At 46.0% G+C, this 72,089-nt stretch overlaps 1 long non-coding RNA gene across 1 annotated transcript; it reads left to right on the top strand.

Moving 5' to 3' along the window:
* The first annotated feature begins 47,976 nt into the window (after window positions 1-47,976).
* On the top strand, window positions 47,977-70,136 carry LOC138423555 (uncharacterized). Its single transcript, XR_011250311.1, has 3 exons — window positions 47,977-48,050; window positions 69,280-69,466; window positions 69,909-70,136. It is a non-coding gene; the product is annotated as an uncharacterized lncRNA (long non-coding RNA).
* The last annotated feature ends 1,953 nt before the right edge of the window (window positions 70,137-72,089 follow it).

Raw genomic sequence — 72,089 nt, 5'->3', positions numbered from 1 at the left:
TGGCAACCAGTAGAAAATTGAGTAATATCAAGTGCTGGTAAGTAAGATGATGAGGAAATGGGAACTCTGTTGCCCTGTTGGTGAAAGTGTAAGCTGATTACAGGCATTCAGGAAGCCTATCCAGCAGTACTTAGTGAAACCAAGGGAGTGTGCAGCTTGAAAGTCAGCAATCCAAATCCTGGACATGTAGGTCCCAGAATTTCTTGCAAAAGATTGATATGGGGACATATATGGCTTGGGCTTCCCAGGTGGTGCTAGTGGTAAAGAACCCACCTGCCAATACAGGAGACTTAAGAGACGTGGTTTTCGATCCCTGGGTTGTGAAGATCCCCTAGAGGAGTGCATGGCAACCCACTCCAGTATTCTTGCCTAGAGAATCCTGTGGACGGGGGAGGCTGGTGGGCTACAGTCCATAAGGTCGCAAAGAATTGGACATGACTGAATTGACCTAGCATGCACGCACACACATGGCTGTTCACCTTTATGGTATTTGTGGTGGCTAGGAACTGTAAACAACCTAGGTATCCATCAACAGGCAAATGGATCGGTGTGTGTGTGCTGGGCTTTAATGCGGTGGTCCTATATAGCAGGGCTAAATAGCAACCAGATACATCTTCCAAATATAGGACCATAATGAAAGAGTTAGAGTGAATTTCTAACAGTACCACTTACAGAAATTAAACTCACAATACTATCTTTTCGAAGGCACATACATGTGAAAAAAGTGCATTAAACAAATTTGAATGCAGTTGTCAATGGAAAAGGATTGGGAGTGAGGATGTGGGGCGAAGAGGAAGAAACGGAAGCTAGAGAAAGTGACTATGTATGGACAAGGCTGCCGTATGACCTTTTGGCTACCTGACACCCTGAAATAAAATAGTAAAATATGATATAAAATAAAATGATAAAAATTTCACCAAGGGGCAAACTGATTTGACTGAATCAGGAGAACAGTTCCTTGTCTTCTGGGGCAAAGCTCTCTGCCCCACATTCTCTCCTGAGAACCCACTTTTTTTTTCAAAGAGGCCTCTCCTGTGGCCTCACAATACAGCAGGTCTGTGTGAGGCTCCTGGAAACCTGTGTGGAGAGCGGAGAACAAACTGAAACCCACTCTTTCCCCTGAGTGGGGGGTGGACCGCTTCCCTGGTCAGGCCTGGGAGGCACCTTTGCCAGGCGGGCAGCTTTGCGAAACACAGCGGGGTCTCTGTGCAGGCCTGAGGTAACCCAACAGGAGCGAGACCGCTCCTCCTGGGCCGTAGAGAATGGGCTTCTCTGTGTGTGCTTGTTTGCTTTGGTTTCGAGCTAAAAAAAAAAAAAATGATTTCACACATAATTAGGGCTGTGGCAGCAAGATTGTGTTCGAGGTGCTTTTACTGGAAATATCAAGAGGAGGGACAAGGCAGGACTGTGTTCCTCTTCCAGCCGGGGCTAGGAGCGGGAGGAGGAGCCCCGGGCTGCGTGGATGGGACAACAGGCAGTGTTCAGGACAGACAAGCAGCTTTCACGGAGGCAGGCCCAGCTGCGAGGGGCTGAGGTTGACCGTGGAGGTGGCAGTGTGTGGGGTGTGTGGTGCGTGCCTGTGGTGTGTTGGGGTGGGGAGTGCACCACTCCCCACCCCTGCCTCTCTTTCCCTTTCCCCTTCCTCATCTCCCAGCTGCCTGTGGAGGAGACAGGCGCCCTCAGAGGAAGAGGTGGGGGGAGCTAGGGAGGAGGTGAGGAGGAGGCCAGGGTGAAAGGGGCCGGCCCAGGAGAGGCTGAAAGGGTGAGGAAACAGATGCCCCCGCACACTTCCACTCGGGTCTGTACAGCCCATGTGCCCAACATCGAGCTGGCCCAGTGGCAGCAGCCTGGCAGTGGGGAGCCAGCCCTAAGCCAGGCACTGGGTGACCTGGCTTGTGGTCCTGCCTCTGCCTAGGACTGGACAGATCTCTGGAGCCTTCTGGGCCTCTAATGGCTTCTCTATGCCATTAGGGCTGGACTGTCAGCCTTTTGTAGAATAACAGCTCATTAAAAAAATAAATAAATAAACCTTTTGGGGGCTGGTGGCTCATTGGGTAGGAGTCTGCCTACCGATGCAGGAGACATGGGTTAGATCCCCAGTCTGGGAAGATCCCACATGCTGCAGAGGAACTAAGCCCCTGCACCACAACTACTGAGCCTGTCCTCTGGAGCCTGGGAACTGCAACGGCTGAGCCCACACGTGCCGCAACTACTGAAGCCCCAGCACCCAGAGCCCATGCCTCACGACTAGAGAAGCCACCGAATGAGAAGCCGGTGCACTGCAGTGAAGAGTAGCCCCCACTCGCCGCAACTAGAGAAAAGCCTGCGCAGCAACAGAGACCCAGCGCAGCCAATAAAAAAAAAAAACCAAAAAACAAAAAACCTTTTGGGAGCACCAAATACCATATCTCCCTCTTAGAGACTCACAGTACATCTTATGAATTAAAAGCTGTGAGGGAGGAGGCCTGCAGAAAAATAAAAGCCTGTTTCACTTAGAATTTGTGTAACAGAGCACTTTCCAAAACATTTAATTATAAGGATCCCTCTTCCTATTTTGCATAATGTCTATTAACATCATGTGTATTCAGTTACTATTGATGTATAATAAACCATGTCAAAACTTAGTGGTCTAAAACAACCATTTTATTATGCTCCCAGATTCTGTGAGTCAGAAACTCGAATAGGACACAAGCAAGGATGGCATGTTTCTACATCATGCTGTTTGGGGCCTTGTCTGAAACGCCTTGATGACTGGGGGCGACTGTGGGTGGAGGCTGTCTTCACTTGTGCGCCTGGCAGTTGATGCTGGCTGTGGTTGGGACTTCAGCCAGGGCTGGGAGCTAGAACACCTCTGGTGTCTCGTCCATGTGCCTCGGGCTTAGCAGCCTCTGGGGAGTCAGACTTCTTACCTGGTGGCTCAGGGCTCCAAGGAGAGTGTTCCAAGGACCCAGGCAGCAGCTCTAGACCTTTTATGACTTAGCCTTGGATGTCAAGGTCACATTAGTGATAGTTTGGTTGGGAAGCTTTGGGAAGGGCAGGATTGACCAAGCCCTTCTGGTTTGGGGAGATCATTTCTCCATGACCAACTCATAGTCTTCGTCATGTTTCCCCCACTTCTAAATCCACATCCTTTATCACAAAATTCTTTTCCTGAACCAGTCAACCCAGACACAGGTATAATGACCAGCGTATTTTATGTCAGTTAATTAGTGCAGATAACACTGAGTACAAGAGGAGAAGGCGGCTTAGAGTTGAAGGATGAATGGATGTTAGCTTGATCGAGATGGGGACAGAGGGAGGGAGAAGGAGAACCTTCCAGAGGCAGGGAATGGCCCCTGGGAAGGTGGCCCCGGGGATGGGGGAGGCACTGGAGAGGGAAGGGACTTGATTTTCATTTTAAAAAGCCCCCTCTGGCTGGTGCTGGAGGAGGGATGTGAGGGCGAATGTGGATGGCTGGGGGTTATTGCCGTGCTGATGTGGAGACAGAGAGGAGTGGATGACTTGGGCAGATGTTTTGGAGGCAGGGCGTGGCTTTGGCACCTGGGTAGTGCTTTTTCTGTTGGAAGAAACCCTGGAGAAGGATGAATTTGGGATGACAAAATGAAGAGTTTGCATCTGGGAATGGTGACACTGGGCTACCTCTGAGACACCGTTGTTAAGGAAGGATAGTTGGATATGTGGGTCTGAAGTTCAGAGAAGAGGCTGGGGGCAGATACACAAACCTGGGAATCAGCTCCCTGTAAGTGGAGCTGTGGAGCAGATGACCTTGCCTGGGAAAGGGTATAGAATGAGGAGTCAGGGAGCCGGTGATGCAGAGGTGATGTGTAAGAATTCTAGTTTAAGAACCTTACCAAAATCCTGAGTATCTCCAGCTTATCAAAATCTGGATGGAGTCAGCTGAGCCTCAGTCTTTCTGCTGGTGCTTGAGATGGCCCACTCTCCCCAAGGGGTCTCTGCTCCTCCCTTTCTATGGAAACATAGGATGTGGCATATGGTGAGAGCTTCTTGGAATTAAAAGATTGAGAGGGATCTGGGGTCATTCTGTGTTTTTGGAGACTTCTGCTGTATTAAAAATAAATAAATTCCAGGTCTTCCCTGGTGGACAAGTAGTTAAGAATCTGCCTGTCCATGCAGGGGACAGGGGTTTGATCCCTGGTCTGGGAAGATTCTACATGCCATGGGGTAACTAGGCCTGTGTGCCACTACTACTGAGCTGTAGAGCCTGCACATCACATCTCCTGAAGCCCACGTGCCTAGAGCCCATGCTTGGCAACAGGAGAAGCCACCGCAATGAGGAGCCTGCGCACCATAGCTAGAGGGTAGCCCCCACTCGCCACAACCAGAGAAAGCCCATGCAGTAATGAAGACCCAGTGCAGCCAAAAAATAATGAATAAATAAATAAATTCCAAAATATAGAAACTGACAAATTTGAAAAGCTTTTTATTTGGAAATAATTCCAAACTTACAGATAGTACACAAAAATAAAACCTGTACAAATATACCTATAATCCTTTACCCAGATTCACCTCCTGTTACCATCTTACTCATTTGCTTCATCATTTGCTTCCCCTCCTTCTCTCTCATTATCATCTCTACCTGTCCACCCCCACAGCCATCCATCTATCTACCCACCTATCACCTTTCTATTTTCTTTTCTGAACCATTTGAGGGTAAGTTATATACATTATGACCCTTTACCCCTACATATTTCAGGGTTTACTTCCAAAGAATAGGGATATTCTTGTACATAACCATAGTACAGTTATAAATGTCATTAATTGAATATTGATGTGCTGAGCTTGTGTTTAGTAGCTCAGTCATGTCTGACTCTTTGCAACCCCATGGACTGTAGATCGCCAGGCTCCTCTGTCAAGGGGATTCTCCAGGCAAGGATACTGGAGTGGGTAGCCTGTTCCTTCTTCAGGGGAACTTCCTGATCCAGGAATCAAACTGGGATTTCCTGCACTGCAGGTGGATTCTTTACCAGGTGAGCTACCAGGGAAGCCCTTAATATTGACACAATACTTGAAATTGTGTATTTAAAATATTGACATAAATTGATGTTTTATAAAAACACAATATAGTAGGATTGTACTATTTGCAAGAGAATAATGGGATTTATAAAACCACATTTCACAGTGCTTGGTGGTTCTGTCTTGGGACCTTGAAGCCAAATGATGATCATTCTCTTGTGTCCATCCTGGCAGCTGATATGTGTGACTGTACCAAAAGCCTTATTGGGGAGAATTTTAAAATTCTGAATTTGAAGCACTTTGTGAAATTTGAAATTCAAGTCAATCAACCCTTCTCTGCCACACCCTGGGTCCCCTATGCCAAACACATCCTAGTTACAGCATTAGCATTTGAATAGTTTTGGTTACAGAAGTACTTCTTAAGCTGCAAATGCCTGGTATTGTTTACCTGAAGAACAAGCTCCTCTCTGTGACCTTACTGTCCTGGCCTAGGGCTGACCAGAGATGCTAACCTCCCTAATTTGGGCACCTTGGTCCATCTGGTCTCCCAACAGTAGGCCTTTCTTTGGTTCCTCAGAGCTTCCCTTTCCCCCCCCTATAAACAGTTGTAAAACATTCTGTCCCTCCTGAACTGAGCCCAATCAACACCAGAGAAAAGCTCAGATCGGCTCTGATGCCAAAGATGGGCAAAGTCTTGTGTTTTGAGAAAAAACATTCATGTTTAATCTTTTTATTATTATAGGGTATTCTGTGTTTAAAACTGTGGCCTCACCTTCTGACCCATAGTACCCTGGGTTTCTGGGCAGCTAATCTTCTGGAGGTTTCCCAAGGAGGCTGGGGCCACTGTACCCCAGATTTTACCCTACCAGGGAGCGGTTGGATATTGGCTCTTGAGGAATGGAGCCTTGGAGCTCAGGAAGAAGGTGTTTAATCAGCCTGTTACAAGTCAACCCAAGAAACCTTTATTGAATTAGAACTCCCTGCAGGGGCCTGTCTGATGCAAAGAGCTGACTCATTGGTAAAGATCCTGATGCTGGGAAAGACTGAAGGTAAAAGGAGAAGAGGGCAGCAGAGGATGAGATGGTTGGATAGCGTCACTGACTCAATGGACATGAGTTTGAGCAAACTCCTGGAGATAGTGACGGACAGGGAAGTCTGGTGGGCTGCAGTCCATGGGGTCGCAGACAGTCAGACATAACTTAGTGACTGAACAATAGCAACGCAAGGAGCCTGCCTTAAGGAGCCTCAAGGCCACTTCCTGCCTCAAGAAGTCTCAGTTTAGTGGGGAAACCGGCTCAACCAACAGGAGTATAGTAGGCTGTGGCTTCTGCTCAGGAGAGAGCACAATTACTGTGTGAGTCCAAGGAAGAGAGAAGTTCCTTCAGCCAGGAGGAGGCTTTCAGGAGGGGGGGTGGCGGGTAAGCCAGCAGGACACTGAAGGATGAAGAAGAGGATGAGGTGAGGGGAGGTGAGGTTGAAGGCAAGCCTGGGGACTCAAGATCCACCTCCATAGACCTGGCTCCTCCCCAGAATCCCCCTTGCTGTCTTCTGCTGAGCCTGCGAGGCCTGGTATTAAACAGAGAGCATGGGGGATAGAGTGGCTTTATGACTGTGGGAACTGAAATCCTCCTGCTGTGGGTACTTGCTGGCACCCAGGACAGGGCCTATGCTCTGGGAGTGTCCACTGCTCAAGGCAGTGACCTCAGGGTAAATTCAAAGTTGAGAGTCCCAGGAGAGCAGTTGCCACCACTCACATCTGTGAGCGCAGATAGTAGGAGAGGAGTCTGTACGCAGAGGGGATTGAGGTGGGAGCAGGCCAGACTCTTTGCTCCCTGGGATGTGTACCCAGCCAATTCAAGAATAATTGGTCTGTTCTCAGAGGAGAGTTAGCACGCACGCACGCATGTACAAAGGAGAGGTGCTTTAATTTAAAAGCAACTTCTCGGGCTTCCATCATGGTCCAGTGGTAAAGAATCCACCTGCCAATGCAGGCTACACAGGTTTGATCCCAGATCTGGGAAGACCCCACATACTGTGGGGGCAACTAATCCCATGCGCCACAACTACTCAGCCTGTGCTCTGAAACCTGGGAACCGCAACTACTGAAGAGTGCTCACCCTGCGGCCTGCACTCCACGACAAGAGAAGCTACCACAATGAGAAGCCTGCACTCCGCAGCTAGAGTAGCCCCCTAACTCACCATAAGTAGAGAAAAGCCCTCCAAGCAGCGAAGATGCAACACAGCCAAAAATGAATAAAAAAGCAAACAAAAAGCCCAACTTCTTGTCTTCAGTCTTGTTTAAGAGCAGGCCTGTCTGGGCCCAGGCTCTGAGAACATGAGTTTGTTTCTTTTCAGCCTTGCTTCCACCTCAGGGCTTTTGCACTTCCTGGTTCTTCATCTTGAATTACCCTTTCACCACATACACACAGCCTCCCTTCTTCGTCCTCTCGAGTCCTTGATTATCTGGTCCCTTTTCAGTAAGGTGTCCCTGACTTCCCTGAATAAAGATGCAGCACATTAACAGTGAAACATCAATAATTGCCAGCGGTCAGTGGTGAGAACCTAGACAGCATATTAAAAAGCAGAGACATTACTTTGCCAACAAAGGTCTGTCTAGTCAAGGCTATGGTTTTTCCAGTAGTCATGTATGAATGTGAGAGTTGGACTATAAAGAAAGCTGAGTGCTGAAGAATTGATGCTTTTGAACTGGGGTGTTGGAGAAGACTCTTGAAAGTCCCTTGAACTACAAAGAGATCCATCCAGTCCATCCTAAAGGAGATCGATCCTGAGTGTTCATTGGAAGGACTGATGTTGAAGGTGAAACTCCAATGCTTTGGCCACCTGATGTGAAGTTGACTCATTTAAAAAGACCCTGATGCTGGGGAGGATTGAAGGCAGGAGGAGAAGGGGACGACAGAGGATGAGATGGTTAGATGGCATGACCGACTCAATGGAAATGAGTTTGAGTAAACTCTGGGAGTTGGTGATGGACACAGGGAGGCCTGGTGTGCTGTGGTCCATGGGGTCTCGAAGAGTCGGACACGACTGAGAGACTGAACTAAACTGAGTGGTAAGGAAAGGAATGGGGAGCAGAGCACAGAGGGTTTTTTAGAATGGCAAAACTACATTGCAGGATACTCTAATGGTGGATATCTATCATCAGAATATTTTACATGGCGTGTACATCAAAGAGTGAGTGTGTTAGTCGCTCAGTTGTGTCTGACTCTTTGTGACCCCATGGACTGTAGCCCATCGGGCTCCTCTGTCCATGGAATTCTCCAGGCAAGAATACTGGAGTGGGTTGCCATTCCTCATCCAAGGGATCTTCCCAACCCAGGGATTGAACCCAGGTCTCCCGTACTGCAGGCAGATTCTTTACTGTCTGAGCCACCAATGTAGGTTCAGTTGCAACAAATGTACAACCTTACTGGGGAATGTTGATGTGGAAGAGACTATGCTTGTGTGGGGGTGGAAGGAGTATAGGGGAAATCTGGGTACCTTCTGCCCTATTTTGTTGTGACCTAAAATTGCTTTTTCTGGGCTCCAGAATCACTGCAGATGGTGATCGCAGCCATGAAATTGGAAGACTCTTATATGACCAACCTAGATAGCATATTGAAAACCAGAGACGTTACATTGCCTACAAAGGTCCATCTAGTCAAGGCTATGGTTTTTCCGGTGTTCATGTATGGAAATAAGAGCTGGACTGTGAAGAAAGCTGAGCACCGAAGAATTGATGCTTTTGAACTGTGGTGTTGGAGAAGACTCTTGAGAGTCCCTTGGACTGCAAGGAAATCCAACAAGTCCATTCTAAAGGAGATCAGCCCTGGGTGTTCTTTATTTTATTTTTTAATTTTTATTTTCACTTTATTTTGCTTTACAATACTGTATTGGTTTTGCCATATGTTGACATGAATCAGCCACAGGTGTATATGAGTTCCCAATCCTGAACCCCTCTCTCACCTGGGTGTTCTTTAGAAGGACTGATGCTGAAGCTGAAACTATAATACTTTGGCTACCTCATGCGAAGAGTTGACTCATTGGAAAAGACCCTGATGCTGGGAGGGATTGGGGGCAGGAGGAAGATGGGACGACAAAGGATGAGATGGCTGGATGGCATCACTGACTTGATGGACGTGAGTTTGGGTGAACTCCGGGAGATGGTGATGGACAGGGAGGCCTGGCATGCTGCAATTCATGGGGTCGCAAAGAGTTGGACATGACTGAGCAACTGAACTGAACTGAACTGACTGAAAATTGCTTGTTTTCTTCAGTGCATTTTGAAAAAAGGCATCCTTGGACTCCCTTTTCTCTGAAGTCTCTGTTCTTGGTTTCATGTGTGTCTTTTTAATTGTTCTTCATTGCACCTGCACCCCAGTAAACATTTGTATCCTCTCAAAAAGTGCAGCACATTTCCACACTGTATCTCCTCTTCCTTCTGCTGTTTTCTCCATTGCACTTATTGATACTCAATATGCCACATATTTCATTTACTTATTTTGTTAACTGTCTGTCTCTTCTTCTTTCCCTGCTGCACACAATAGAATGTAAGCTCCATGAGGGCAAGGATGCTTGTCTGTTTTGTCCATTGCTTCATGCTTTGTGCCTAGATCAATATTTGGCCCAAATACATCCCCAATAAATATTTGTTCATAGATAGAGAAACTTTCTGCGCAAAAAGGCCAGGCTGGCCTGTCTGAGTACTGCATTCAGCAGTAGCATCTGGGTGACAATGTGATTCTGGGAGTGTGGGTGGCCTCAGAAACCTTGGCAAAAGGCCTCAGGAGAAAACATAGTAGAAAGTCTTTTTCCCAGTGGTTGATGCTTAACACTCAGTAAATTTCCATCTTGGCCCCTTGTGAGAGCTGTTTGCAAATAAAGCTGTGTTGTGAGGCATCTCCCATCCTCTCTGGCTGATGCTGGGTGGTGGGGAGCTTTGGCTGGACTTGTGCTTCTTGTCAAAGCCCAACTCTCAGGGTGGGGGTTCTTTTTTTTTTTTTGCTAAGAGAGCTCTTTATTTATTTTCCCTTGAATTAAAAAAAAACAACCTTTTAATTCTGTATTGGAGTATAGCTGATTAACAATGTTGTAACAGTTTCAGGTGGACAGCGAAAGAACTCAGCCATACCTATACACGATCTATTCTCTCAGGGGTGGGGTGGGTTCTGTCTCCTACAGAATGGATGCTTTGCATCCTCAAATGTGGGCACAGATTTTATAGGCAAGCCACAGCTCTGCAATTGACTATTGTTCTAGATTGTTGAGTCCTTGTGTGAAATGTACATTTCCAAGTAGTGATTGATGAGGCTGGTAAGAAACTCACCTTCAAAAGTCCATCATCGTACCCTATATGCGAGACACTAAAAGAGACACAGATCTAAAGAACACACTTTTGGATTATGTGGGAGAAGGCGACGGTGGGAAGATTTAAGAGAATAGCATTGAAACATGTATATTACCATATGTGAAATAGATCACCAGTCCAAGTCTGATGCAAGAAACAGGGCACTCAAGGCTGGTGCACTGGGACAACCCAGAGAGATGAAATGGGGAGGGAGCTGGGAGGGGAGTTCAGGATGGGGGACACATGTGCACTCCTGGCTGATTCACGTCAATGTACAGCAAAAACCACTGTAATATCGTAATTAGCCTCCAATTTAAAAAAAGGCCATCACCTATACGGGTGGTCTTGGGTGAAGCAGGGCTTCCAGAGAAGCAAAGGCAGACTCTGCAGACCATTCTAGGCATCAGTTCAGCTCAGCGCAGTGCAGTGCAGTTCAGCTCAGTGCAGTTCAGCTCAGCGCAGTGCAGTGCAGTTCAGCTCAGTTCAGCTCAGTGCAGTGCAGTTCAGTTCAGTGCAGTGCAGTTCAGCTCAGTGCAGTTCAGCTCAGCGCAGCGCAGTGTAGTTCAGCTCAGTTCAGCTCAGTGCAGTGCAGTTCAGTTCAGTGCAGTGCAGTTCAGCTCAGTGCAGTTCAGCTCAGCGCAGCGCAGTGCAGTGCAGTGCAGTGCAGCTCAGTGCAGCTCAGCTCAGTTCAGCTCAGTGCAGTGCAGTGCAGTGCAGTGCAGTCTCTCAGTCGTGTCCGACTCTTTGCAACCCCATGAATCGCAGCACACCAGGCCTCCCTGTCCATCACCAGCTCCCGGAGTTCACCCAAACTCATGTGTATCGAGTCGGTGATGCCATCCAGCCATCTCAACCTCTGTCGTCCCCTTCTCCTCCTGCCCCAAATCCCTCCCAGCATCAGTGTCTTTTCCAATGAGTCAACTCTTCGCATGAGGTGGCCAAAGTACTGGAGTTTCAGCCTCAGCATCAGTCCTTCCAAGGAACACCCAGGACTGTTCTCCTCTAGGATGGACTGGTTGGATCTCCTTGCTGTCCAAGTGACTCTCAAGAGTCTTCTCCAACACCACAGTTCAAAAGCATCAATTCTTCGGCGCTCAGCCTTCTTCACAGTCCAACTCTCACATCCATACATGACCATTGGAAAAACCATAGCCTTGACTAGATGGACCTTTGTTGACCTCTGCTTTTTAATATGTTATCCAGGTTGGTCATAAGTTTCCTTCCAAGGAGCAAGTGTCTTTTAATTTCATGGCTGCAATCACCATCTGCAGTGATTTTGGAGCCCCCCAGAATAAAGTCTGACACTGTTTCCATTGTTTCCCCATCTATTTCCCATGAAGTGATGGGCCCAGATGCCATGATCTTGGTTTTCTGAATGTTGAGCTTTAAGCCAACTTTTTCAGTCTCCTCTTTCACTTTCATCAAGAGACTTTTTAGTTCTTCTTCATTTTCTGCCATAAGGGTGGTGTCATCTGCATATCTGAGGTTATTGATATTTCTCCCGGCAATCTTGATTCCAGCTTGTGCTTCTTCCAGTCCAGCGTTTCTCATGATGTACTCTGCATAGAAGTTAAATAAGCAGGGTGACAATATACAGCCTTGACGTACTCCTTTTCCTATTTGGAACCAGTCTGTTGTTCCATGTCCAGTTTTAACTGTTGCTTCCTGACCTGCATACAGATTTCTCAAGAGGCAGGTCAGGTGGTCTGGTATTCCCATCTCTTTCAGAATTTTCCACAGTTTATTGTGATCCACACAGTCAAAGGCTTTGGTATAGTCAATAAAGCAGAAATAGATGTTTTTCTGGAATTCTCTTGTTTTTCAATGATCTTTCAGATGTTGGCAATTTGATCTCTGGTTCCTCTGCCTTTTCTAAAACAGCATGCTTCATTTCTGTTCTGATATCACTATTTTCTTTCCTTGAAATAGAATAAAATATCTCAGAAGGGGGGCGTGAGAGACAGGAAATCTTTGATGTTGTCTTCAAAATGTATGCAGAATCCAACCACTTCTCACCACTTCCATTGTTATCACCATGGGCCACACCATCATCATCTCTCCTTTGAGTTGCCTCCTAACAGGTCCCTCTTCCTCTATTTTGTCCCCCTTTGGTCTTCATATGGAAGCCAGCATTAAAACCCACATCAGATCATAACACTTCTCTACTCAAAACCATTTATCATCTCCCCGCTTCATTGTTCTCTCCTTCTCTGTCCTCATCTCCATTACTCTCTTCCTCACTCCGTTCCTCCATGATGTTCCTGGGACATACTAGGCACACACTTGCCACAGGGCCTTTGCATATGTTGTTGCTCAGAGCTCTGTCTCCATTGCTCTCTCTCTCTCTCTTTTGAGATTTGCATTCACATACCACCTACTCAGGGTTTTCCCAGGTGGTCCAGTGGCCAAGACTCCACACTGTCAATGCAAGGGGCCTGAGTTTGATCCTTGGTCAGGGAACTAGATCCCACATGCCATAACTAAGAGTTCACATGTTTCAACAAAGATCAAAGGTCCCATGTGCTGCAACTAAGACCCAGTACAGCCAAATACTTAAATAAATGTTAAAAAAAAATACTGCCTACTCAGATCATGCTATCAAAAGTTCAGTTCTCTTCTAAACATCACACGCTCCCTTTGCTTCTTCATTTTCTCCTTTGTATTTATCACTAACATTCTAATTATTTTTTGCATTTTTCTCTTGCTTATTGTCTATCTCCATTACTAGGGTAAAAACTCTCTAGTGTCTTAGTCTGTTTGGGCTGCTATGACAAAATGCCATAGGTTAGATGCCTTAAACAACAGAGGTTTATTTCTCACAGTCCTGGAGGCTGCCAAGATTAAAGCATTGGAAGATTCTGTGTCTGGTGACAATCTGCTTCCTGGTTCATAGAGGACTCTCTTTTTGTAGTGTCTTCACATGACAGAAGGGGCAAGGAAACTCTCAGGAGTCCCATTATAAGGGCACTAAACCCATTCAGGAGGGTTCCACCCTTGTGACCTAAGTACCTCCCAAGGGCCCTGCCTCCTAAAACCATCCCCTTAGGGGTTATAATTTTAACATATAAGTCCTATATGTTGGGGAACAAAAACACTCAGTCTATAGCAGTGGTCCCTAACCTTTTTGGCATGAGGGCCCCATCTCATGGAATAATTTTCCATGGACGGGGACAGGATGGTTTGGGGATGATTCAAGTGCCTTACATTTATTTTGCACTTTATTCCTATTTTGTGGCACTCTCAGGATATTCTATCTTGATTTTAGGGTTAGGGTTCCTGCTTCCATGAGAATCTAATGCTGCTGCTGACCCGAAAGGAGGTGATGCTCAGGCAGTAATGAGAGTGATTGGGAGTGGCTGTAAATACAGATGAAGCTTCACTCAGTTGCCCACCGCTTACTTCCTACTACACAGACCAGTTTCTAACAGGCCAAGGACCAGTACTGGTCTGTGGTCCAAGGGTTGGGGACCTCTGGTTTATATCACTGAATATTTTAGTCTGGTTTCCCAGAAACAGACCCTGAGGTGAGGATTTGTGGGCAAGTGATTTATTAAGAAAATTCTCCTTGGAGAAACAAGTAGGGGAGAAAGGAGGGATGGAAGAAGAGGGAAGAAGTCAAACAAGGATGAGATTTGAAATGAGATTCCAATTTCAGTCTGATCCCCAGGGGAGCTCTAGAGTGTGCATCACATCTCAGAGTTTTCCTCCTACACACCAGATACCTCCAGGTAGCTGCTGGCTACCTGGGTGTTCATGTGAGTCTGTGTGTGTGTGTGGTGGTGTTAGGGGGGTGGACATTACTTCCTGGGCACTTTCTGTTTTGCATCAGTAACTGTTGGAGAGGAAATGCCTCCAATAGCCCAGAGCAGCCTTCTGAAGATCACAGATGCAAGCTTTCAAAAGCAAAGCACACAGAACCTGGAGAGAACTCACAGAACCAGTGAACAGGATCTGAGCTAAAGCATTTATAGCAGTAGTCCAGGTGGCACTAGTGGTAAGGAACCCATCTGCCCATGCAAGAAAGACAGGAGATGTGGGTTCAATCCCTGGGTCAAGAAGATCCCCTGGAGAAGGAAATGGCAACCCACTCCAGTATTCTTGCCTGGAGAATCCCATGGATGGAGGAGCCTGGTTGGCTATGATCCATATGGTTATAAAGAGTCGGACATGACTAAAGTGACTTAGGACACAGGAAGACCAACTTTTTTGGCATCAGGGACCAGTTTCATGGAAGACAGTTTTTCCATGGATGGCGTGGAGGGATGGGGATTGCTTTCTGGATGATTCAAGTGCATTATATTTATTGTGCACTTTATTTCTATTATTTTTACATCAGTGCCACCGCAGATCATCAGGCATAGATCACGAAGGCTGGGGGCCCCTGATTTATAGTGTCAGCTATAATAGGCAAAATTCCATTCAGATTCCTGGGCTGCACTCATCCTCCTCTTATGCTAAATTGTCTTCATTATCTGTCTTCATTCATTGGGTACCAGGGGCTTACACAAAAATACAAGATCATTTCTGGAAGGATACACAAGAAAATGACAACAGGGACCGCCTCTTAGTCCTGAGAGAGGAGAATCAGGGGAATTTTGCTTTCTGCCTCTATCTCCTTTGTCACTGTTGGAATATTTGCCATGAACACGCCCTTAATATATAGTTTAAAAAATACATGTATGAGGGGATCCAAAATACATGTATGAGGGGATCCAAAAATACATCCTGGGGATCCAGTGGGTAAGACTCCACGTTCCCAGTTCAGTGGGCCCTATTTCAGTTCCTGGTTGGAGAACTAAGATCCCACAAGCATGCTGCAACTCAGAACCAGTGCAGCCTAAATAAATAAATTAAATATTTTAAAAAGACATGTGTGTTTTATACTCATCCCTTCATTGTTTCTTGTTCTCAGTCACCTCTGAAATGGGAGGGTCTGTGCCATGCCATGTGAGGTCAGGGTGGGCACAAGGAGGCTGCCTGGTAAGGGAGGTGATAGAGGCTCTGGTGACAAGAGTTCAAATAAAGTCACAAATATGGCAACAAATCCCCCCAGTGGAAGGCAAATCAGAGAACTGGGAACCATCTCATGGAGGAAATGGAGCTGGAAGTGAGTCTTGAAATAAGAGCTCCACTTAGCTCAAGATAAGGGTGGACTTAAAAGAACAACAACATATATTTATTTTATTTATTTATTCACCCATTCATTTGACTGAGCCTGGTCCCAGTTGCGGCCTGTGGGATCCTTGATCTTCATTGCAGATTTTCACTGGGGCTTGTTGGATCTAGTTCCCTGACCAGAGATCAAAGCCAGGCTCCCTGCATTGGAAGCATGGAGTCTTAGCCACTGGACCACCAGGGAAATCTCAGTGTTGAGTATACGCCCTCTCCGTTTCTGGCACTGGGCTGGGCCTGGGGGCTGGGCACCTGGACCTAGGTGAACTTGGGAAATGTGTGGTTGCTGGGGGAGCTCAACCCAAGGTCAGGTCTACAGGTAGTAAGGAGGTGGTTTGTGAGGACAGGTGGGAACAAGGGTGCTGAGCAGGATAAATGATTGTGCTTTAAACAATGGGTGGTAACCTTTTCTACACAGCAAGACTACAGTGCAGTCACAATAATTTGGAAGGGGTGAAGAGGGCATTTTAAATTCTCACTTCATGCCTAATGACATATTCTAGTCCTCCTTGAACTCCTTGTACGCCCCCTGTGCACCTACTTGGACTCCTGCCTTTGCATTCCCTGTGTACTACGAAATGATAACCCAGCTTGAGTTCTCTAATCGTTTTATGTGTCTTTGTAATAATGGTAATTATAATGATCAGAATTCCTTCACATGCCTTTTATTAATATACCCAATACCTAGTGAGTTAGTGCCATGTGCCAAATTTATAGATGAAGGACCTGGAGCTTAGATTATTTTGGAAAGTGGGGGAACTAGTCTTGAAATCAGGCCTTATGTATGACCTTGCACACCCTACACCCTGGGTTCTGGCTGTTATAGCATAGTCATCTCCTTCTTGGGTTGGTAGTAACTTGGAAACAGGATCCATATTTTGTGATTTCAAAAAAATGTTATTTGGACTCCCCTGGTGGTCCAATGGCTAAGAATCAGCCTGCCAATGCAGGGGATATGAGGTTGAACCCTGGTCTGGGAAGATTCCACACACTGCGAGCAATTGAGCCTGTGCACCACAGCTACTGAGCTTGCCTCTAGAGCCCGGGAGCCGCAACTACTGAAGTCTGAGTGCCCAGGGCCCATGCTCCACAGCAAAAGAAGCCATCACAATGAGGCCTGCACATTGCCTCTAGAGAAAGCCTGTAGGGTGTAGCAACGAAGACCCAGCACAACTCAAAATAAATAAATTAAAAAAAAATCCTAGTGTACAAAATAAAGTGCAAATTTCAATCCACAAACTACAATGTGCAAAAAGAGTAACTTTATCTTTTTGAGACTGATCTCTGCTCTGAGTTCTGATTACCCTTCATGGTGGAGATACTCTCAGTTAACCTGTGGTTTCTGTTGCTTCCCCCTTGAGTTGTGGTGCCAGGGGGCTGGGCTTGGGGCAGTGAGCCACTCCTGTGTCATTCTTGTCTCTGTATGTGAGGTCCTTCAGGTTGAATAACTGTCCTGGTCCTTCAGGGCAAGCACAGAGATGCTTGCCTGCTCTGCTGGGCCATGGGAACTTGGTGATGTCACTGAGTCCTGCCTGCCTGCACAACCCACTCCGACATGTCTACTTTGGGTTGTTGACACCCCTCCGTTGCTCTCAGATTTTCTGAACTGGCTCTGTCATCCCCATATGGCTCTGTCATCCCTGTTTGACCAGGTTCTTGTTGTTGTTTGGTCGCTAAGTCATGTCCAACTCTTTGCAAACCCATGGGTGACAGCACACCAGGCTTCCCTGTCCTTCACTCTCTCCTGGAGTTTGCTCAGACTCAGGTCTGTTGAGTTGATGATGCCATCTAACCATCTCATTTTCTGTTGCCCTCTTCTCCTCCTGCCCTCAATCTTTCCCAGCATCAAGATCTTTTTCAATGTGCTGGCTCTTTGCATCAGGTGGCCAAAATATTGGAGCTTCAGCTTCATCATTAGTCCTCCCATGAATATTCAGGACTGATTTCCTTTAGGATTGACTCGTTTGATCTTCTTGCTGTCCAAGGGACTCACAGTCTTCTCCAACACTACAGTTCAAAAGCATCAGTTCTTCAGCTTTCAGCCTTCTTTATAGTCTAACTTTCACATCTGTACATGACTACTAGAAAAATTATAGTTTTCACCATACAGACCTTTGTCGGCAAAGCAACGTCTCTGCTTTTTAGTACTCTGTCTGGGTTTGTCACAGCTTTCCTTTCAAGGAGCAAGAGTCTTTTAATTTCCTGGCTGCAGATTTTTGAGCCCAAGAAAATAAAATCAGTCACTGCTTCTACTTTTTCTCCTCCTATTTGCTGGGTGAAGGAGATGGACAAAATAGGTTCCACCTCCCGTGGACACATCTGTGTTTCAATGCTTTTTGCTTCCCATCAGTCTCTTACGCTTCTCTTACATGGGCCTCATCTAGTCCTGGGCTCCAAGCCTTCCTCTGACATTGAACATTCTCCCAGACTGATGGTCTCTGCTAAAATCCTTCCCATTAGCTCTAGGGCCTCAACTCAGAAGCCAGGAAAAAAGATTCATTTTCTTATTTTCCTCTATCATTCTGCCTCATTATCCCTTCTCTGAGGGAAAAGATCCCACACGCTATGTCTGCTGAAACGGAGAAAGAGCCACAGTGTTCATAGCAATGTAAGAGTCAAAACAAAAAAAAACCCCACAGTTGAGATTTCAAAATATTATCTAAGTACAGTGGCAATATGCTCATCCCATAGTAAAATGTCCTAATTTTATGGATTATAAATTGTGCCAACGTGTGCTGTGATAAACCAGCCTGAAAACAGAGTGCTTGGGTTTGAATCTTAGCTTTACCACTTACTTGTTCTGTGACCTCGTACAAGTTACCCACCCTATCTGTGTCTCATTTTCTTCATATTTGAAATGGGAACAATAACTTTACAGAGTTGTTATGAGGATTAAATAGGCAAATGTATGGAAAGCACAGAGACTGGCACCTGCACATAATAAATGCTTAATTAGCATTATTATTATGGGGCGTTGAGTCCTTGGGTTCATGGAGCACCTTGGAAACCCACTTGGAAGATGATTCAAAACCTGGTTGAGGTTTGGGATGATGTCCTGATACAGTCTGGCTTAGTGCCTCTTCCACCCTCTGCATTTATCTCTACTAGCTGTCATCAGGAGAGTAAAGCTGCCACTTTTTTGGGTCATGGAATAGGCTCTGTGGTTTGGCATGGAAAATAAAATCCCCCTGGGGACATATAACTTCATATTCACCAGCATTTATATGGAGGAAGATCAAGTGTTTATAATAAGAAATCAGATTGATATGCTTTCCAAAAGCATAAACCATAAAGATCCAAATACAATGAAGATGAACAGAAAAATCTATATCCTGGCTCCAGCCTGGACCTTAGAAATTGTCCACTTGGTTTTCCAGGATTAAAGAATAGGAGGTCTTGGATGGGAGAAGGGGGAGGGATTTTCCCAGGATCATGTTGGCCAGTAACTGAGCTGGATCTAGAATCAGGTAGATGATCTGCTTTTCATTTACGGCACTGACTTTATCCAGTCACTGCAGCTATCCAGAATGCTCCAGCAAAGGTACACATCTTGGGCAGCCTTTTCCTCCATATCCCTTTGTGTGGATACCTTCTTCCTCTAAGAAACTGAATGTAAAGAAACTCAGATCCATTTACCTCCCAGCCTCAAGGTTTAGAGCCAATCTTAGCATAACTTCCAGACCTTGGGCCCTGGGGCAATTCATTTTTTTACTCTAAGTATTAAATTATTTTTCTTTTGAAAATGCATAATGCAGCTTTCCCTACTGACTTTGAAGTATCAGGGTGTGATAACGTAGGTTAAAGGGCTTAGCATTCAGTTCAGTTCAGTTCAGTCACTCAGTTGTGTCCGACTCTTTGCAACCCCATGAATTGCAGCACGCCAGGCCTCCCTGTCCATCACCAACTCCCGGAGTTCACTCAAACTCATGTCCATCGAGTCGGTAATGCCATCCAGCCATCTCATCCTCTGTTGTCCCCTTCTCTTCCTGCCCCCAATCCCTCCCAGCATCAGAGTCTTTTCCAATGAGTCAACTCTTCGCATGAGGTGGCCAAAGAATTGGAATTTCAGCTTTAGCATCATTCCTTCCAAAGTACACCCAGGACTGATCTCCTTAGGATGGACTGGTTGGATCTCCTTGCAGTTCAAGGGACTCTCAAGAGTCTTCTCCAACACTACAGTTCAAAAGCATCAAATCTTCGGTGCTCAGCTTTCTTCACAGTCCAACTCTCACATCCATACATGACCACTGGAAAAACCATAGCCTTGACTAGATGGACCTTTGTTGGCAAAGTAATATCTCTGCTTTTGAATATGCTATCTAGGTTGGTCATAACTTTCCTTCCAAGGAGTAAGCATCTTTTAATTTCATATCTGCAGTCACCATCTGCAGTGAGTTTGCAGCACCCCAAAATAAAGTCTGACACTGTTTCCACTGTTTCCCTATCTATTTCCCATGAAGTGATGGGACCAGATGCCATGATCTTAGTTTTCTGAATGTTGAGTTTTAAGCCAACTTTTCCACTCTCCTCTTTCACTTTCATCAAGAGGCTTTTTAGTTCCTCTTCACTTTCTGCCATAAGGGTGGTGTCATCTGCATATCTGAGGTTATTGATATTTCTCCCGGCAATCTTGATTCCAGCTTGTTCTTCTTCCAGCCCAGTGTTTCTCATGATGTACTCTACATAGAAGTAAAATAAGCAGGGTGACAATATACAGCCTTGATGTACTCCTTTTCCTATTTGAAACCAGTCTGTTGTTCCATGTCCAGTTCTAACTGTTGCTTCCTGACCTGCATACAGATTTCTCAAGAGGCAGGTCAGGTGGTCTGGTATTCCCATCTCTTTCAGAATTTTCCACAGTTTATTGTGATCCACACAGTCAAAGGCTTTGGCATAGTCAATAAAGCAGAAATAGCATTTAAATGGACGTATGTAAGGAGCAGGCATGGTTGACCTCATTTCAAGCTAGGATAACTTAAGAAACAAAATGTTGCATTATGTAGTGGACTCAGTCTTCCTTTTCCTATTTGTTCAAAGATGAAAAGAGAAAGGTTTGGATGCATTTTTCTACCTTACCTATTCCTAGGCAGTTTATCATTTTGGAATTGATTAAAGCAAAGAGAAAATACTATTAAAAAAATTTATACATGATGTTCCTACTCTAAAAAGACTTTGAAGACTGCTTGCTAATAGAATTCCATGAATGGAGGTTGGAGTCACATACTCAAATGTGCACAGAGACTGTGCAAGAAAACCATATAATCTTGATATTAAATAATCCCTGGAATTTAGTGTTAGAGCTTTAGTAGGGAGTGCTGGAGACTGTGGAAAACTGGAAAGGATCGTCTGTGTCTAAAAGGGAAGGCAGTTTCCAGCATCAGTATACCTTTTTTTTTTTTTTTTAATGAGTAGCCAGAAATCTGTATTTATGTTATGTTTCTCAAATCTTAAATGTTGATGTGTAATCCAGTAGTATGTAGGTCAAGCAAAACTGATTTGTGGGCAAGGTTTGGTTCTCAGGTTGACAACCTGAGACATCTTGTTAGACAGGAAAAACCGAAGTGGAGTGTTGGCAGAAGGGGCCGAGTGCACACTGTGTTCTGGAGGAAGATTGGTGGTGGACTGGGTGCAAGGAGAAGAACAGCTTGAAGACCTGGGAGAACTCAGGATTGTGAACTGAAGGAGAGCTTGCTTTGGTATAAGGAGAAAGAGAGAGAGAGAGAGAGAGAGAGAGAGAGTGTGTGTGGTGGGTTGGGGTAGGAAGATGAGTTCAGATGGGAAACCAGAGGAAAAATTAGTTCTGATTTAACAAGTTGCATTTGAATTCATGGCTGGGCATATCCAAGAGGCAAGGACAAGGAGGATGTAATTAACACTGAATTCAATACGCACTTACAGCAATAGGCAGCTGCAGTGTTATATGATCAGAGTTAGTGTCTGGCATCATCAAGGAGGCATTTATCTACAGTGTCTTGCTCTCTGAACTTATGAGAAGATTATACTGTGTTCCAAATACTATTTTAAAATATATTATTTTTCTCTTAAATTACAAAAGTAATATATTTCAAAACAGAAAAGTAGGAAAAATGTTGAAATTGAGAAAAGGAAAATTACCTGTAATCCTGCCATCTATAATAATTAATGGCTTCATAGATATCTTTCTTGTCTTTTATTTCTATATATATATCTTAACTAGTTTACAGAATTGGAGCTATATGGTAAATACTACATTGTACAGTAAGCGCCCGACATGCAAACCTTCAAGTTGTGAAATCTCAAAAGAGGTAAATATTTTTCTATCAGTGTCAGGCATGAGTGAAATTGCAGCTTGCCCTCCATCTCCTGTTGCTGGTGATCTTTCAGCTCTACCATCTCCCACCTCCAGCTTCTCCAGTCAGTAACTCTTCTACTCTTCTTGCCTGATCACTTGATTCCAGTTCCTGTATGCCAGCTGTTTGTACTGTGCTACTGTATTTTTCAAGGTACTGTACTGTAAAGATTAAAAATGTTTTCTTTTTTTGTGTTTGTTTTTTATGTATTATTTGTGTGAAAAGTAACATAAACCTATTACAATACTATATAGACAATTATGTTAGTTGGGTATCTAGGCTAACTTTGTTGGACTTAGGAACAAATTGGACTTAAGAGCATACTCTTGTAATGGAACTCTTTGGTATACAGGGGACTTACCATAATATGTTTTTTCACCATATCTTAAACATATCAATAAAATGTCAATACCATATCAATTAAATAATCTGCTACAATATGATTTTTAATGACTATTTAGTATTTATTTCATTTGATGAAGGAATCAAAATTTAGAGCTAAAAATGCTTTTGCACACATGCTGCTTCTTCAAATTAAACAATGTCGTCTTTAGTGCTGAATCTGCACACATTCCGGGCTATTTTCTTAGGATAAACTCCCAGAAAATGGAATTATTAGGTATGCCAAGTCACGAAAGCATTATTGAAAACTTTAAACAGATCTATTTTCTGTGAAGCAAAGGAAAACTGCCTTGAGTCGCTCTTCCTAAACAAAGTAAAAGAATTCAAGGATTAGCTGAAGTTTCAGAAGTGAGGATGTTGAGGATTGGTTGACCTTTAGCTGTGGAGGTGTGGTTTACTGAAGTGCAACTATTGCTGATTGGCTGACAGAATCACAGGGGTGTTTTTGATTGGCTGGCTGTCAGAAGCGTGGGTCATTCATTGATTGGCTGACTCTCAGAAGCTTGGATTCTGGTTTGAAGCCTGTGAATGGAACAGGTTTCAAAGTCTCATGGCACTTATTTCTTACTACGGTTGAGGAACAATCAGTCATGACCTACAAGAGAAGAGGAACTTTTTATTCTCAAGTCAAAAGGCCAAATTGCTGAATATATATGTACACACACACACATACCCGTATATCCATGAAATCAATCCTCTTCACAAAATTTCAAGTGTACAATGCAGTATTGTTAACTATAAGCATGGTATCGTTTAGTAAATTTCTAGGGCTTTAAAAAAAAAATCTTAGATGACTAAAACTTTATACCCATTGAAAGCAACTCCCCATTTCCCTCTCCCCTCAGACCCTGGCAGCAACCTTTTTACTTTGTGCTTCTATGAGTTTGATTACTTTAGATACCTCATATAAGTGGAGTCATGCAGTATCTGTCCTTCAGGGACTGACGTTTCAATTAACATAATGTCCACAAGCTTCACCCATGTTGTAGCATATGACAGAAGGTTTTTGTTTGTTTGTTTGTTTTTCATTTTACAGCTGAATAATATTCCATTGTATGTATATACCACATTGTCTTTATTCATTTCTTTATCCATTCATCCCTCAGTGGACGTTTAGGTTGCTTTAGTCTCTTGGATATTGTGATTAATCCTGCATTGGGCATGGGAATGAAAATATCTTTATGGAATCCTGATTTCAATTCTTTTTTATAAACATCTAGGAATGGGACGTCCTACGGTTTTCCATAGATGCTGCACCACTTTACAGTCCTAACAGCAGTGCACAAGGGTTCCAGTTTCTCTGTAACCTTACCAGCACGTGTTATTCTCTGTTTGTTTGTTTTTTTTTCAATAGTAGCCATCGTTACAGGTGTGAAGTGATATTTGATTTTCATTTCCCTGATGATTTGTGATGTTGAACATTTTTTCATATCATTGTTGGCCATTTGTATGTCTTTTTTGGAGACATATCTATTTAAGTCCTTTGCCCAATTTTTAATTGGGTTATTGTTTTTTGTTATTCAGTTTTGAGCTCTTTATATATTCTGGATGTTAATCCCTACAAGATATATGGTTTGAATAATTCATTTTGAGTTGATCTTTATTTCATGTAATAAAAATATTCAGTTTCATTATTTTACATGCAGATATTCATTTTTTGTAACACCATTTGTTGAAGAGATTATATTTTTCCCCATTGGACATTCTTGGCATCTTTGTTGAAAATCTGTTGACAGTATATGCATGGGTTTTTTCTGGACTCTCTGTTCTGCTCCATTGGTGTATATGTTTGTCTTTATGTCAGTATCATATTGTTTTATTACAGTAGCTTTGTAATATGTTTTGAAATCAGGATGTGTGACACCTTCAGCTTTTTTCTTCTTTTTCAAGATTGTTTTGGCTATTCAGGTTCCTTTGTGGTTCCATGTGAATTTTAGGATTGGTTTTTCTATTTTTGTAAAATATACCATTGGGATTTTGATAGGGGTTGCTTTGAATCTGTGGGCTGCTTTGGATAGTATGGACATGTTAACAATATTAAATCTTCCTAATCCATGATTAAGTTATGATCTATCATCTCTGATCACATTATGTCTTTCCATTTATTTGGGTCTTCTTTATTTCAGCGATGTTTTGTAGTTTTCAATCTACAAGTCTTTTGACTCTTCAGTTAAATTTTGATTAAATTTAACTAAAATTTAAATTTAGTTAAATTCCCAAGTATTTTATTTTTTTTGATGCTATTGTAAATGAGATTATTTTCTTATTATTTTGGATCGTTGTTTGTTTTTTGGCACTTATTTGAAGCCATATATGCACATACTAAAATATCAACTATGATATATCCTACTATTTCATACTATCCCTATGAAAAACACAGGGTTAACTAGCCTTGAATAGAGAAGACCAGGGTGGACATAACTAGTTTGATAGTCAAAGTCAGTGACTATCAAAATGCATGGTTCGCTTTACTCTAACAATGGAATCCCTTCAACTTTGTAAGAGAAGCATTATTAAAGTAAGAAGCTTCTATATTCGCTGGACACTCAACATACAAACTGATCAGGAGTTTGGGGTTGAGACACTTAAGACTTGTGAGTGAGTCCTGGCTGGGCCATTTGTTAGGACACTGTGTGACCTGGGGCAGGTTATTTATTTATTTATTTATTATTATTTTTTTTTTGGGCAGGTTATTTAAACTCTCTGAATCTGAGCTTTTTTCACTTATCAAGTGAGAAAAATAACAGTATCTTCCACATAATAATGCCATGTCATAATTCTTAAGACTTGGAGTGTTCCTTGGTGATTTTGGTGACTATTATTAAGAATTTTAATGAACATTATTAAAAGCACATGCTGTGTGCAGGTGCTGTGCCCTCAAAAGGATTCAGTTCAGTTCAGTTCAGTCACTGAGTCGTGTCCGACTCTTTGCGATCCCATGGACTGCAGCATGTCAGGCTTCCCTGTCTATCACCAGCTGCTGGAGCTTGCTCAAATCCATGTCCATTGAGTTGGTGATGCCATCCAACCATCTCATCCTTTGTCATCCCCTTCTCCTGCCTTCAATCTTTCCCAGCATCAGGGTCTTTTCAAATGAGTCAGCTCTTTGCATCAGGTGCCAAAGTATTGGAGCTTCAGCTTCAGCATCAGTCCTTACAATGAATATTTAGGAGTGATTTCCTTTAGGATTGACTAGTTGGATCTCCTTGCAGTCCAACAGACTCTCAAGAGTCTTCTCCAACAACACAGTTCAAAAGCATCTATTCTTCAGTGCTCAGCTTTCTTTATAGTCCAACTCTCACATCCACACATGACTACTGGAAAAACCATAGCTTTGCCTATATGGACCTTTGTTGGCAAAGTAATGTCTGCTTTTTAATATGCTGTCTAGGTTGGTCATAGCTTTTCTTCCAAGGAGCAAGTATCTTTTAATTGCATGGCTACAATCACCATGTGCAGTGATTTTGGAGCCCCCCAAAATAAAGTCTGTCACTGTTTCCGCATCTCTTTGCCATGAAGTGATGGGACCAGATGCCATGATTTTTGTTTTCTGAATGTTGAGTTTTAAGCCAACTTTTTCACTCTTCTCTTTCACTTTCATCAAGAGGCTTTTTAGTTCTTCATTTTCTGCCATAAGGGTGGTGTCATCTGTGTGTCTGAGGTTATTGATATTTATTGATATCAAAAGGATTATAGAGAGACAAAGATATGATCTCTATCTTTGAAGAGATTTCATAGAGACAAGATGGAAGGAAGCAGACTGGACACTATGAACTGGGGAAGGGACATTTTCCAGAAAATAAAGAATGAGGCAAAAAATGTATGTGACATGTATGTACAAACCATGTAACAAACATACAAAAATATATTTGCAAACTAACAACAGTAACCAAAAAAACAAAGAAAGAAAGTAAGAAAGAAAACCACAAAAATGCTTACATTTAAAATAATTTGTTTTATTTTCCAAATTCTGTGCAATATTAATGTAACCAAAGTAAGAAATTGTATTTACACTTACCAGTGAAGAGTTCATAGAAAAGAAGAGGAAAGAATGAGAGGGACTGGGGACCGTTGACATTTGGGTTACATTACATTTAAAAATAACTCTTATTTTTCAGTACTATAGAGAAACCCATATTTGGTGACGAGTAGATTTTAAGGATAAATTTAGCATGCTACCGTCTGCAAATAACTTTTAATCCGTTAGTTGCATCAGTATTTTTGTAGCCAATAAAGTCATGCTGATTTATGCCTGCTTTTAAAGAAGCCATTTAGAAAAATGTTGTTTCCACTCATTGAAACAACAAGCTTGAGAATTTTTAGATTCACAAAAAGCTATTTTTCTGTGGGTGGTTAGATTTCTAAATGTAACCCTTGTGTAAATATATAGAAATATCATTCCAAGTCACAAAATAAAGCTAATAGGTCAAAGACCACATTCAAATGAAGCTTTTAATAAATAGTTCAGTACATTAAAAAAAATCACATATTTGCTCAGCGGATATTGATTGAATCCAGCGGCTGACCATGTCTCCTGCTGTACGTTGCAGATACCAAGGCCTGGTGTTGTCAGACTTTACCTCTGTCTCCATGGACAGATTAAGCAGAGTTCACTGACCCCAGGTCAGGAGTTGTAGGGAGCATTACTGCCATGGGTGACAGCTTGAACTGGATAACTGCCAGGCTTCTGTGTTCCTGAAACATGGCAGCTGACTCTTGCCAGTTCCATGACATGGCTTCATTTACAGCCAGATAAGAAAGAAGCATGTATTTCTTGAATGATTTCATTCTCATTCCTGAATTTCTTAATAGAGGCATAATGCTGGAGTGGCAGGAATGCTCAGTTACATCCAGGATGCAATAAAGGTCTGTTGGCAGGAGGGCAGGCTTGAGATGTTATCAAAGCTTGGTTATTCCAAGGGTCTTTGCTTTTACATTCTACCTTGATAAAAAATTAGCATTTTTTAACCTAGAGCCTATTATACAGAGTGAAAAAACTCAGAAAGAGTAAAACAAATACCATATATTAACACATATGGAATCTAGAAAGATGGGTACTGATGAACCTATTTGCAGGGCAGGGATAGAGACATAGAGAACAGATTTATGGACTGTTCCCTCTCCTTATGGGGGAAGAAGAGGGTGGGGTGAATTGAGAAAATAGGATTGAAATATATATACCACCATGTGTAAAACAGACAGCTAATGGGAAGTTGCTGTATAACACAGGGAACACAGCTCAGAGCTCTGTGACAACCTAGAGGGGTGGGATGTGGTGAGAGGTGAGAGGAAGGTTCAAGAGGGAGGAAACATGTGTATATCTATGGCTGATTCATGTTGATGTATGGCAGAAACTAATACAACATTGTAAAGCAATTATCCTTCAAGTAAAAATAAATAAAAAAATTAAAAACTAGCAATTTTTACCTATCTCAGAAAAAATATTACTATGAAATATGTTTCACATTCATTGATATTGATGGGGACTCAGTAGACTTCTGGGAGTGATCCCAGATTGTGTCCACATGTGGGGGTTCAGACACACAGGAATGGAGTGTAGAAGCCAACAGACACTTAATTGCAAGGGGGATGAATATTTGAGGACCTGGAAGAGAAAGGAGGACACCACAGGGAAAGGAGGACAAGCCATGGTGAGGCTGACTCAGCAAAGGGGTTGAGGACTGAAGGGGACCAGCATTTCATTAGTCACAGTATTTCACTGTGTCTTGAACCTGCCCAAGCCCAGTCTCCCTGGAAATGTATATGTGGACTGAGGAAGAAGTGACTGTGTGTGTCTAAGCCCCTGGGGACCTGAGGACCTGTGTAGCTCTAAGAGAGTGGGGCACCGGGCAGGAGACAGGTGAGCTCTGACCCCTAGGAAGGCAATTGAGAGCATCAAGGTGTGCTGAGCACGGAAGGTGAGTGGTTATAGGAGCAGGATGGTGAGCATGGTGTTGATCCCCTTGGGGTGGGATCTGAGGTGTAAGGTTAGAATTTAAATTTGCATCCCCCCATCTCCAGAGCAATAGAGCATTTTACAAGTATGTTGGTCATTCATTCTACCTTCCTTTTCTTTAAATTGGATCTCCATATCCTTTGCTCATTTTTACTATTGAGCTTGACTTTTGGTGATATTTAAGAAGTCTTTTATAAATTGTGGGACCAATCCATGTCAATTAAATCTGCTAAAAAAGTTTTCTCCCAGCCTGACACTTGTCTCTCTCTTTTTTTTCTTCCCTTGTTATGCAGGAAGCTTTAATTTTAATATTATTATTTTTATCACATTATGGTTTTTTCATATCTTTTATGTCTTATTTGGGACATTCTACCCAGCCCCAAACATAGGATAAATATGTTAATCTACGTTTTCTTGAAATATTTTCAGAAATGTGAATTCTTCTGTTACTAGCAATTGTTGCCCAATGCTATGGTTTTGAAATTCATCTATGGTCGTGAGCGTAGCTGTGGTTCATGCATTTACTGATCCACAGTATTTCATTTTACTAATAGATTATGATTTGTTTATGCATTTTATCAAGGGCCATTTCATTCGTTTTCCTTCTTTTACTATCATAAACAGAACTGCAGTAGCATTCTTGTACTGGCTCTTGGGGCATATGGAAAAGTTTCTGAGAGTGGAATTGTTGGATCATAGGTTATGCCCATCTTTTCCCCCCACATCTTAAACTTTGCTAGATGAGGAAAATTATTTTCTAAATTGATTGTATCCAGTTACATTCTCTCCGTAGACATAGAAGCGTTGACATGACCTTATGATGTTGCCAGCACTTATCTTTATTATTTCCTTCCTTCTGCTTTCTTCAAGTTTACTCTGTTTTTTCTTTCTCAAATGTCGCGGGTACTTTGCTGATTAATTTTTAGTCTGCTTTTCTTATTTGAGCCTTTAAGTCTACAAAATCTCCTTGTATGGCTTTAGCTGCATCCTGTAAGGTTTTTAAAATGATTTTTTAAACACAATCAACTTATAGAAAAGTTTCAAGCACAGTATAAAAAAATCTGTCATGGGATGTCAGAGACCAGCCAGGGTAAGAAGGATGTCTGTCTGTTTAGCAGAGAGGCGGCAGCAGTAGTGGGGGGTTGGTTTCAAGGGGAATGGGTCAAAGGTGTCATTAAGGTATTAAGAATAACGGGAGCCAGGTTTCTTACTATTGGAGAAAGGAGTTACATTAATGGAGAAAGAGAGAACTAGAACGAACCCTTGATGTTGGATTGGAACTGGAGGCATAGTGTGAGGTCTGTGGGTACCCTTCCTCACCCAGCTTGGGCTCTGACACCTGGCACTAGTCTGCTGCTTTGTGTGGTTGCCCTCCTCACCCTACTGGGACTCCGGCACCTCCCATCAGGCACCCCCTAGCCTAGTGGATGCTGTGCTTACCGGCTTTGGGCTTCAACATCCCACACCAGGCTGCTTCCTTGCACAGACGCCCTCCTCTCCTGGCTCAGGCTCTCACTCCCCACGCCACTCGGCTCCCTCTGCATGGACGTGCTCCTCATTCTACTTGGGCTGCGACATGGGCTCCAGGTCACCCCTCTCAGTGGGCACCTATCTTGCTTTGTCCACCTAACAGCTTAAAACTGAATGGGTCAAGAAGGGAAGTGCAGGAGAAGAGCATCCCATATGTTTTGATACATAAGACTTTCAATGTCATTCAGTGTTAAATAATTTCTAATTTCCCATTTTAATTTTTCTGTAATCCATGTGTTGTTTAGAAGTTTATTTTGAATTTTACAAAAAACGTACAGTCATCTCTTTGATTCTTGATTTCTATCTTAATTGCATTGTGTTCAGGGCATATGGTTTATATGCAACTGATTCTGGTTTTTATTACGATTTGCCTCGTGCCTAGCAAATAATTAGTTTTTGCACATGGGGTATGTGTTCTTGAAGTATCTCTAGGTGTTGGATACATGGTTCTATACATGTTCATAGATTAAACTTAATTGTATTGTTTAAATTCATTATCTTTACTACGTTTTTGTCTGCTTGATCTATCAGTTACTGAAAGAAGTGTAATAAATCTGCCATTATTATTGAGGATTTATAAACTTCTCCTTGTAATTCTATCACATTGTTTTACAAATTTGGATCTTAAACTTATGTTATTACAGTTGTCATAGGTTCGGGGTGAATTGCACCTTTTACAATTATGTAGTTGCTGATATTCTTAAAAAAGCCTTTTCTCCTTAAAATTTAATATAGCCATAGAAGCTGGGCATTTTTTTTTTGCAGGGGGACTGGGATTAGCATTTTTTGGCATATCTTTTTCAGTCTTATTTTCAACCTTTCTGTTTCATATTTTGACTGTTTCTCTTATAAATCTTACACATATAGTTGTGAATTTATAAATTTCTATCACTTTTTGATTTGTGCGCATATTTTTAAAACAAAATTTGGCAAACTTTTAAGTGCTGATTTTAGACTTCTACCATTTGTTTTAATTCCTAATATAGTTATTATTTTCACCATCTTACTGTATGTTTTAGATTCATCTTGCCTTTCCGATGCTTCTTTTTAAACTCCCTTTTCTGCTTTTCTATCTTTTTCATCTTGTTTTTAAAAATTTCCCTCTGCATCATAAACATTTGGTGAATGCTGACTAGTGTGATTTGATTTGCTGGTCAAGAAAACCCTGTGCTTTATGTTATTTGGCATGGATGTATACTTGGAAATCATGGATTCGCTTTATCTTTTAGCTCTAAATATTCAGAACACTGGCTTCCTCTGAACCTATCAGAGCTCTTAAACTGAAAGCATCCAGTTTTGTATCTTACATTTTCTCCACTTAATGACATGGTGACAGGTTTTCTCCTGTCTATGCCATGTGACGTCTGTATAACTCTATTGTTGTCCGTGAGTTGGTTTCCGATTGCTTTGTTATAAGTAACTATGCACTGAACATCTTTGTGTCCACATCTAGCTCCTCCCTTAGGAAAAATTCCTTGAAATTGCTGATCAGAAGGAAAGAACCATTTTAAAGGCCTTGCCTCCTGAAATATCACACACTTTTGTGCGGACATTTTCCAGCAGAGTATAAGAATGCTCAGCGAACATTCAAACAACTGGGTTCCCAAGGTCACACTGACCCCTGGAAGGGGAGTAGGGACAGTCAGGCTTCAGACAGAGCCCCAGTCAGTTGCAAGACAGAGGCAGGGGTGTGGTAGGCTGCTGCCCTGGTCTGGGATCACTGGGTGGGTGTGGCTTGGGACTGGGATCTTGGGATGAGCCCCTTCTCCCTCCCACCTGTTGTCCGTGTTGTGGACTCTGCACTCAGACCCTGCAGCAGATCCAGGCAACGGATCAGAGAGGGCAAGACTCAGTGTCTGCGTTCTGCAGGCCACCCCTCCCCCCCGCCCCAGCTCCAGAGGGTCTTGGGGAAGCAGGCCCTGGGATAGGAGGGACGAGCCCTTGGACACCCCCCGCCCCGCAACCTCTGCCGCCCTGGATGCACTTTCCGCCCTTCCAGCGGGCAGAGCAGCCAAGTGAACCGGCGCTGTGTTAGCCCTAACGCCTGCTGGGTGAAAAGCCAGCTTGTGCTGCGATCACCGCCGTCGGTCGACTCCGTGGCGGATTTGGGTCCCCCGGAGGTCTAAGGGGAAGGTTCTCTCTGCTCTGGAGCTTTTCTCCCCGAGTGGGAGGAGAGGGCGAGGGGGCCGAGGCTGAAGTCTCCGCCGGCCCGCCCGCCGCCGCCGCCGCCACTGCGGAGCTGCCAAGACGCCGCGGCCGCAGGAATCCGCCGGGGAGCGGCGAGGAGACCTAGGCCGGGAGGGGCGCGGGGACTCGCCGTCCTGCCGCCGGCCCGCGGCACAAAGCCCGCCCTTGTTCGGCTGCCTCGGATGCGTGCCCTGGGCCCAGACCTCCCGGGGTCCCTCTCTGTCCGGACCACGCCGGGAAGGGGACGTGCCGCCTGCCGCAGACTCCTGCTGGGGATGGGGGCGGGGGAAAGGTGGAGCTTGGCGGGTGGGTGGACAGCTCTGCTCGGGATCCTGGGGCCCAGTCTCGGGCTCTGTTCTGCCACGGAAGGCCAGGCCCCGACCCTGGTTGCTTGGCCCCCAGTGGTGGGTTGCTCCCGCTGTGAGTCATGGACGTTCGCCACCTACCGAGGCAGTAAAGGTGCCCTTGTCACGGTCACCCTTGCAGTGGGCAGGATGGGGTGCTGAGTGGTAGTGGACTGAGGTGGACACAGGAGCCGGGCGCCTTCTCCTGTGCTGTTTTGACAGAGCATCACTCTGGGCAAGCCTTGGCCAGACTCATCCTCAGAGGGGGATCTGCCTCCCCTCCTGGCCCTCCTCCCCCCATACAGCCTTATCACCCACTGCCCACCATCCCCCAGAGGGAGTGGCCCGTTTTCCCACAACCTGGCAGATGGCAATGAGGTACTCTCCAGCTGGAGTCCCCTGACCCTGCCTGGCATTCCTTACACTTGCACCTCTCATGATGGGCAGCCATCCCTCCGTTCACTTCTCTACTTAGCATCCACTTATTGAGTGCCTGCTGTGTGCTAGGCACTATTCCAGTGATGCAGGAAATACATCAGAGAACAGGGCAGACCTAGTCTTAACCCACAGGGTGCTGTGGCCTGACTCCAAAACCTGTTCCTTCACAGCTATTACGTTGACTTTGGCAGATCACTCCCGCTGGCCTTAGCTTTCCCTAGCTACAGATTCAACATAACGGGTCCACAGGACAGACCCGCCAGTTCTGGGCAGCATTTTTGCTAAGGATTCTCTAATGGGTGACTAGCAAAGAGCACAGTGCAGAGTTAAGGGGGAAAAAAAGAGAAATTCCAGGGAAGTGAGAAGAAACGTGTGTGAAAAATAGATACCACACTAGATCAGCGTTCAATCAAACCAGGGCCTGCTGAGGAACAAGTGCAGACCTGCTATGTCTTGCTGAGTCCTGTTATTTTTACTCAGCAAATTCAAGCAAGATTTCATGGTCGTGTCCAGAAGGCTGGAAAGAAGAAAGCTATGATCCTCAATGGCAAAGCTGACCCCTTTGCTGTGGAGGCTGGGGGTGAGGCTGGGAGTTTGGGGGGAATGGGGTAGGCCTGATCTGAACACATGGGCACTGGTGACAGGCTGATTTTAAACTCTCCATCTCCATCTCCTTCAATGGCTCCCATGACCACTGACTTGAGTATAAAATTCCCAAAGGCCACAACTGTAATGTGAACTCCAGGGTTTTTTTTCAGTTCCATCTCATGTGATTTTTCTCACCTGTCCCCAGCTCTATCACATAGGACAACGCATTGCTGCCTGTGTGCCCTGCTGCCTTGGCACTTGATAACCATGGTAACAGACACTCGCTCAGAACTCACTACATGCTAGGTCCTGAGCTTCCCTTATCTCAATCCTACAAGGTAGGAAGTGTTATTACCTTAACAGATGAGAAAACCGACACCAGGAATAGTTCCTGACTCACCCAAGATCACCCAGTAAGTGGGAATTTGAACCCAGTTCCCAGAACCAGTAGTGGTAGAGAACCCGCCTGCTAATACCGGAGGTGTAAGATACTTGGATTTGATTCCTGGTTCGGGAAGATCCCTGGAGGAGGGCATGGCAACCCACTCCAGTATTCTTGCCTGGAGAATCCCATGGACAGAAGAGTCTGGTGGGCTACAGTCCATGGGGTTGCAAAGAGTTGAACATGACTGAAGCGATAGCATGCGTGCACGCACGCATGCCCCAGAACCTAAAAACTTGACAATTATCGAGATCTTCGGAATCACAATGCTATGTCCTGTGTGGTCTCTAGCAAATTAATGCTGTGAATATTCTGAAAGTTTGGGGTGAAGATACCAAAAGCAAGAGATGAGACCAACTGACCTGGATCTCTTGGGAGCCCCCAGATGGTCTCCTGTTTTAGATCGTTCTTTCTTTCTCCGACTCACGTTCATCTGGTACCGCGCCTTCTCCACTAGCTGCCCTCCACCCCGCCAGCTGACTTGATGAAGCACAGGTTCCTGGGCAATGACCAGCAGCATCTTCCCTTCCCTAGCATGCCAGTCTGCAGAGATGGAGCCATTGTTCTATTGTCCAGTCTCTTTGAAATCCTCACCCTGGCCAGTCAGGGCTTTTGTTACATGTAAGATAACTGATTGTCATGACTCCCTACCATGTAGGAGGGAGACAGTGAAAGGGAGAGGCTGGTGGGTCAGGTGAGGTACTGTGGCCATAGAAAGGAGCCTCCTAACTTCTGACAGAGTGTGTGTGTGCGCTCACTTGCTGAGTCGTGTCTGACTCTTCAAGACCCTATGGGCTGTAGCCCGTCAGTCTCCTCTATCCATGAGATTGTGTCGGTAAGAATACTTGAATGGGTTGCCATTTCTTCCTCCAGGGGATCTTCCCACCCAGAGATTGAACCTAAGTCTGTGTCTCCTGCATTGCAGGCAGATTCTTTTCCGTTGAGCCACCAGGAAGCCCAGCTTCTAATGGAGAGCAGCACCCAAACCAGAGGAAAGGATAGAAATGTTGCAGTCTTCTATGCTTGTCCAAGTTTCCAGGAAGTCCTCCAAAGTGCCAGATTGGGAGTTCGAGAGAGCAGATAGATTGTCGGCTGGTGGAAGGGAGGTCATTTGTTACAGGACTCCCTAGGCTTTGCCCACTGCCCATTAGGCTCAAAGGTCAAGTGAGGCAGTTGAGAAAAAAAAAAAAATTCCTCACTGTGAAGTGTCTGAGGCCCTTTTGAGATGAGAGAATGGCCCCCTTTCAGCAGTCCTGCTTGGAGCCAGGACAGTATTCCCAGAGGGAGCAGACTGCTGAATGATCATCTGTCTGCCCAGATGGACCAAGGCCTGACCTGCTGGGGAGGAGACTCTTGATTCTGGTTTCTGTTTTCAAATTCAGGGGCTCTGGAGTACTTCAATAAATAAACACCTATTTATTGAGCTCCTACTGTGTGCGCAGCTTGGTGAAGGACACAAAGAAGCACTGATTTGAAAAACCACAGATCAGAATTTATTCATGCAAATGAATTTGCTCCCTGGTACTCACATATCCAGGGAGGCCACCACTATTTGAGGAACTACTCCCAGCCCCTTCTCCCGGTGATCTTGAATTTTCTCAGGGAAGATGGTGGATGTTTTAAAATTAAAAATAGCGAATGGTCATTTGGCGTTCATTCACCTATTGCTTACTATGAGCCAGTCATTGTTCTTGTTGCTTGGGGATGAGAAGTTCCTGAAAGGGTTCATGGCTTGCTAGGGGCCATCAGCAGGTTGACCAGCCTGGTGACCAACTGGTCATCCTTCCAAGAGGCCCCTTGACCCACATGGTTTGGGAATGGTGCCAGCCCTCATGGAGCACAGCTCAGGCCTGGTGTATGATGGCAGGAAATGACAATGCCCAGGGGTTTAACACAATGACAGCAGCTTGGGGATGCTGAGGAAACAGAGAGGAGGGAGCCCTAACCACACACAGGAGGGATGGAGCATCAGCCAGGGCTTTCCTGGAAAGGACTGCAATCGCCAGTGCTTACTGAACACTGTTTATGTACTAGCCATGAGGGTAAGTACTTTACATGGATTAATTATCTTGCTTTATCATCATCGCCTTTCCATAGAGATACAATGGGACTTCCTGCGGAGGAACCCTTCCAATCTTGGAGGAGCATGGCTTTGGGAGGCAGACAGACTTGGGGTGCATCCCAGATCTCTCTCTTCTTGCTGAGGGAACAAGCTTTAGGCACTAACCTCTGGGCATTGGTTTCCTTATCTGTAAAATGGAGCCATTGAGACCAATTTGGCAGTGCTATTATGAATACTTGAAGAAGAATAATTTATGTAAAGCATTTAGCAGAGTAGCCACTCGATGAATATCAATCCCCCTTTCTCTTCTTAAAGAGATTATTCAGAAGGGCAACATTCACACTGATAGACTTGGGAGATTAAAGTTGTCATGATGCTAGCCATCATATGAGTGCTTAGTTGCTCATTTGTGTCCGACTCTTTGGGACCCCATGGACTGTAGCCCACCAGGCTTCTCCATCCATGGGATTTCCCAGGCAAGAATGTTGGAGTGGGTTGCCATTTGCTTCTCCAGGGGATCTTCCCAACCCAAGAATCATGGACTCTCCTGTGTCTTCTGCATTGCAGGCAGATTCTTAACCTGCTGAACCAATGGAGGTGGGCCTAAATTAAAACAAAACAAAACAAAACAAAAACTGGCTAGACCAGAAGTTGGCACAAGAACCCAAGGAACTGACTTTCAATCCTGAAGAAAGGACTGGAATGGAGGGGAAAATAGCCATTATTTTAATTTTTGCTGATGTACCTGAGTATGTTTATTCCCTGGCTCCCATAGAATCACTTTGCTGTCTCTCTGGCAATATTAATAGTGATACTACACATTAGTTGGGCTACCCAGGTGACACAGTGGTAGAAAATCTGTCTGCTGATGCAGGAGACATAAGAGATGTGAGTTTGATCCCTTGGTCAGGAAGATCCCCTGAAATAGGAAGTGGAAACCCACTCTGGTATTCTTGCTGGGAAATTCTATGGACAGAGAAGCCTGGGGGGCTATAGTCCATGAGGTGGCAAGAGAGTCAGACACAACTTAGCAACTAAAACAACACAATCAGTTATAGTATTAGTTTTCATATTTTGGGAACACAAAGGGAAGCAGCTGAGAATACTGAATTCCCCCAAGTCCTAGAAGTGGAATCTTGGGACTTTTTCTCTTCTTCCAGGTGCGGGAAGACCTCACAGCCTGGGTGAGTCAACAAGGGTAAGACTCAGAAGGACTGACTCAAGGTCCTGCCCCTCCCCTCTCATGACTGGCCTCCCTCATGCCTCATTCTGGGTGGGGTCTGGAATGCTCTGCTCACCCAGAGTCCAAATGCCACGTCCTGCCGAGCTCAGGAGGAATTTCACAGCCTCTGTACAAGCCCAGCCAGGCAGAACCTGACCCCTGGCCTCTCTCTTAGGCTGTTTAACCCTCGACTGATGGCTCCCCAAACTCTTGAGAGGTGGAGGGGTGGAGCCATCCCCACACTCATGCTGATCTCCATGGCTCCTGGGCATTTATACACCTCAGATTGTGTGTAGTTTGGGTTGTTTTTTGCCCTAGGAAGGGAGTTATTGTTGTGTAGTCGCTAAGTCATGTCTGACTCTTTCCAACTCCATGGACCGCAGCGTGCCAGGCTTTTCTGTCTATGGGATTCTCCAGGCAAGAATATTGGAGTGAGTTGCCATTTCCTTCTCCAGGGGATCTTCCTGATCCAGAGATTGAACCCATGTCTCCTGCATTGGCAGGTGGATTCTTCACCACTGAGCTGCCAGGGAAGCCCCTGGGAAAGGAGAGAAGTAGTCTAAAATCCTGAGGACAGTTGGGGAAGGACCGCTGGCTTTTTTCTCTTGCCCTCTTCCTTCTCCAAAGAGCAAACACCATCAGGACACAGCATAAAGTCAGATGACAAATGACACCCTAGGGGGCAATATTTACAGTCTCTATCACAAGTAAAGTGATGGCATATAAAGAGCTCTTTGAGAAGAAAAAGAGCAAAAACCCAACAGAAAAATAGGTAAATGACATGAGCAGATAGTTTTAGGATAAAGAAAGGCAAATGGCTCTTTAACACGTGAAACTGTGTTCAGTGTCATAAGCAATCAGAGAAATGCATATTAATACTTCACTGAACTATCGTTTCTCACTTGTGAAATTAACAGTTCAATCTGAGGCCGGGCTGGCTGGTGCGCTGTTGTGAGAGTGCAAAACAGAGGGGAAGTTGGCAGCCTAACCAAGTGGCATAGGTACCGGATTGGTCAAAAAGCTCATTTGAGTTTTTTGTACCATCTCATGGAAAAATCCGAGTGAACTTTTTGGCCAATCCAGTAGTTATCCTTTATCAATAGTTATCCAAAGACCCGACACTGTCATTCCAGGAATCTACCCTGCAGACAGAACTGAACAAATAAGTACATGGTTACTCACTGTGGCATTATTTGTCAAAGCGAAAAATAGGAAGAACCTGAACACCCATCAAAAGGGGGCTGGTTGACTAAACTCTGGTATGTGCAAGTAGTGAATACCAGGGAGGTCTAAAAAAGAACGAGGAAAAATCCCTATGAATACATGTATATTGATTTCTAGGGTATATTGTTAAGTGAAGAAAGCAGGAGGCTGAACAGAATATATATTACCTTCTGTGTAAGAAAGGGACTTCCCTGGTGGCTCAGACCGTAAAGCATCTGCCTACAATGCAGGAGACCTGGGTTCAATCTCTGGGTCGGGAAGACCTCTTGGAGAAGGAAATGGCAGCCCACTCCAGTACTCTTGCCTGGAAAATCTCATGGACGGAGGAACCTGGTAGGCTACAGTCCATGGCGTCACAAAGAGTCAGACATGACTTCACTTTCACTTCACTTTCTGTGCAAGAAAGAAATGAAAATAATAATTGGACATTGTTTGCAAAACAGAAGCTAGAGAAGATAATTACATATTCAGTGGGGATGGGCTGCTGATCAACAGGAAGATGCTAGCAAGCCTTTTTCTGAGTATGTCATCTCGTGTAGTTTTAACTTTAAATATATTTGGCTGCGCCAGGTCTTAGTTGTGGCACATGGGCCCTTCAGTCCTTGGTGTGGCATGCACGATCTATAGCTGTGGGGTGTGAACTATTAGTTGTGGCATCTAGTTCTCTGAGCAGGGATCGAATCTGCGCCCCCTGCATTGAGAGCAACTGAAAGTTAAAACATTCAGTTTTAACTTTTTGAATGTTTTATGTATGTGAAAGCAGAATTACTAGTAGATAAAAGGAAAAACTACCCTCTAAGGCTGAACAGAAACAGATAAACCTAACTCCATGCTAAGTTTATAATATTACTTCATGGAGAAAGTAATTATTTCAAACAACTTTTAAACATAATATTCTGACTAGAGTACGATATGTTTTAAGGAGTAAAACAACTGGAAAAAATTCAGAATTTCGCTTAGTAGGCTTATTGTTGGAAGTAATAATAGCACTGTAATTTTGAAACTTTCATTTTTATGAAATAAAGCAAAAAATAAAATATACTAATTTTATTAGGAACCAAGGTTTTTAACATAAGAGAAAAAAGATACAAATATATAACAAATAAAAGAAATTAGAAAAAACTTGCGCTACTAAATACGCATTAAAAATTATAATATAGATGCTTGTTCTTTAACATTTTATTTTCTATTTTGACACCCCAGTGGTGATGAGAATTGCTAGTGCCCAGATCTTGGTTCCTAAACATTATGGTGCCTTGGAGCTCACCTGAGGCTAGCTCTGGAGCAGGAAAAATATGAAATGAGTCTGGAATATCGTCTGTGTCATAAAGCAAGGTGTTACTCAAAGATGAATGGAAGTTATGCCAAAAGAACATAGAAGCCAACTGAAAGGCCTTCTTCTGAACAAATGTGGCCCAATTTGAGCCAAATCACAAAAATAATTATGGTCATTAATTGTGACACTAAGAATTAAAAAGAGTCCTGAGCTTCCCTGGTGGTCCAGTGGAAGTTCAGGGAATGTAGATCCCCATGCTGCATGGCCAAAAAAACAAAACACTTCCAATGTGATGCCACTGAACTCCAAGTTGAGAAGACCTTCTCATAAACGGGTCTCACAGACCCACGCGAGCCGGCTGCAGCACACTCCTGCCGTCCAGCCGGACAAAGGGCTGGAGCAGACAGGACACGTCCTGATTTCTCAGGAGGTAAGGCAGGGCTGGTGGTTGGAACATTTGTTTTTGTTGTTCAGTGGCTCAGTTACGTCCAACTCTTTGTGACCCCATGAACTGCAGCACAGCAGGCTTCCCTGTCCTTCACTCTCTCCCAGAGTTTGCTCAAAATCATGTGCATTGAGTCGATGATGCCATCCAACCATCTCGTCTTCTGTCTCCCCCTTCTCCTCCTGCTCTCAATCTTTCCCAGCATGATAGTAATTTCCAGTGAGTCGGCTCTTCGAGTTAGGTGGCCAAAGTGTTGGAGCTTCAGCTTCAACATCAGTCCTTCCAATAAGTATTCAGAGTTGGAATCTGGACCTCAGGAAAGAAGGCACGTATCAGCTAAGATGTAGGATAAATGAGCCTCCCAGCTGGAGTTAGGCCCCTCCTCTGCTGGAAACTAGTTCAGTCTTCACTGTGTTCCCCGTGGGTTCCACTGTCTCCAAGCTGGATGCCCCCACCTCCAGACGGCTGCTCACCATCCCCAGACTGTCCATAGCACACCATCTTTCCCAATAGTCCATCTTTGCTCAAGGCTCTTGGGCTCTCCGCTTTACCACCCAGAGTCTGAACTTGTCTGTCTAGGCGTTCTCTCCTTGCTCCACTTCATTTCTCACACCAGTCCAGTGTTCATCCTCCCCTCACTGCCACACAAATACAATCTATATATTCTACTCCTGCAAATCCTCACTAACATTTTCCTGGCTTGGAATGTCCTGCTCTTTCCTGTCTAAATTCTACAAGTCTGTAAATTCGGGTTCCAGACTCACACATTCCAGGAATCTCTCCCTGACTGCTCTAGCTCACAACTGACTTCCTTCTTTATTCTCACCTTCACTGCAATGATTGCTTCTGTTTATCATCCCCTCCACCACTACTTCCAGTGCCTTCATCACTTCCACCATCCTAGTTCCTTATATTTACTAGCACCACTATTCATCATGACCACCATCACCATCTCCTCCACCTTTATCTTCATCTCCTACATCACCTATACCATCACTGGTTCTCTATTTCCACACCGTTTTCATGCTTCCACCACCAATGCGTTATCACCTTCACTATCACTTCCTCCAGCACAATTATCATCACCCCCAATTTTACTTCCATGGAATCCACTTCCTTCATCACCTCCAGGCTGCTCCATGATCTTCGCTACCACTTCCACCGTCGCTGCCTTCATCATCGTCACTCCCATCTTCTCCATCGTCACTTCCGTGGCTTATTCTCACTCATCAACTCCGCCGTTATGACCCCTGCTGTTTATCTCTTTGACTTCTATCCTTAGCACCTCCTCCTCATTATTATCAGATTTTTCTTAATTGTCTCCATGTCCCTACCTTTGACACCGAACATAGAAATCTCCAATCTGGCCCTTGCCCATAAATGATATCTGTGTAAAAATAAGCCTCATTCTGTTGAGATTAAGGAGAACTGTATAAAGAAAGTCAAGTCAGATTTTGCTCAGTCCCATGGACAAGGACATTCCCAGCCCTTCTTGGGCACTAGAGCTTGGCACATATGTGAGTAGTGGGGGAAAAGAACATATGTTCAGTTCAGAGGGTGGCGCCACATGCTCAGTAGCTCCCGCTCTGAGTCCCGTGCCCTGTCATTATCAGAACCAGGGTTCCCTGGGCTTGAGGTCAGGGATGCAGGGAGCAGGAGCGGCGCCAAGCCTGCTGGGATGAGTGGTCAGTCCAGCCCAACCATCGGTCTGCCCTGTCTGCAGGCTTGCTGGGAAAGCATGCTGGTGCTCCAAGACTCCAACCTCAGGTGGTTAGGCATAAGTGCCAAACATCCCTAGCTTCCCTTAATAATCACTGTGACTCTCCCACCCCTGAAATTATCAAAACCCTCCTTGAACCAATTCTTGTTTGCCTCCCTGCCATCTCTAGGGTGGATTAATTCCAGATGTTTGCAGCTTCCTGGGCAAAGTACTGCTTCCTGTTTTTTTTTTTTCTTTCCCCCAAAGCATCCCTTCCCAAGCTTCTTGGGGATACGCACTGCTTCTACCATTTTGAAATGCTGAACCTTCTCCATATTTTTCACGACGTGAACACTTTCTCTCTTCTTCTCGATGCTCCTGAGAATGAACCAGACAAATAAGTAAATCTATTTGCAGTCTAGGTTCCTGGATGCTCTGATAGGCTTAATCAATCTTTCCCCTTGTGTAATCATGCCTTTATCACTGGGGAATGGGAGTGCGTCGACCCTGGCTCTGTATCACGAAACTCGTACTGTCAGGTACCCATCCAGTAGCCGTGTGTGTGCCTTCAGGGTAAATTCAGAAGAGGAGCAGGTTATAACATTCTCTTTCAGATTTGGCCTCTCTCACCATCCTGCTTCCCTCTCTTAGCCCCTGCCATCTGTTGAAAAATCACAGCTCTGTGCCTTTGCACTTGAAGCTTCTCCTCTTGGAAAGCCCTTCCTGCTCTTCCTCCTCTGTCTCAAGACCCAGCTCAGGCTCTGGGTCCCTAGAAGCCTTCCTTGATACTCTAGGGAGAGCCAGATGCCTTCCACTGGGCTCTCCAAGCCCCCTGCTCTCCCTCAATTAGAGCGTTCATCACACTCCACTGGAACTGTCAGGTTAGGTACCCCCATCAGGCTGCATTATCTTCCCCCTAAACTGAGATCTTCACAGGGGGCTGGGGCATGGCTCCATCTCTGACTTGAAATAGCTCAGACTGTTGGTTTGAGATCTCTCCTGTAAGAAGTTCCTTGAATTCTGTTTGTGACCTATGAACCTTATTAAGTCAGCTCATAAAAGAGGCTTGAGGATGAGAAAATTCATCCTTCTACAGAAGAGAGGCTACCGTTTAGAACAAACAGAGGAGGAATGCAGTTGGGGCTTGGATGGATCAGGACACAGTGCAGACATCGGGATACAGTGAGGTTCAGGACCGGCTGTCTCTCTCGGGTAGGGGGCTTCTGGGTTCCTGTGCTTCCTCAGACTCACTTCCTGTTTTTGAAAGCATGCTTTTTGCTCTGTGATGACCTAAGTTTCACTAGCCCAGTCAGCATGCATGTGTGCTAAGTTGCTCAGTCGCGTCCGACTCTCTGTGACCCTATGGACTATAGCCCTCCAGGCTCCTCTGTCCATGGGATTTTCCTGGCAAGAATCTTGGAGTGGGTTGCCATTTTCTCTTCCAGGGGATCTTCCCAACCCAGGGATCGAATCTGCGTCTCTTGCGTCTCCTGGATTGGCAGGCAGGTTCTTTACCATCAGCGCCACCTGGGAAGCCCCAACCCAGCCAGACAGGTTCATTATTTAACAGCTGTTTTGAAGCCCTAGCTCACATCTTTCCTGGACTTTCAATACGACATTTTAAATAGTCTGTGGCTTCCTGTGGCCTATTTACTTTTAAAGCAGAAAAATGTTCTATTTATTTCTATTTTTCCCTAACAATATTTTCCAATAGTTCCTCTTACTAAAAATGACAGATTTTTTTTTTTTTTTTGGTTCTTCCCCTATCACCAAGAGGTAGAGTTTAATCAAGTGTGTGTGTTGAGGTGAGAGGTTTACCCAAATATTTCCTGTGTAAGAGCCGGGTGACTTAGGACCAAGCTCCGTGTGTGTCCTTTTCCTGCGGTTCTAAAGCTATAGTGTCTACCCCAGGAAATGCTTGCAAACCTCCTTGTCAAACATCTCTTCCATTCTGTGTTTGGATGAGGTTATTTGTGCTTTCAGAAAAGATGTCAGGTTGGGTGTGCACCATCACTGTGGGTGGATGGGTGTCCCTCAGGGGTTTCCAGGGTTCCCACCCTGGCAGGGTGTGTGGGAGGAGAGGAGCTGACCAGTGTAGATGGGCTTTGAGGTGGCTGAAGGCCCAGCTCTTGAGAAGCAGAATCAGCTTCACCGTGGGCTTGGGACAAGTGAACTTTATCTCAGTGTTCAAGAGTCTCATTGGGTGGTGGGTGCCTACTCATGACACATAAAAGGGAGACATTTCCCCTTAAAAGATTTCACTCTCCCTGGTCTCTCTGGCAGAGCCTTTCCTATCCTTTCCCACAGGGTACTAAAATTCTGTCTAACAAGGGCCAAGGTCAGGGATTCCCTGGTGACTCAGTGATAAAGAATCCACCAATGCAAGAGACAAGGGTTCAATCTCTGGGTTGGGGAGATCCCCTGGAGAAGGAAATGGCAACCCACTCCAGTGTTCTTGCCTGGAGAATCCCATGGACAGAGGAGCCTGGCCGGCTACAGTCCTTGGGGTCTCAAAGAGTCGGACACAACTTAACAACTAAGCAACAATGTCAGGGCACAGGTTGAGAGACTGTTGCTCTCAAGCTCATATACAGCTTGACAGGGCTCCCTTAGCTAGCTCAGATCAGGCCCGCCCCCCACCCTGCTTCCAGGTTTATCATCTAAGCAGAGTTCTTTTGGTACCGCATGCTTTTATTCCCTTTTGTCATTGGTCTCTTCTCTGAACAAAGCAGTGCAGTGCAGTCTTCCACGTATTCCTTTCTGGTGCTCTGTGTCCTTTCAAACCTAAGGCTACGGACTTCCTCGCTGGTCCAGTGGTTAAAAATTGTCTCCCAATGCAGGAGACGTGGGTTCCATCCCTGATTGGGGAACTAAGATCCCACATGCAGCGGGGCAACTAGAAAGCCTTTGAGCTGCAACTACTGAGCCTGTGGGCTCTTGAGCCCATGTCTTGCAACTTGAGAAGCATGCATGCTTCAGTGAGAAGCCACAACAAAGACCCAGCACAACCAAAACAAAAAACAGAAATGCAAAACAAAACAAAAAACCCTAAGACTAAAGTCACTTAGAAGACATTTATATTTTATACTTTAAAGTATGCTGGGTATTGTGAATAAATCTGCTGTAGACATTTTTTTTTTTCATGTCTTTTTGGTGAACATTTGTACTGCTCTCTGTTGGTGGGATCACTGAGTCATAGAGTGCTATTCACCTTTAGTAGATTCTACCAAATGATTTTCGAAAGCAGCTGTACCGACTTACTCTCCCACTAGCACTGTCTGAGTGTTACACTTCTCCACGCGCTCCCCAACACTTGGAATTATCCATTTTTTAAATTTTAGTCTTCCTGGTGGGTATGTAGCAATGTCTCATTGGGTTATTGTTTACATTTCCCTGACAAGTAATGATGTTGGTTTGTTTCTTTCAAAGTAACCATTTTGGACATCTTTTTAAAAAGTTTCTGTTCAAATATTTTCCCTATTTTTTAACTGAGTTGTTTCTCTCCTTATCACTGACTTGTGGAGTTTCAAAAGTAGACATTCTAAATAAGACTACTTTGTCAGTATATGTATTGCAAATATCTATTTGCTTTCTTTTTTAAAAAGATTTTTTTTTTGATGTGGACCATTTTTTAATGTCTTTACTGCATTTGTTACAATACTGCTTCTGTTTTAGTTTTTTGGCCATGAGGCATGTGGGGTGATAGTTCCCGGACCAAGGATCAAACCCACACCCCCTGCACTGGAAGGTGAAGTCTTAACCACTGGGCCACCAGGGAAGTTCCCTCTATTTGCTTTCTTAATAGTGTCTTTTGATGAACAGGTTATTAATTTTAATGAGTCCCAGAATGTGGGAACTTCTAGAGACCTAAATCATGTAGCTCTAGCAACAATCTTAGGACTCATTTGGCTGAGCCATCTCGTTTTATAGAAGAACCAATTAGAGCTGACAAGAAAAAGGACTGTAAAAATGAAAACTTGGATTAAACTCTTTATTCCTAAAAGCTAAAGGAGTTCTGGGCTTCCCCGGTGGTGCAGTGGTAAAGCATCTGCCTGCCAGTGCAGGAGATGCTAGAGACGTAGGTTGGATCCTTGGGTTGGGACGATCCCCTCGAGTAGAAAGTGGCACCCGTCTCCAGTATTCTTGCCTGGAAAATTCCATGGGCAGAGGAGCCTGGCTGGCTACAGTCCATGAGGCTGCAAAGAGTTAGATATGACTAAGCATACACACACACACACATACATACACACAAAGGAGTTCTATGATCATCATTATTATCTTTGTCAACAAGGCCGCTAAGATTTCACAGACTTACTACATGGCAGGAACTATCTAATTAATCACCACGTAGGTGGTTAATTCATCCACCCAGCTGATCTTTCACCTGGTCTCTCTCATGCATATCATGCCTTCAGCAAGAAGCAAGCACATCCTGAAGTTGACGGTTGACAGAACATGCTCTCCTGCTCTAAGGCACAACCTCTGGGCTGGAGTAGAGAGAACTCTGGTGGGAAAGTTTTGCTGCTAATGAATGTATTTAATTCAAATCTGTATTCCTCTTTGTTGTTGTTTAGTTGCTAAGTTGTGTCCATCTCTTTGTGACCCCATGGACTGTAGGCCACTAGGCGCCTCTGTCCATGGGATTTCCCAGGCAAGAATACTGGAGTGGGTTACCATGTCCTTCTTCAGGGGATCTTGACTCAGGGATGGAACCCATGTCTCCTGTATTGGCAGCCAGATTCTTTACTGCTGAGCCACAAAGGAAGGCCTGTATTCCTCTAGGAAGGATGAAAATACAAACTCAAAAAAAAAAAAAAAAAAAAAGCTAAGCCTGACCTAATTAATCCTCCCAACAAGCCTATGAGGAGGTGGCTAGTGTTAGTGTGTGGGACAGATGAAGAGTGCAGAGCTGCAACGGGCCGAGGTCGCACAGCTGTATGTGCCTGACTCAGGGCTGCCCGAGGCTTCATAACCGGCCACTCTGTGCCCCTCCAGTGCTTCCATTTCTCAAACATGTGATTTCTGTAGGCTTCAGTGCTCACATGGTCTTTCAGTGGACCTGGCCCTCTGTTCCAGGAGGGCATGGGTCCACACAGCATCTTGAGGGTCCACCCCAGTCTGCTGTGGTCCAAAGGCTGTGACCATACAGGAGCTACCTCCAGATGTGCAGATGTGAAGGGTCATCCCCAGAGCCTGTTCCCTTGTGTTCTCTCCAACTTTCTTTATCTCTGTCTGGGTCTCTGTCCTCTGTGTGGTGTTGGGCCAGTCCCCTTATGGATCCCAGCCATGAAGGGTGATGTGAGGCTGTGTTTTGTATGGACCCATGGAAGTCTTATGAGCAAGTGTGAAAACTGACTCACCTTCACACCAACCCACAGTTCTCTGCAACCCAGGGCCCCAGGAATCATGCCCCAGATTTTCTCAATCTTTCCCTATGGAGTGGAAACTTTATAAGTAGAAGTGACATACTGAGAAGAAACCCTAAAATGACTCGAGATTCTTTTTCCGCCCTGCAGACCATGTGACCACATTTGTACGAGCGTATGAGCCCACACACATAAGTTGATGGGGCCAGAGCCATGGGGCTCCAGGATTGGGGCTGCCTTTGACCATAGAGGATGATCTGTGTGGTGGGATTTAATGGGGGAGGGGGGCTGGGAACTCACTTTCTTCTTGACTCCCTTGGCCCATCCCCTGGTGTCTCCTTCCCTGGTTGGGAGAGGTCATTGCTCTGTGTTGGGGACAGACATCTGTTGGGAGCCCTTCCTCCTGCCTGCAACTGGGCTGTGTCTCCAGGAGGTATAATCCCAGGGGGTCCCAAGCCAAGTGCAAGGGACTGTTATTCCCACAGAATGAGGAAGAGCTGGCAGGACAGCCCAGAAACAGGGACTTTGACCACCTTGCTCCCTGAAACCCTAGGCCAGAGGCAACCTTCAGCAGCCTCGTAACTACCTGGCTTTCCTAGGGGAGGGGAAGAGGAAAAAAAAAGGAGAGAAAAAAGAATGAAGAGGAAAAAGAGGAAAAAAATAAAGAGAAGGCTCCCTCTTTCTCTGTCTCAATGGTGTGCCCATGTTGTCTTCAGGGCCCTCCCTTGAGGAAAACGTAGGGCTGGAGACCAGCAGATACCTCATCCCTAAAGAAGCGCTTGTGATTTTTCAGGGGCTGCTTCCAGACAGGGCCCCAGAAGGGGTCTGTTTTTAAATATAATCGTGGAGCTGACTTGAAATATTTGTAAAGTGCATTGGTGTCAAGAGTTAGGTCCTGTGCAATCATAAATAAAGGACACTGATTTATGTACTTGTTTGTTTCTCCAGCAAAGAAATGTCCCCTGCTGTGCTGGTCCCTGACAGCAGGCAGCAGAGGAGTCATGAACCCTACTCTCAAGTCCAAGGCACTGGGGAGGATTTCCAGCAGAGGTAGGCAAAAATGGGTGACATTCAGGGAGTGGAAATTGATGAGCTGGAAGAGGGGGGAAGAGCCAGGAGACAGGTAAGGAGACAAGACTCTTGTAGACCCAGTGGAGGGACCCCTGTTTTGTGTAACAGTTCTTCATTTGCATATGGTCTGTGGCAGCAGTTAGATAGTTGGCTTGGCTTCCTAAGAGCAAGAATGCTGTGATGTGCCTTATGGAGAAAATACACATACTAGATAAGCTTAGTTCAGGCATGAGTCATGGTGCTGTTGACTGTGAATTCGACGCTGATGAACCAACTATATTATTAAATAAGATGCCCTTAAATAGAAACACACATAAAACAGAGCTATGAATTGATGGTTAATGAAAATGTGACCAGAGGCTGGCAGGAGCCTAACCCTATATTCCCCCAGAGGAGCAATGTTTCAGTGTTTGCTAATTCAGTGTTTGCAGTGACTTATAGAACATTACTGTGACTAAGGAGAATTTTCTGCAGATCAAATGGTAAGAAATAGACAATGTCTATTAGAATTGACCAAGAGAAGAGAGGGGAGCATGGGATGAAGCAAAGGCAGGACAGACAGCGGGAAGTGTCAAGGGGACGGGATTCTTGGGGCTGAACGAGGGGCCAGCAGCTGTGAGGCTGTGAGGAGGACAGCTGGGCCATCAGCATTTTCAGTCAGAGGTCAGGTCAAGGAGGAGGGACCCACGTAGAGAAATGCCTGAGCCCTGCAGGGATGTAGTGGGAGATGGGTCTTAGCTGGGATGGGGGTGGGGCAGGGTGCAGGTACACCTGGAAGGGAATTCTTTGACCAGGAGAACACCCCAAGGTGCAGTGGGGGGTTGGGCCTTGAAGATGAGGAGTCATCCCTCCCTCCATGGCATGGGAGATGGAGTGGACAGGACTTTCTGATCAGCACCGGGCTTCCTGAACTTCAGGCACAGGCTACATACCTCCAGAACAAGCCCAGAACTGTCCTTGGAACAGGGGAGTCTGTCCTGGGCACCAAGCCGACCCTGTGGGCCAGCTGGCCAGAGATAAAGTCCGGAGCAGCGGGGCCTTAGCAGCCCAGGAAGAGGAGGCGGAATGTCAGGCTAAGACTGGGGACTTCAGGAGAGTGTCTGCCCTCTGCCCTGTGCTCCTAGGAGGGGCTGTGGACTGGAAGCCATAAAGATCCTTCCATTCAGAAACCATCCGCCCCAGGAAGACAGGCTGTGGTCAGAACTGACTTAGTCCTTACAATTGATCTGAAAGTCACCCACTCACACCTCATTATGTCACCCAGGCACACCTCATTATGTCAATGTTCGTTTGCACACAAATAACCTTTTATTGACACTAAAAAACAAAACAAAACAAAACTATTAAGTCATAGGTTTTCAAACTGGAAAGTGCCTCCAGAAGTCCAGTTTCTTACTGGGAGCAAGTAAAATACTATTGTGCCCATGTGACCGTTTAGGAAGAGGGCACAGAGGCCCTTATAGATAATACAGAGCAGATGGAGACTAGAATGGGGCTTCCCAGGTGGCGCCAGGGGTAAAGAACCCTCCTGCCAACGCAGGAGAGTCAAGAGATGTGGGTTCGAACCCTGGGTCAGGAAGATCCCCTGGAGGAGGGCATGGCAACCCACTCCAGTATTCTTGCCTGGAGAATCCCACGGACAGAGGAGCCCGGCAGGTTACAGTCCATAGGGCTGCACAGAGTTGGACATGACTGAAGCGACTTAGCATGCACGCATGGGGACTTGAATGCAGGTCCTGTCTCCCTAGCTTGACTCCCCGTCATGTGGTTTTGGGACTTGCCTTTCTCCGTTCGATCCCTGTTTTCCTCCAACACATCTCAGAGTAAGGGAGCCGTGTGCCTGCTGTGATGTGCACGCCTTTCTCTTCCTGCTCCTGATAACTTCGGCGCATCTGTCCCCCTTCCTGGCTCTCTGGTCCCAGGCCCTGACTCTCCCGGTCCTCTGCTCATAGGTTCGCTCTGTGGCCCCAGAGAAAAGTGTCTGTGAGGGTGAAGACACGGGTGGGCTGCCTTGCACAGCAGGGTTCTGTGGCTCCTTAAAAAACAAGGTTTGCTCTGTGTGCTGTGCCATGGAGGCCAGCTGCTGGGGGAGCGCAAAGGAAAGAAAATCTGTTTCAGAAAGCCCAGGTGAAGGGAGCCAAGACAAATACGCCCAGCCAAGGGAGTGGGAGGCTGGAAGATTCCAGATGCAGAGGCTTCACTGCACCACCAGGACTTGACCAAGGAGCTGCAGAGGAGGGAGGGAGAAGAAGATGTCAGGCAGGCTGTCTACCTGCTGCCCCCGGAGCCCAAGCAGGAGATGTTTTCCTGGGGACTGGCCCTTCGTGGGTGGAGGAACTGAGCAGAGTTCAACCAGCAACGCAAGCTTCACTCGGAATCCCAAGCCCCACAATGGGAAGCAGGGGAAGGGGTGTGTGGACCACGCCCAGTGTCATCCCAGGTGCTGACCAGCTAGGCCTTCTGCTTCCTGTCTCACTCATCCCGCCCCCCACCTGCCTCCCTCTATGTCACATGGCTCTTCTGTCAATAATGGCTGAGCAAGAGGGGCTGAGGGGCCAAGAGGATGTGTGGGTCCTTCCTTTAAGGCTGTTCTGGGAACCAAAGCTGGGCCTCATGGAAATGTACACTCTGAAAGGACAGCCTCTGGTCTCCCAGCACGAGACGTTTACCCAGGGCGGGCCCTGGTGAGTCAGGGGGCCACGCGTCCCCAGAGAGAGTCACGCTGGCGGGTTGCAGGCCTGAACAGTGGGGCATTCTGCTGCCACCTGGCTCCTCACCCTCTCTTACTAGCACAGGGAAAGGGAAAGGCGAGCTGAACCAGCAGCAGACAACGTGGGCCCAAGGGGGAGGACCACGCTGGCTGGAGCCAGTCCAAGGACCTGGCTGGGCAAATGGCCCTGGGGCTGGGCCACCAGGCAGAGGCGCTGGGATCTGCAAACAGTGCCCTGTCCCTGGAACCTGACACGTTCCAAGACACGTGTTGGCCTGATGTCAGACACATGGCTCAGAGGGGGCAGGGCAGTGGGACAGAGGCCTCTATGACCAGCCTCACCATATGTCTGAGGCCTCCTGACTAAGACCCAAGGGTCTTTTCTGAAATTTTAAAGAGCTGGTCTCTAGAAGAGAGTGATGCTGCTCTCTAGGGATCCCCCAAGGAAACTGGAGGGATGGATCAAAGAACCTGGTTGTTATTCGGTTGTTCAGTCCCTAAGTCAGGTCCGACTCTTTGCTACTCCATGGACTGTAGCCTGCCAGGCTCCTCTCTCCAAGGGATTCTCCAGACAGGAATACTGGAGTGGGTTGCCATTTCCTTCTCCAGTGGATCTTCCTGACCTGCGTCTCCTGCATTGGCAGGAGAGTTCTTTACTGCTGAACAACCAGAGAGGCCCCAAACCTGGAGACATCCTCAAAATCAGGAAGAACTTGTCAGTAACTGTAAAGTCTCTCTCAGGACAGATGAGGTTTGGGATTAGCAGATGAAAACTAGTATATATAGGATGGATAAACAACAAGGTCCTCTTGTATAGCACAGGGAACTACATTCAGTGTCCTGTGATAAACCATAATGGAAAAGAATATGAAAAGGCATGTTTATATATATGTATAACTGAATCACTTTGCTGTACAGCAGAAATTAACACATTGTCAATCAACTATACTTCAATAAAATAAATTAAGCAACAACAAAAAAGAGATAATGAATTGTCTTTCATTGAATGTGTTCAAATAAAAGGTACGGCAACCACTTTGGCTGGATGTCTGGAGGGGAAAGGTCCATCTAGTCAAGGCTATGGTTTTTCCAGTGGTCATGTATGGATGTGAGAGTTGGACTGTGAAGAAAGCTGAGCACCAAAGAATTGATGCTTTTGAAGTGTGGTTTTAGAGAAGACTCTTGAGGGTCCCTTGGACTGCAAGGAGATCCAACCAGTCCATTCTGAAGGAGATCAGCCCTGGATGTTCATTGGAAGGACTGATGCTGAAGCCAAAACTCCAATACTTTGGCCACCTGATGCGAAGAGCTGACTCATTGGAAAAGACCCTGATGCTGGGAGGGATTGCGGACAGGAGGAGAAGGGGACGACCGAGGATGAGATGGCTGGATGGCATCACTGACTCAATGGACATGAGTTTGAGTGAACTCCAGGAGTTGGTGATGGACAGGGAGGCCTGGCATGCTGCGATTCATGGGGTTGCGAAGAGTCGGACACGACTGAGCGACTGAACTGAACTGAACTGGAGGGGAATCATGAACTGATGAGTGGTTGCAGGAGATTCTCTCAAGGATGTGTCCTATCCCCAAAACCTTTAGGTCCTAGGAATTGAGTCAGTGACATGCATGTTGGCAAGTGTTTTAATCTAACCAAACCTCAGTTTCCCCATCTGAAAAACAGTGTGTCTGGGTTGCATCATGATGAGGATCAAATGAGCTTTGACAGCCCAAGGCTATAGTGACACGTAAGATGTCACTAACATAGTTTCTCAGTAAATATGGGTGGCTATTAAATGATCAAAGTCAGTAGCTGACACCAGTGGCATTACCCCTATATCTGCTGAAGTCTCGAGTGCCCAGTCTTGCCTCACTGTTCCCTACATCAACAGTCAGACTGGAGCACACACACGAGCACTCGCCTCCTCCCATTCTGAGGAAATTTTCAGCTTAGACGGCGGGCCTGCTTCCTCCATCCGGCTAACTTTTACCTTTTTCAAGTGTGAACTCGAAGATCATCTCTTTTAAGTTCTTATGACCTACTTGCCCTGCTTGGGCTAGACTTTGCCTGAGCTAGCATCCCTATAGGTCTCTAATGGTCTGTTTTTTCGCTTGTCTTTCCCATCAGGCTGAGCTCCTAGGGGCCAGGGATGGTGTTTAGTGTATCCTCAGGGTAGAAGAGTTTAATGGGAAAGAAAAGACTGTGTGCTTTGATATTGTACACATCTGGGTGAGGGTCCTGGTCTGGTCTTGACTGAGGGCAGGAACTTGGTCTCCTTGCCAGTAATTTGAATCTCGGTTTTCTTATCTGTAAATGGGAATAAAGTGAGGGTAAAACACTCAGAGCTCTTGAGAGGATTAAAGAAAGGAGGGATGTGGGAGTTTGGAAGAGAACCAGGTACACAGGAGGGCTTCCCTGATGTCTCAGCAGTGAAGAATTCACCTGGCAATGCAGGAGACTCGGGTTCTGTCTGTGAGTTGAAGATCCCATGGGGAAGGAAATGGCAACCCACTCCAGTATTCTTGCCTGGAGAATCCCGTGGGAAAGGAGCCTGGCAGGCTACAGTTCATGGGGTGGCAAAGCGTCAGACATGACTTAGCAACTGAGCACAGGTACACAGTAACATCCAATAGATTTAGCTATTGTGGTTGTGATTATGGCTCATGTGTGCCCAACACACAGCAGTAGCTTAGAGTGTGGGTGACTGAACGGACGGAGAAGAGACTGAACAAATAGACATTCGCCTGTCCCCTGGCTGGCTGGGCTGAACTCATCATGACCTTCTGTGGTGGGCCCCAGGTACTCTGTCTCCCTGCAGTGGGAAGTATACTGTATTAAGGGTCAAGAAGCAAGGCAAGCCCCTTAAGGGCAGGGAAGTGGGGTACCAAGGGGCCAAGACTTTATTGGGGTCCCACCAGCACTGCTCTGGAACACCGCACAGGAGGCCCAGGAGGGCGGTCCTTGTTGGGGAGCCCTGGCAGGTCTCGGGCACAGCCTGGGTCCCATCCGCTCTTGTGCAATCCTCACTCCCAGGGTGACTGTTGCTTCTGGAGTTTGTTTAAGGAAAGTGGCGGAGGGAGCATGAGCTTTGGAGCCGCTCGGCGGCCGCTGTGGCTGCGCAAGCAGACACACAACAAAGCAGCCCATTGAAGGCCAGAACCACCGAGTCCCATAAACAGCCTTCAGCAGGGACACCTTGTCCCACATTTACAGAAATGCACCCCGGGCTCTATTTAAAGACCTACACACTGGAATAAGCACGAGTCGGTTTATTTCTGATCGTCCACACGGCCCCCTGGGATTCTCTCTGAAGAATGACTGCACACCCCTATTGACCCTACCCATCCCCAGCCATTTCAGCTTCTCTGAGTCTTTTCACTAAAATGAACAAACAATCTAGCCTATTCATTAAAAATTTTTTTTCTTTCTGAAACAGTTTAGCCAGATCCCTCTTAGAGGGCTGAGCTTGGACCAAAGATAGATGTTTAATAATTTAGTTATTTTGATGTTACTGAGTAGCAGAAACCAGGTGTTTTTTTTTGGGGGGGGTGGTGGGGAGGGGCCTGGAGGAGGCACAGGGTATAAAATATAGGTCAACTGCAAACTCAGATCCCATGATGATTGTTCCCTGGGCAGAAAGAACTTTAAAAATGCAAACAAAAGACAAATGAGACCAAGGGCCCAGACTACCCCGCTTCTATCCAGCCACTCATGGGGAAGGTGCTGAGGATGGGAAGGGCACCACTGGGTGTCAAGCTCTGAGCTTGGAGTGTGTGTGTTTCACACTCACCCTAGGTGTTACTACAGGGAGGGACGGGGGAGCTCTTGGGGTCAGGCAGATGGAGGTTGAAATCCTGGCTCCACCAGGGAAGCTTCTTGCCTATCTGTGCCTCAGTTTCCTCATCTGTAAAAGAGGATAAGAAAAGAACCAACTCACAAGGTTGTGGCAAAGATGACATGAAGTGATATTTACAGAGCAGTTAGAATAGTAGTGCCTGGTCCATGTTAAATACCATTGACTTAAAAAATCGTCACAACCTAAAAGTTGAGAGTTATGTTTTATTCAGTGGGAGAAAACATCTCAAATGACCCTAAGAAAACTGCTCCAAGCAGGCAAGAGGAGGAGCCAGGTTGTATAAGAAGTCTTACAACAAAGGGCAGGTGGTCTGAACATCAAAAGATTATTGTTAATTAAACAAAAGCTGATATCCCAAGTTAAGGAATTCAGTGCCTTTTTTATGCATGCAGAGATATAAGAATCTGGGCTCGCTGAAATCATTAGTTTCATATGCATCTCAGCTGTGGGGTCAGCTATCATATGCATCTCAGTTCCTCAGGGTTCACTGTAGGTAGAGGCTGTAGCCTGACGGCTGTCAGATTATACGTATTCTTCTTCCTGAGTGCCCTTAGAGCTCAGGAAATCACATTCGGAGGGCTGGAGTTGCTGATGGCTGTGACATCCTTTTTTACTGACATGGCAAGAAATACTCCATTTCTCAATACTCAATCATTATTATTCTCAGATTAGAGATGAGGAGGGCTTCCCAGGTGGCACTAGTAGTAAAGAACCCCCCTGCCAATTCAGGAAACGCAAGAGATGCAGGTTCAATCCCTGGGTTGGGAAGATCCCCTGGAGATCAGGGCAACCCACTCCAGAGTTCTTGCCTGGAGAATCCCATGGACAGAGGAGCTTGGTGGGCTACAGTCCATAGGGTCGCAAAGAGTTGGACATGACTGAAGTGACTTTACATGCACAGAGACAAGGAATTAAGTCTTGCAGAATCCATACGAGTTGCTCAAGGTCATACAACTAGCTGGTGGTGGAAACGGGTCTCAGGCCCTAATCAGCTTGATCCAGAGCTGGTGGACTTGCCCTCACCCTTCACTGCCAAGCAAAGGAAGGGGATTCCAGCTAAGTCTTGAGCTGAAGAGGCTGAGGGACCCCTTGCGTACCCTTTCCCATGCCCACAACCTATGGGGGCCCAGAGAAAGAAGGTTGAGTCCAGGATTCTAGGACATTTAAATACTGACATTTAGCCAGTGCTTCCTACTGCTTCTATTCAACACAAATACAGCTTTTGCCATGTGCCAGCTCTTTACCAAGCACTTTACTCTTTTAGTTCTTATAATTCTCCCCTATGAGGTGGCTGCTGTTAATAGCAGTAGTAGTATTTTTCAAAGAAAATCATTTATGATAAAACCATTGAAACTTTCCTTAAAAGGTCAAGCTTGTAATCACTTGAATGGGACAGTTAAGAACAGTTGCCTCCACCCCCATCTTCATCCACATATTTCATGGTACAAACAAAACTGGATGGAGCTTCAGTCTCCTGACCTCCAGGTAAGCACTCCTGCAAGCAACGCCATTCCAGTCCTAGGTCCACCACCAGCAGTCATCTGGGTGAGGGATTCTGGACTGGCCCCAGCCTTAAATGAAGTGCCTCTAGGCCCAGGCAGAATTTAGCAGCCATCTAGTCCAGAGCTCTGGCTTCATTTCCAAGAATATGAAACTGGAAAGAATGAAGAGCATTGTAGCATACCCATAAAAGGGCGGTCCAGTGCTGAAGATCAGGATTCCACATCCTAGGACCGTGTTGTTCACAAGTAAGATCCTGAACCTGAGCACTGAAGAACTGATGCTTTCGAATTGTGATGCTAGAGAAGACTCCAGAGAGTCCTTTGGACAGCAAGGAGTTCAAACCTGTCAATCCTAAAGGAAATTAATCTTGAATATTCATTGGAAGGACTGTTGCTGAAGCTGAAGCTCCAAAACTTAGTCCACCTGATTCGAAGAGCTGGCTCATTGGAAAAGACTCTGATGCTGGGAAAGATTGAGGGCAAGAGGAAAAGGAGGTGACAGAGGATGAGATGGTCAGATGCATCACCAACTCAATGGACATGAATTTGAGAAAACTCCGGGAGATAGTGGAGGACAGAGGAGCCTAGCATGCTGCAATCCATGGGGTTGCAAAGATTCACAGCCTGGGATTTAAACCCAGGTCTGGCTCCAGAATCCATGCTCTTACTTATCATGTCAAATGCTTTATATTAAAAAACATTTAATACTGCAGCTTGCCCCTCACTCCAACTCTCAGCACCCCATTGCTTAATCCTTTACCATTTTTTCCTTTCCCTATAGAACTTGTCACCCTCTAACTTAACATATACTTTACTTAATTGATTATGGTTTATTAATGAATGAATGACTATAAGGACCACTAGGAATTTGTTTTGTGTGCTGATGTATGCCAGGCACTTAGAGCAGTGCTGACACACAGTAGGCACTCACTAAATGACAAATAAATCATTAAATAAAGAAACAAGGGATTCATAGGGGTCAAGTTGTATTAGGTACATTAAGTAATTTGCTCAAGTACTCATTTGGCTGAATGGTGAGACAGGATTCAAACCCAGATCTGACTTCATAATGTTCTTCTTTTTTTTCTTTTTAAGTAAACTTGTGAATCTGATACACGATCATTGTTTAAAACGTTTTATGTCTTTATTTGGTCGCATCGAGTCTCAGTTGTGGAACATAGGATCTTTGTTGCATCGTGGAGATCTTCCGTTGGGGGTGGGGCACAGTCTCTCCGGTTGTGGCTTGGAGGCTCCAGAGTGAGCAAGCTTCAGTAGCTGTGACATGGGGGCTTAGTTGCCCTGCAGCATGTGGGATCTTAGTTCCCTGACCAGGGACTGAACCTGTGTCCCCTTATTGCAAGGTGGATTCTTAACCATGAGACCACCAGGGAAGTCCTTATAATGTTCTTCTTAATTATGGGTTTTTTCTTAAGAAATTATGTGTTTAGCCATTTTATAATATATATATACATATATATACATTTTTTTAAACCAACAAAGCTCTGAGAGACTTTGAAAGTTGCTTTGGACCTAGAAGAATATGCCCCATATGAAAGTCACACTAAATCAATAGGAGTGTAAATGAGACCAACAAAATTGTGGCTTTGCCTCTAATAGGGACTAGGATGCTTTTTAAAGAAAAATCATAATTTCTGCAATACAGGAAATCTGGGTTCTATTCTTGGGCCAGGAAGATGGCTTGGAGAAGGAAATAGCAACTCATTCTAGTATTCTTGCGTGGAGAATCCCATGGACAGAGGAGCCTGGCAGGCTACAGTCCATGGGGTCGCAAGAATCATATACGACTTAATGACTAAACCACACAATTCCAAGTTTTTTCAGAAAAATCCCGTGTGTGTGTGTGTCGCTGCTGTACTGGTGCAGTGACAGACTGAGCTGGGCAATGGGAGAGCGCGGTTCCTGCCCTTGGGGAACTTAGTCTGGTGGAGGCGCTGAAAAGTCGCGCTGAGTTGAGGTGGGAGGGGGGTTCATGTTTGGGAACGCATGTAAGAATTAAAGATTTTAAAATTTAAAAAAAAATAAAATTAAAAAAAAAAAAAAAGTCGCGCTGAGTGTGGCGCATGGTGTATACAAGCTTAAGGATGAGATACTTGGGAACACAAAGAGTTGAGAGCGCACGGAAAGCTTCAGGGAAGTCACCCAGAAGAGGGAAGGGGCCAGTAGAACCAGTTTCTCTTGTGTCCAAAGTCCTTGTGTGTGTGTGTGTGTCCATGCATGCATACTCAGTTGTGTCTGACTCTTTGTGACTCCATGGACCGTAGCTCACCAGACTCCTCTGTCCATGGGATTTCACAGACAAGAATATTGGAGTGGATTTCCATTTCTTTCTCCAGGGGATCTTTCCCAACCCAGGGATCAAACTCATGTCTCCTGTATTGACAGGCAGATTCTTTACCACTGAGCCACCTGGGAAGCCCACTCACCCCCCATAGGAATGCATTAAAGACAACTATCTTTCCCTAAGTAGGGATTTCTGGAGACATGACACTAAGGCAAAGATGGTCATTTCAGTGATGAAGTTAGCAGGGCCTGTTTCAACCTCTCCAAAGCTGACTTAAACCTTCGGACTAGAGCTCCTTCCTCAGGACCTCTAACCCTCCTGCGCTGGTCTCCCTGTCCTCTCGCCATCTGTCCTCCTGGAGCCATGTAAGCTCAGGGGGCAGCATCAGGGCTGAGCACCCTGCTCCCTGCCAGCTCCGAGGGGAGCCGCCTATTTGACCATATTGCACCTTGGGATTAGCTCCTGCTGCTTCACATATCAGGCTTCCAGGGACCACGGCGCAGAGCTTAAGCTCTTCCTTTTTCAAAACCGGGAGATTTCTGGCAACCTTGGGGTAGGATTTTTCTATTTTGTCTCCTATTTTTCTTTAATAGCAAAGGGCTGAAAAATGCAGAAAACCCTGTGCTCAGCAAAAACCTCCCTCTATAAGGAAATAGCAGGAAACCGCGTTCCAGGATGAACACCAGGTTAGGTGTTTCTTGGAGGCTCTGGCTTGGTTACATAATGCCTGATGGCCCAGCCCAGGCAAGCTGGCACCCCTGAAGTTTGACAAAGCCCACCTTTGCTTTGTGAGCCCCTTGCCCTGAGCTGCTCAGGTCCTTGGGAAAGCACACACTCTCTCTGTGATTAACAGTTTTCTGTTTAATGCTGACTCCTCCCGTGCCCCCTTCTCCTCTGCCCTCCTGGCTCAGTTTTCATGGAAAAAACAACAGTTTCCATGATGAGCTCAGAGTACAGGCAGGAACTGAACCTGTCTGGGCTTTTTGCTTCCTCACTGGAGGGGTGCGGATTAAGTGACCTGTGGTTTTTGCTTGGAGCCAACATTCCATGATTCTATGGTTTTTCTCTCAGAGAAAAGCTTCTCCCTATTCTTGAGTCTGCAGACCATGACTGAGGTGGAAGGCTTCCAGGCAGAGCCATGGAGTTCCCCACTCCTTGACTGTGACTAATCCTGTCCTCTCCTCACCTAGCAACAACACACAGATACACACAGGGTCTTAAGCAAGCATGCATCTTGTGGACTGCCTTCTTTCTTTCATTCATCTGCCCACCCATTCATCCCTCCATCCATCCATTTATTTGCTTATTCATTCATTTGTTCCATGACTGCTCATTAAGTGCCCACTGTGTCCAGTAGACACAGAGGTAATCAGATCCCCTCCTTGCCTTTGAAGTCACAGACTGGTAGGGGAGGGGCGGCATGTAGACCAGTCAGGTCATGCTTAGTGAAAGGCTGAGTGCAGGGGTTGGATGAGGGGGCTGTGAGGAGAAGAAGTGCCCACAAGCATCCTGGTCATATCACTTCCTCCTCAATTTATGCTTGCTCACACTGGACCCAGAGTGTATACATATAACCGTGAAGTGCCCTAAACACTTTAGAGATGATACCTCCATCCTGTGCTTAGGAGAGCTGGCCAAGGTTCAGGACGTGCATGCAAGTGGGGAAGTCGGAATCAAACTCAGGACCCCCTGAGTGTTGTTAAGTTGGTGATTCTTATCTTGATGACAGCTAGCAAGGTTCAGGACTCTGAAATAAGACAGGGTGAAAAAAAGCATCCAGGCTTCACTGTAGAATTCCAGAGCCAAGAATTGTCATCTACTTCAGCCTCCTCTTGGCAGGCGAGGAAACTGAGGCATAGATTGGACAAGTCATCCATCCATTGTCCGCAGCTTGGAAGAGGCTGAGCTGGGAGAATGCCCAGGTCTCCTGACTCCAAGCTGTTCTCCAGTGGCCCTGGTTCAGCCCACTGCTGTAACTGCTTACACCCCCGCTTCCTAGAACTTTTGCTGGGAGGTCCTGCATCAGACTGGCTGGCCACAGCAAATGCTGCTGTGCTAGCAAACAGGGGTGAGCTCATCCCCTGGGGTGGTGTGGCAGGATGGTGGTGGTAGCCTGGGCCTCGGCTGCCATCTGAAATCATGGATGAAAATAGCTCGCCTGCGGTCTATTGATACCCAATACCCTATCATCAAATTGGGGAAGTCAATTAAAAGTGTCTGGTTTCCCTCCTCGGGGGCCTGGGAATTGCACAAAGGCCAGAGACTAGTGGCCAAGGGGAAGAGGGCCTTAACCCGTCTTATTCAACACCAGAGGCAGAGGCCGCACCTAGCCGGTCTGCAGGAAGCATCAGGCAGCTCCCAGGGACTGGCAAAGAGGAACCAGCTCTCCAGTCTGAAGAAAGGCTCAGACTCAGGTTGCATGAACATCTGGCCCTCCTGGAAAATACACAGGAAACAGCTCAGGATGGGAGGGCCCTGGGATCGCCCTGGAACTTCCTGTGGCCAGTAGAGTTGAGGCCAGGAGACCAGGCTGGTATGAGATGGGAGCGACTGTGGCTGATTCCGAATGGGACCTCAGGGATCCTGGTTAATGTTCAGACCAGGGCAGAGGTATGAGTGTCCAGGAGAATGCAAGCTCCTCTCCTGTCACCTGTGGAACACAGAAATGTGGACCTCCTTCTCTCCAGCTTGATGCTGACCTGGACCAGCCAACATGAGACAGAAGTCAGGCTTGCCAAGCCCTACTCTGGCTAAAGTCAAGCCATGCACCTTCCCCAAGACAGCTTGACCTCTGTGGGTTATACTTGGGTATAGTTCTGTCTCATTACCCAGCCAGCTCCTCTTCCATCTTTGTCCCCATTCTGCTTCCTCTTTTCAAGCCCCCAGGTTACAACTTTCCTTGGGTGGATGGTGAAAACTGTGATACCATGCTGGACCATTAGTTGTCCAAGTTGAAGATCCAATATCCAAATCACCTTCGAGGGCTTCTTAAAAATAATGTTGGGTCCCTTCCCCAGAGTTTCTCAATCACTAGGTCTGAGATGGATCCTGAGAACATGCATTTTGAACAAATTCCTGAGTGATGCTATGGGTCCTGGGACCACACTTAGGGAAATACAGTACTAAGTAATGACGAGATGAGGAAGGGAGCAACCTTAGCTGACACAACCAGGGAAGACCTCCCTGAGGAGGTGACATGGACTTGGAACTTGAAGGACAAGGAAGAGCCAGATGTGCGAAGGTCTGTTTTTCAGTCACTCAGTTGTGTCCAACTCTTTGCAACCCCATGGACTGCAGCATGCCAGGCTTCCCTGTCCTTCACTATGTCCCAGGGTTTATTCAAGTTCATGTCCATTGAGTCGGTGATGCCATCTAAACGTCTCATCTTCTGCTGCCCTCTTCTCCTTTTGCCTTCAATCTTTCCTAGCATCAGAATCTTTTCCAATGACTCGGCTCTTCACATCAGGTGGCCAAAGTATTGGAGCTTCAGTTTCGGCATCAGTTCTTCCGGTGAACATTCAAGTTAATTTCCTTTAGGAATGAGTGGTTTGATCTCCTTGCAGTCCAAGGGACTCTCTTGCGTCTTCTTCAGGACCACAATTCAAAGGCATCAGTTCTTCAGTGTTCAGGCTTCTTTATGATCCAACTCTCACATCTGTACATGACTACTGGAAAAACCATAACTTTGACTATATGAACCTTTGTAGGCAAAGTACTGTCTTTGCTTTTTAATATACTGTCTAGGTTTGTCACAGATTTTCTTCCAAGGAACAAGCATCTTTTAATTTCTTTTAATTTCACTGCAGTCACCGACCGCAGTGATTTTGGAGCCCAAGAATATAAAACCTGTCACTGCTTTCACTTTTCCCCCTTCTATTTGCCAGGAGGTGATGGGACTGGATGCCATGATCTTAGTTTTTTGAATGTTGAGTTTTAAGCCAGCTTTTTGACTCTCCTTTTTCATCCTCATTAAGAGGCTCTTTAGTTCCTCTTCACTTTCTGCCTTTCTGCAAAGGTCTAGGGGTTTCTAAACTCTTCTGTGCCACAGGTGCTGGGACAGTCTGGTGAAGCCGATGGACCCCTTCCCCAAATGATGTTTTTAGACACATGAAACAATATACACAGAGTTACAGAGGAAAACAATTAAACTGAAATTGACCTCAATCCATAGACTCTTCTGATGAAGAACCCTTAAAGAAGGAGTGTTTGGGAGAAGAGGGAACAGCAAGTTCAAAGACCCTGCGGTCCCTGAGGTGTAAATGAGCTTGGCAAGTTGAAGCCCAGGCCAAGGGACTGAACATAGGGATCTGAGGAGTAAACCCAGGGGCCTGGGGTTGTGGGGGCAGGAGTGGAGGTGTGGGGATGTGGTAGGTTTTCAATCATATTCCCCCCTGTGCTGGAAGACATCAGGGCTTAAAACAGAGTGGTGATCAGATTCATGTTCTACAAGATCACTTTGTCTGCTGGATGGAGGATGGTATGTTGAGGGGACAAGAAGGCAGGCAGGAGACCTGTGAAGGCTGTTGCCAGCCCTCAGGTAGTGCACAGAGAGGGGACTGGGTGGGGGACTCGGGGGCGGGGCGCGGGGGACAGCTTGGGGAGTCGAGGGGGATTGGGGAGGCACACTTGGGTAAAATGTTCGTATGCTGGCCACCGGGCAGAGGCGAGGCAGGACAGGAAGTGGGGATTTGAGCCTAGTGCTGACTGTTCCTAATTCACCACGCGGTCTTAGGCCAGTTGCTTCCCCTCCCCGTCCTCAGGCCCTAGTGGGGAAGGGGGAGGATGGACCAAACTCTAGTGCCAGTCTATAAGGGTTGAGTGCAGGACTGGCGAACCCTCCGGCTAAGAAGTGCTGTTTGCCCGGGGAGGGTGATGCCCGCGGTGGCGGCGCCCCTGTGGCTGCCCAGCCTGGCCTGCGGGCTGCTCTACGGGCGGAGGGGGCGGCGCGGCGGCGGGGAAGGCGGCAGCCAGGTGGCGGAGCGACGAGGCGGCGAGGCGCCTCCGTCTGGCTGCCAGCGGCGGCTCGCGCGGTCCAGCAGCGCCCGCCCAGGGCAGCGAGGCCCCGAGGGAGGCTCCCGCGGCCGCGCGGGGGCGAGACCAGCGCCCTCCTCCTCAGTCTCTGCCGCCGCCGCCTCCTTCTCCTCCTCCTCCTGCTCCTCTGGGCAGAGCCTTTGGAAAAAAGGGACGGGCAGAGAGGCAGACGGCAGCGGGCCGGCTCCGCGCCGCCCACCCGGGCAGCGAGCACTCAAGAGGAAAAACTACCACTTCTCAGCCCTGGCTCCCACCCACCCCCATCCCTCCTCGCTAGGTCCCGGGCCCCATGCCTGGAGGAGGGGGCTCCCCCCGCCCGCTAGATGCCCGAAAGGGAAATGTTCCTCCAATTTCACTGCCACAGCCCATCATTTCCTCCCTCCTATCTTTGAATTGCAGTCTGGAGATTGCTTCTGGGAGACTCGGTCCTTTAGTCAATCAACAAACTTTATTGAAAAAACCAATCCTTGTTGGCCCAGAGCTGGGCTCTGTTTGCTACAGAAATTAAGATCCAGGCACTGCCCTGGAAGGGCACCGGTCTAACGGTGGAGACAGAAATGCCTGCTAACGTGAATTGAGCACCTATTTATTGTTTGCCAGATTTTGAAGGTAGGTGGTAGTATCCTCATTTACAGATAAGAAGACAGATACCAACGGTACAGGATAGACTAAGATAATGGGTAAAATTACATCTACAACACAGTATATAACCCCAAAGAAGTGAATCTCTTAGGATATACAAACCTCACTTACGAAACCCACTGGAGTGGCTACAATTAAAAAGACTGAAATTTGTCAGGGGTGAGGAACAACTTGAATTTTCAAACGCCATTGGTAGGAGGTCAGTTGGAACAAACATTTTAGAAAATGCTTGGCGGCGTCCGTTAAAGCTAAACCTGATGCAGCAATCCCACTCCCAACTGCACCTGGTACTTATGTCCACCCAAAGCGTGTCCAAGAATATTTCTAGAAGTTTTATTCACAGGACTTCACTGGTGGTCCAGTGGTTGTGAATCCAGCTTGCAGTGTAGGGGGCTTGGGTTCTATCCGTGGTCAGGGACCTGGGATCCCACATGCCTCAGAGCACCTAGGCCCCTGAGGCACAACTAGAGAATCTGTGTACTGAAGTGAAAGATTCTGTGTGCCACAACTAAGACCTGAAACAGCCAAATAAATAAATAGAAGCTTTATTCATATACAATAGCTCCAAATTGGAAATAACCCAAATGTCCAGCAACAAGAAAAAGGGTGAATTCGTTGTGGTATAGGCACATGATGGAATATTATGCAGCAATGAAAAAGAATGACCTAATGCTGCAGACTGCAACACAGATGGGTCTCACAGATAATAGTTGGTGAAAAAAGTGCATACTGTCAATTCCATTTACATGAAGTTTCAGGGTTAATTTAAGGTGATAAAGGTCAGAATAGTGGCTACCTTAAGAGGTTACTGACTAGAGGGACACAAGGAACTTTGTGAGTGCCGGACACACTCTAAATCTTGATCTGGACAATGGTTACACCAGTGTAAACATGTGTAGAAACTAACCAAGTTCCACACTAAATATCTGTGCACTTTACTTTTTGGAAGTTATTGTTGTTCAATCAGTTAGTCATGTCTGACTGCAACCCCATGGACTGCAGCACGTCAGACTTCCTTGTCCTTCACTATCTCCCGGAGCGTCCATTGAGTCAGTGAGGCCATCCAACCATCTCGTCCTCTGTCATCCCCTTCTCCTCCTGCCCTCAGTCTTTCCCAGCATCATGGTCTTTTCCAGTGTGCTGGCTCTTCACATCAGGTGGCCAAAATATTGGAGCTTCAGTTTCAGCATCAGTCTTTCCAATGAATATTCAGGACTGATTTCCTTTAGGATTGACTAGTTGGAACTCCTTGCAGTCCAAGGAACTCTCAAGAGTCTTCTCCAACACCACAGTTCAAAGGCACCAATTCTTTGTTGCTTAGCCTTCTTTATGGTCCAACTCATATCCATACATGACTACTGAAAAAATCATAGCTTTGACTATATGGACCTTTGTTGGCAAAGTAATGTCTCTGCTTTTTAATATGCTGTCATATCTCAATACAAACAAAGCAAAACAAAGAACTCCTGCCTATCAGGAAGGAAAAGCTAGGAAGTACAAAGTTTGATAGGCAAAGAATGCAAATTGGTAATTCACGGAATAAGAAATCCTAAGAGCTAACAAGTAATTGAACAGATGCTCTGGAATTCCTTGGCAGTCCAGTGGCTAAGACTTCACCTTCCAATGCAGAGGGTGAAGTTCAATTCCTGGCTGGGGAGCTAATATCCCACATTCCTTGCCACCAAAAAAATCAAAACATAAAGCAGAAGCAATATTGTGGCAAATTCAATAAAATCTTTTAAAAATGGTTCATATTAAAAAAATATTAAAAAGGAAAAGATGCTCAATCTCAGTAATAAGATGAGTATACATTGAAACATGATATCACCTGACACCCATCAGAATGGCAAAGATCAGCAAAGCAAACGGGTATTCAGCACTGGCCAGGATGTGGGGAGATGCTGGCTGGAGCACTGCTGAAGGGCAGGCAGGTAACTAGTTGGCTCAGGTGGTGAGAAAATAGTCAAGCCAGCAGAGCTGAGTGATATACAGTAAGTGCACACCTTGGGACCCAGATATCCAACTCAGTGCTTGTACGGATCAGCGAGGGGACTGGAAGGATGACATATTGCCTGTGGCAGCATTTATGGGAGGGCTGGATTGGAGTTGATCAAAGGGAGGGATAGGGACCTCCCTGGTGATCTAGTGGGTAAGACTCTGAGCTCCCAATGCAGGGGGGCTGAGTTCGAGCCCTACTAGAGCCCGCGTGCCACAACTGAGAGCCCGAATGCAGCAATCAAGATCAGTGTGCTGCTTCTGAGACCCAGTGCAGCCAAATAAATATTTCTTTTAAAGGGAAGGATAAGTAAAGTGATGGGGACACACTATGAATGCTGCTTAGTAATTAGAAATGGCAAACTTCTCATTGAAGAGTATCCATAGTGGAGCTCCCAAAATAAGATCAAGTGAAAAAGGTAAGAAACAACTAGATTTACAGCAAGGTACATGAGCTAACCCCCCACCACCCACCACATACGCAACAGCTCTGCTCATTTGATGAGAATTTGTTCATAGTTAGGGGAATATGCTAAATATCAGAGTGGGTGCTTATGGGGGAGGGAGAGTAAAGGTTGGGAATGAAGAAGAAAAATAAAATATGACCCAGTCATTCTACTTTGAGAGAGAAATGAAAGTATATGTTCACATCAAGTTTTCTACATACATGTTCACGTTATTTGTAATAGACCCAAACTGGGAACTACTCCAATGTCCATCAACAGATAAAAGGCTGAACAAATTGTGCTGTAACTACAATAGACTGCTTCCCAACAATGAAAGAGGAACAACCACGATACACACAATGGAATGGATGACTTGCAAAATAATTACACAGAATGAAAGAGTCCAGACAGTATGATTCTATTTATATGCATTTCTAGAAAACACAAACTAATCTGTAGTGACAGAAAGCAGATGAGTGGTTGCCCCCAGAGTGGGGGATAGGAGGAGAGAAGTGGTGGTGGGAGAGATGACCAGAGGGCACGAAGACACTCGTGGAGGTGATGGATTTGTTCACTACCTGGGTTATGGTGGTGGGTTCTTCAAGTGTATGAACATGCCCAAACTCATCAAATTGCGCACTTTAAACATTATTCTATGTTAACTGAAGCTATAAAAAGAAACAAGAAAGAGCTTTGCACTAACTAATGGTGATCATATATTTTCAGCTAAAGGATATCGTTAACCACCTTGCAGTGCTTGAAATTAAAAGCTAAAACAACAACAAATGCAAATAAAGCAAAAAAGAAAAGAAAAGAAAAGAAAAGCTTAGATGGTTGAAATGGCCCAGACCTAACAGCTGGGATGCTGACTCCAAGACTGTAACCATTAGTCTCTGTGGCTCAGGGCTTGTACTAGTTCAAGGTGCTCTATAAGCAAGTGTATTGGTGAGGAAAGTAGAGGCAACCACATCCACCCAACCTTTAGGGGTCATCTCTGGGAAGGAACCCAGGTACTCAGAGATGGAATGCAAGGCCATGACCTCTAGGCCCTCCCCATCAAGTCAGAGAGAGGTTCTTAGACAGATGATCTCAATGCTGAGTGAAGTCAGGGAAAGCTTCCTGTAAGAGGTGATGCTTGAGTTCCAAAAAGTGCTTGGCCCGGAGTCAACATTCAGCAAATATTATTTATTTGTTTTTCACTATTCCCCGTGATTTTAGAGAGAGTAGAGTAGAGAGGAAGATGGCATTCCAAACAGAGGGAAGTACACCATCCAGGGGAGATAAGCATGTTGGGGATTCATAGATGATTTGGTTTGGCTGTGACTGGGCAGTGGGGAAAAGTACCAGAGAAGTCTTCCTGGGGCTGGTTGACATCCCTCTGAAAGCAAGCCCCTACCTGGACATGGGGGCATGGGATAGCTCAGAGTGGGTGTGATGGAGGGGTTAACGAGCATTCGGTGCTCCCCCCAGCTATGCAGTTTGGCCTGGAGCTTTGCACGGCTGATCAGGAATCTTAAGAGTAATCTTGGCGGCTGCCCCCAGCCATGACCAGTGCTGTCTAATCTGCAGATGGCTTTAATACATCCAGAAGTGGTTTCTTCATTGAGTCCCTCACTTTCCTGACACTTAGTAGAAAATCAATAAGCATTGGGTCCTGTCTCCTTCCTTTCTCTGAATTCGTGCAGACTGTGCCCAATACCTACCCAGGAGGCCACTTGACCAGAAAGTAGAATGACAGGCCTGGGTTGGGCCAGGTGGACCCTGAGTCTAGAAAGTGTTAGTCGCTCAGAGGTGTCCAGCTCTTTGTGACCCCATCAACTGTAGCTTGCCAGGCTCCTCTGTCCATGGGATTCTCCAGGCAAGAATACTGGAATGGGTAACCATTCCCTTTTCCAGAGGATCTTCCTTACCCAGGGTTTGAACCTGGATCTCCTGTATTGTAGGCAAATTCTTTACCGTCTGAGCCACTAGGGAACCCTGGCTAGTCTAGAGAGGGTCAGGCAAAGGCTATAGGGACCAGTAGCCTGTCAGCCGGGTGGAGAGAGAGAGGGCTGTTTCTGATTCTCTGCCGTGAAAAAGCCCCATTGTGGGGTCTTCGGGGGAGAATATATTTATTTTGTTTCCTGAGCTGTGTGAACAGGGCACTGTGCTGCCTGGGTTGAGAGGCTTCTGTGTGGCTGGGGAGGGATCACACCCCCCTCCTGGGTGGTGTGCTATGAAAAGGCTTCATTCAGCCGGGCCTGGCGGCCCACCGGCAGCCCAGGCTCCTGCACTGTCCCTGGGGGCGGCCTGGCTTCCCTCCCTCTCTCCCTGAGGTACGGGCTTGGGGTTGGGTGTGGGCGTGGAGCCGCCAGGTCAGGCCCAGTCCCCGCGGGGGCCCGTCACCCTCAGGTTTTGTCCCTCAACTGCACACCTTGGTGTGGAGCTGACCGAAGGAGAGGGTCTGGGACCCAAGAGCCATTTGGTCTCTGTCTCGACTTGAGATGTAACTCACGTTGAGAGAAGTTTCACACATGCAGTCATAGAGAGTTGCTGAGGCCGACCTTCACCATACAACTTTAAATCCTTGTTCACTGCTAGGCCATGTTGCCAAGTTGGGGGTTGGGGGGGCGGGCTCTGAATGTTTATATAATTTCTATGATTATTTTGTGAATAGCATGATTATGTTGCTTTATGTTTGGTGTGTGTGTGTGTGTGTGTGTGTGTGTGTGTGTGTGTGTGTGAAGAGTGTTAATTTGTTCACAGGAAATGCTTTAAACACACCTCAATTTTTGGAGCCCTGTTTGGCATCTTTCTATTTTTCGGTACACTGGGAGACTCAGTCCCTGGAAGTGGATCAAGATCGTCTGGACCTCTGAGGGCCCTTGGCAAAGACAGCCTGCCTCCTGAGCACGTCTGGATGCGAGGGGTGAGGTGAGCGGGCAGGATGCCCGAGTCCTGGGCAGCCACGGGAGCCATGGGTGGAAGGACTGCCTCCTGGCCAGCCGTCCCTGTGAGCGGGCAGAGAGGCCAGGGAGGGGTCCTTCTGCGAAACTGACTGGCTTCCCAGGTGATCAGGCTCCTGGCGGGGAAGAGGGAGTTCAAGTCCTTGTGGGGCTGTTCTCTGTCTGCCTCTCCCACTGTGCTAGGCTCCCAGGCCAAGCATGGGCTCTCTCTCGCTGGACATGCTCCCCACCCCGCTCAGACCCCCGCCCCAGTTCTCTACTGCCATTCTGGGCTCACACCATCCGCCTGGCTCCACCAGCAGAAGCTATCTCACTCAAAGTTTGAGGAGGAGCTGCTGTGGGGTCTAGCTCAGTGAGCGGGTGGCTTGCTGTCGCTATCCTGCCTGTCACACTGGCCCTCTGTCTTCTAGTTCCAGCTCTGTCTCTGCCTCACTGAATGAGCATGGAGGTCACCGAGCCTTGGTCTTCTCATCTGCACAGGGTAAGGATTGCATTGGTTGGTTGCTGAGGGCCCTCAAAGCTCCAATTTTCTGACAGTCTGGAAATCTGGATGCAATCAGATTGGAAGTATCTTTACATGAGTACATGGGAGGTCATGCCTGGATGCTAGCCACTCTGCATGCCGCAACACTCCCCAAAGGGGTTTTCTCCTGGACATTTGCCTCCATGTTAAAGATGTTTGGCTGGGGCTTCCCTGATGGCTCAGTGGATAAGAATCCAGCTGCCAATGCAGGAGACATGGGTTCGATCCCTGATCCAGGAAGATCCCACATGCCACAGAGCAGGTAAGCCCATGTACCACAACTATTGAGTCTTATTTTAGAGCCCGGGAACTGCAACTGCTGAGCCCCGGTGCTGCAACCCTGAGGCCCTCATGCCTAAAGCCTGTTCTCCACAACAAGAGAAGCCATCGCAATGAGAAGCCCACACATCCAACTAGAGAGTAGCCAGAGTAGCCCACGCTCACTGCAAGTAGAGAAAAACCCTCGTAGCAACGAAGACCCAGCACAGCCAAAAATAAACAAATAAAATGAAATTATAAACAAAGATGTTTAGCTAGTATACAGCCCCCCTCATCCCTCCCTCTCTTTGCAGACAATCATAGAGAATGGCTGGATGCTGGTGTCAGGAGCGGAAGTTGGGGAGAGAGGCAATGAGGTCAAGGAGGGAGGGAGTTGGGAGTGGGCTGCACTGGAGGGGTGACTGCTCAGCCCCGGGGAGCCCTGAACTCTCAGCTGCCTGTTCTAAACAGGGTCTGATTTCAGGTTATGGCCCATTGAGCTCCTGGAGAGGTTCCCTTCCCAGAGGAGCAGGAGGACCATTGGCTCTCCAGCAAGACTTCTGATGGGGAGGTGTCTCTGTGGCCCTGCACATGCTCTCAGTCTTGGACTTGTACTCAAGGGTGAAAAGAAGGTGAGGGAAGCATCTGGCTGGGCATGGCTCAAACACCTGAGGGATCCATATACCAGCAACTCCAGCTGAGATGTGACATCACCCTGAACTTGCAGGAGAGGGATCTGGTTATCTGACACCCGACGTAGTCATCCCAGAGAAAGCTGGGACGTTCTCAAAGGATGAAGGATGGATTCACAGATAGATGGATGGATAACATTAAGCTTAGCTGAGAGAAGTCTCTAATGACTTTATGTGGATGACTTGTTTATTTAAGAGAGGAAAACTGAATTTCATCTCAATGTTTTGAGCCTGATGGACTAAGAGAATGAGTCTGAAATGGAGGGCTGCTGGTCAGGATTGTGGAAAAGAGATGGATATTCAGCTTGCAGAGTGGGGATCAGGCTTGATTAGAGATCTATTGGGTTTGAAGCAGGAGAACAAGAGCCAAGTGGAACAAGGGGTTCTTGTCAAGGTGGGGAATGTAAATTTGGAAACTTCATACATAGAGATGATAGCCGATAGTTTGTGAATGAGTCAGTCCTCAAAAGAGAGACATTATGGCAAAATATAAAGAATGGGGAACCCTCGGAAGCTTGAATTAATATCCTTTGGTTTATAAATGTGCAAACTGGGCTCCAGAATTTGTCATTCATTCACCTAGCAATCCATCCATCCATCCATCCAACCATCCATCCACTCAACAAATATATTTATCCAGAAGTTATAATGTATAAGGTAATATTCCTGAAAATGTTCATGGTTAAGGGCCTGACAAGGGATAGTGTCAGCAAGTGGGCAGTAGAGAGAGAAGGATATGAAAACCTTCATATGAAAGCCAATAGCATCCTATCTCATGGATGCTATCTCATCCTATCTCATTCTATCTCTTTCTTCCTCAAAGAGCAGGAAAGTTAAAGAAAACAAGTTGGACTTGCTCTCTGGTGGATCCTGGGAGAGAGTTTTGGTAAACTGTTGGCAAGGAGGAGTCATGAATGAAGGAGTTAAGGAGAGACTGTCTATGCTTCTGGAAGATGGACAGAAATGATGTTTATCTCCTGCATCGTGCTTTTCAGTGGTGAAGCGCTACATCTGTGCAACCAGCACATTCCCCAATTACAGATGTATTGTCTGAAATGTCTAAATAGGATTCCATCAGGACAGGGTTCCCTGATACAGAGCAGATGCTCTATTGCCTA

The sequence above is a fragment of the Ovis canadensis genome, chromosome 18, assembly GCF_042477335.2.
Source record: "Ovis canadensis isolate MfBH-ARS-UI-01 breed Bighorn chromosome 18, ARS-UI_OviCan_v2, whole genome shotgun sequence".
Taxonomy (NCBI): domain Eukaryota; kingdom Metazoa; phylum Chordata; class Mammalia; order Artiodactyla; family Bovidae; genus Ovis; species Ovis canadensis.
This window is presented reverse-complemented; position numbering and strand designations above follow the sequence as displayed.